This window comes from Entelurus aequoreus, linkage group LG03, assembly GCF_033978785.1.
Source record: "Entelurus aequoreus isolate RoL-2023_Sb linkage group LG03, RoL_Eaeq_v1.1, whole genome shotgun sequence".
Classification (NCBI taxonomy): domain Eukaryota; kingdom Metazoa; phylum Chordata; class Actinopteri; order Syngnathiformes; family Syngnathidae; genus Entelurus; species Entelurus aequoreus.
In genome coordinates, this window is record NC_084733.1 from 37,592,817 (window position 1) to 37,664,905 (window position 72,089).

General features: G+C 39.8%; 1 protein-coding gene and 1 long non-coding RNA gene across 3 annotated transcripts; both read right to left on the minus strand.

The window, feature by feature from the left end:
- Window positions 1-15,638: 15,638 nt before the first annotated feature.
- On the minus strand, window positions 15,639-16,392 carry LOC133646421 (uncharacterized). Its single transcript, XR_009825282.1, has 4 exons — window positions 16,350-16,392; window positions 16,117-16,194; window positions 15,950-15,976; window positions 15,639-15,677 (listed from the first exon to the last, which is right to left on the minus strand). It is a non-coding gene; the product is annotated as an uncharacterized LOC133646421 (long non-coding RNA).
- Window positions 16,393-18,871: 2,479 nt separating this feature from the next.
- On the minus strand, window positions 18,872-33,839 carry mocs1 (molybdenum cofactor synthesis 1). Of its 2 annotated transcripts, none has more exons than XM_062041748.1 (11): window positions 33,567-33,839; window positions 32,478-32,586; window positions 31,353-31,520; window positions 27,307-27,471; window positions 26,750-26,811; window positions 26,324-26,435; window positions 25,265-25,377; window positions 24,839-24,949; window positions 24,643-24,763; window positions 24,514-24,561; window positions 18,872-22,809 (listed from the first exon to the last, which is right to left on the minus strand). In XM_062041748.1, the coding sequence occupies exons 1-11, from the start codon at window positions 33,759-33,761 to the stop codon at window positions 21,914-21,916; spliced, it is 2,100 nt and encodes a 699-aa protein (XP_061897732.1). In that variant the 5' UTR covers window positions 33,762-33,839; the 3' UTR covers window positions 18,872-21,913. The 2 variants fall into 2 exon arrangements, with proteins under 2 accessions (XP_061897732.1, XP_061897733.1); XM_062041749.1 differs by having other exon boundaries at window positions 22,665-22,809; window positions 24,496-24,561.
- Between the last annotated feature and the right edge of the window lie 38,250 nt (window positions 33,840-72,089).

The window sequence follows — 72,089 nt, forward strand, 5'->3', positions numbered from 1 at the left end:
TAACTTCACCAGTTTTAGATTATTTTTATTTTTATTTTCACATTTGCCGTTCAAATACTGAGAAGAGACGGTGCGGTGATCAGCAGCCAGTAGAGGCACGTCACTGCGTTGTGCCTCAACATGGATTGTGCACAATGACTCGGCTAACTGCTGGCCTGCTGTGCAGTGACACCGTATTGCTATATGAATTATATTATACATTTCCATAGTTTAGTTAGCTGAGGTATATAATGTACAGTGTATTTTGTCAACAACTGTATGTGTGTAACGTATTTCTTGTGCAGAGCGATCATAAATCTGCTGCGAAGACGCACTGTGAGAGGCTCGTCTCATAACCCCGCCTCCTGGTGCCAAGCACCTCCGCCGCAGAATGCACCGCCCGACGGGAGCGCCGCGGCTACACCAACCAAAGCCCACACCCAAACCCTCCACGTGCAAGACCGAATCCACCCAAAAAAAGTCACTTAACAAGAAGCCAAAAACTGCAAAAACAACAATGCTCGCGCTGGAGGAGCCGCGAACGACCGCAGGGACACAACATTAGGTACACCTGCCGACTGCAGCACGGATTTCATATTTCATTCATTCACAACTCTTCCAACACGAACACCACTGTTCCCGCACTTATAAGTAAAGGTAAGACCATAATAACGTTTTTTTTATTAAATGTGCTTTTTTGTGTGCTACAGTTTTTAAGTGTAAAGTTAAAGTTAAGGTAAAATACCAATGATTGTCACACACACACTAGGTGTGGTGAAATTTGTCCTCTGCATTTGACCCATCCCCTTGTTCACCCCCTGGGAGGTGAGGGGAGCAGTGGGCAGCAGCGGCGCTGCGCCCGGGAATAATTTTTGGTGATTTAACCCCCAATTCCAACCCTTGATGCTGAGTGCCAAGCAGGGAAGAATGCTGGTATGAGCTTTTAAACATAACCCGTTAACTGCTGCCAATCACATGGTGAATAAGATACTATTTAGGGTTCATATGTTTGTAAATCTGACTGTGCAGTGCCTCACCAGACATTAACCTCACCGCACGCCACTGATATATAGGTACCTACGCTCCCACATACATACACAAATACAGTACATATTTACATACTCAAAGTTCGTACATCCACGCGCACATTCATTATACAAACATACACATACACATACTGTACATATACATTCACTGTACAAACACATACACATACTGTACATATACAAGTACATATGCATACGTACACTCATGCACATAATCACGTTTCATCAAACATACACTACCGTTCAAAAGTTTGGGGTCACATTGAAATGTCCTTATTTTTGAAGGAAAAGCATTGTACTTTTCAATGAAGATAACTTTAAACTAGTCTTAACTTTAAAGAAATACACTCTATACATTGCTAATGTGGTAAATGACTATTCTAGCTGCAAATGTCTGGTTTTTGGTGCAATATCTACATAGGTCCATTTCCAGCAACTATCACTCCAGTGTTCTAATGGTACAATGTGTTTGCTCATTGGCTCAGAAGGCTAATTGATGATTAGAAAACCCTTGTGCAATCATGTTCACACATCTGAAAACAGTTTAGCTCGTTACAGAAGCTACAAAACTGGCCTTCCTTTGAGCAGATTGAGTTTCTGGAGCATCACATTTGTGGGGTCAATTAAACGCTCAAAATGGCCAGAAAAAGAGAAGTTTCATCTGAAACTCGACAGTCTATTCTTGTTCTTAGAAATGAAGGCTATTCCACAAAATTGTTTGGGTGACCCCAAACTTTTGAACGGTAGTGTATATTAACGTTGTTGCCCTAGGGTGAACTGGGTATAACACATGGCACACTGACAAAGCTTAACCTATAGTTACTATAACAATCTACAAGGTTTATGTAGGTTGCTTCTCTTTCTCCCCCTCCATGTTTCTGCATTCTTTCATATCTCAAGTTATCATTACGTATATGTATTGTTGCATTTGAACAACTGTATTGTTGATAATAGAGGTAAATTATTGGTATTGTTCATTATCAATAGCGCTATTTCTATTGGTATTTGTATTGCTCCATTTGTAGTGTAATAATGCTCATTGTCATTTCTGTATTATTTTTAATTTTTCGCTAACTGCTTATTTGCTATTACTTTTACCATCATATTTGTACATGTCGTATTTGTTGATGTTGCTCTATTGTTGTTGTTGTTGTTGTTGTGTTTGCTGTTGTTGTTTTTGTATCTCTGTCTAATCCCCCTCTTGTCCCCACAATTTCCCCCTCTGTCTTCTTTTTTTTCTCTTTCTATCCCCTCCTGCTCCGGTCCGCCTGCATCAAATGATAATATAAATACATTTAATAAAGTCAAATACAAATAAGGCAACAAGAGAAGTATCCTACACTTCTCTTTTGTAAAGTAAATGTGAACAGCCGAGATGGGCATCTACATCAACTATATGATTTGCCTGAGAAGCTGGACAGGACAAAAAAAAAAAAAGGTTCAGAGAATCTGGAGAAATCACTCCACGTTAGCGGCATGGCCGGAAACCAACATTGAATGACCGTGACCTTCGATCCCTCTGACGGCACTGTATCAAAAACCGACATCAATCTCTAAAGAATATCACCACATGGGCTCAGGAACACTTCAGAAAACCACTGTCACTAAATACAGTTCGTCGCTGCATCTGTAAGTGCAAGTTAAAGCTCTACTATGCAAAGCGAAAGCCATTTACCAACAATATCCAGAAATGCCGCCGGCCTTTCGGGGCCCGAGATCATCTAAGATGGATTAATGCAAAGTGGAAAAGTGTTCTGTGGTCTGACGAGTCCACATTTCAAATTGTTTTTGGAAATATTCGACATCGTGTCATCCGGACCAAAGGGGAAGCGAACTATCCAGACTGTTATTGACGCAAAGTTCAAAAGCCAGCATGTGTGATGGTATGGGGGTGCATTAGTGCCCAAGGCATGGGTAACACCATTAATGCTGAAAGGTACATACAGGTTTTGGAACAACATATGCTGCCATCTATGCGCCATCTTTTTCATGGACGCCCCTGCTTATTTCAGCAAGACAATGCCAAGCCACATTTAGCACGTGTTACAACAGCGTGGCTTTGTAAAAAAAGAGTGCGGGTACTTTCCTGGCCCACCTGAAGTCCAGACCAGTCTCCAATCGAAAATGTGTGGCGCATTATGAAGCGTAAAATACGACAGCGGAGACCCCGGACTGTTGAACAACTGAAGCTCTGCATAAAACAAGAATGGGAAAGAATTTCACTTTCAAAGCTTCAACAATTAGTTTCCTCAGTTCCCAATCGTTTATTGAGAGTTGTTAAAAGAAAAGGTGATGTAACACAGTGGTGAACATGCCCTTTCCCAACTACTTTGGCACGTGTTGCAGCCATGAAATTCTAAGTTAATTATCATTTGCAAAAAAAAAATAAAGTTTATGAGTTTGAACATCAAATATCTTGTCTTTGTAGTGCATTCAATTGAATATGGGTTGAAAAGGATTTGCAAATCATTGTATTCCGTTTATATTTACATCTAACACAATTTCCCAACTCATATGGTAACGGGGTTTGTACTTATATATACACATATACTTATATATACACATATACATACATATATGTGTATCTATATACACATATATACATACACACACATATATATATATATATATATATATATATATATATATATATATATATATATATATATATATATATATATATATATATATATATATATATATATATATATATATATATATATATATATATATATATATGTGTGTGTGTATATGAATGTGTATGTATATATACACACACACACATACATATATACACATACATATATACCTACATACATACATATATATACACTTACATACATACACATACATATATACACATACATACATGTACATAAATAAGATACATACTGTGTATACATGCATGCACACACGCACATATACACATACATATATAAACTACATAATAATTTAAAATTCATCCAATCACAAATATATACAGTATTTATATAAATTACAGTTTTAAAAAATCATACACAAAGTGTAAACAAATTCAAAATAAAAATGTGTTTTACTAATTAGTACCAAAACATTGTAAATTAGTTTTGAATTTACTTGGGGAAAAAACCCTGCAATATTTATATATGTGGCGAGGTAAAATCTGTATAGTTATTATGGTTTAGCAGTAAGAGAAGTTCATATTTATAATGTATAACTAATAAAACAATGTTATCAATAAGACTTTAGACCCGAGCTACCTGGACATTTTTGATCAGATATTGTCGAAATATTTTCTTCATGTGGGAGATTTCAACTCACTAAATTAGTCCCATTTGAGCACTGAAACTATACATTCAGTGTTGACTTCAATATCAAAGTGATTGGTTTTGATTTTTTGTTTCTCTTTGGAAGTGTATTTGCTGCCACTCAGTGGTTTTCAGGGGAACTGCAGCACCACAGTGCAATTGTTCTTGAAAAGCCTCAACGACATTGGATCGCACATTTTAAAAACGCATTTACAATAACTTCAATTTATAGATAATCGGGAGCTCGTGTGTGTTTAGCTAAACATAACGTTGTGTTGAGAACGATTAATGTTTAATATGGAGACTCTTGTTTAGAAACATTTTACTTTGAAAGTTCCACTTCCTTCTCCAGTTTTGTGTTTCAAATGGAATTTGGAAAAGCCAATTTCTCACTGGCGCCCCCTATCGGTACAGAAGTAGTGAACGTTTTGAAACCCAACGACTTTTATTTTAAGAATTAATAGCTTCTTCTAAATTTGTGTGCGATTGTATTTATGTTCTGATATCATTCTAGACGGAGTAACTGTTGTGTTATATTTAGTAAACCAGCATTTAACTATAATGGCTAACCCGTGCATCTGCTGATGGAAGTTAACAGATTGACACTAATTATTAAATGCTAGTAAATGTGCTGCTGTCGCGGTTAAAAAGGACGGGAGTCGAAGTAGGTGTGTGAAAAGATGGAGCTAATTGTTTTAATGGCATTCAGATTTTGTCTTTGAATCAGCAAAGGTGCGGTATCTCTACATCCGTGGCTTTTTGACGCAACACACAACACCCGAATGTGTCCTTCAAAAAAACCCATCCGACCGGAACTCTAACCATAACTAAAGTTCCATGGGTGAACTCCAAGGTTTCTCATTGTCCCATTGGGTTGAGTTTTTCCTTGCCCTGATGTGGGATCTGAGCCGAGGATGTCGTTGTGGCTTGTGCAGCCCTTTGAGACACTTGTGATTTAAGGCTATATAAGTAAACATTGATTGATTGATTGATATGTAAACCCACTACACTGCCATTGTTTGGATTATCATTCAGTTTATATAAAAAATACTTGTTTCAACTAACAACAAAATAGTGTCTAAATCTTTTTCCAGCAAGGGCCACACTATTTCTAAACATTCTGAAACCAACTCATGTAGACATGATAATAGTGTGTACATATATAACAGCTTGTATTTGAAATTACTTAAAAACAAGCTGCGGGACATCAATGGTCCACAGGCTACCCAGTAAATGTGTAAACTATATGATATATCACTTGTAATTACATACATGTTCAAAATACATTTAAACCAACCAACCAACATGTACTAAAAATAATACATCGTGTGAACACTTCAAAGTCCACATTTAAAGGCGACTCGTCCCAATTGCTTGTATTCCCACACGTGAATTCTTCCCGGAAGTAAAAAAAAAAGTGGTAGTCGACCAATCCAAGAAGGCTGTTGTACAACAAGCAGCGTGCAAACTATTTGAGTACAAAATAGGCTTGGATATTCCAGATATAATCAAAAAAATCTAACTGCAATGGAATAGATCCCTATACTTTATATAAAAGAGATTTGTCAAGTGATATCAAGGATTATACGCAGGTCGGGTTCTCTATGGAACTATTGGGCTCCAGACACCATTTTACACAACAAAACAGATGGAAACTTGGAAAAACATGGAGGTCTACAACTTATTTGTGTGTGGTTGTGTCAAGGAAATTTGTATTGGTAAATATGCATCGGTTTTGCTCGGGTAAGGTTGCATTTCATGATTTAACTTCGCGTCTACAGCCATGTTTGTTGCTGTTGTTGCAAGTGCGCGTGATTGTATCTGTGTTCATCAAAACATAACTATAGATGCAACTGACATAGGCTCCAGGAACCCCCTCGACTCCGAAAGGGACAAGCGGTAGAGAATGGATGGATGGATGTCAACATTGTGTATGTGCTAAAAGCTTCCATTTTGATTTCTGCCTTTGGTTTAAAAGTTTATAACTCTTTTAGGTTTTGCTGACATTTCCTTTTTTTATTTAGTCTCGCCAATTCTGTACTTTTTGAAACACTCATGGCAAACGTGTGTAAGAAATACAAATGATATCAAGATAATACTTAAATGGGAAATAATAAACATTAAAAGTATATCAAACAAACATTTAACAGAGTGATCACTGCAAACTCATGCATTCTCCGCCTCTGCTCCATTGGACTGTAGTGTGAGCTGCATGCTCTTCTTGTCGTTTCATTAAATCCTGCTTTTTCGAACATGTTACAAAGAGAAATTGGAAATTGTGATGTATCATGTTGTATGCATGCATGTACGGAATAATCTCAACTCAACCTCCCCTTTTAATTAGCTCTCGAGGAACTCTGAATAAACATGTATCCTTTTCGCAATTTCATGATTCATACAGCCAAACACAAGCATAGGGCATTTTTTCTGCGAGAAAGACTAAATGGCACCTAGTACCCATTGAAAACAGGGCTAGCTTGACCACTACACATATTTAATAGGCGGGACGTGATGCCAGTAACAACCTTTCAGGAGTACCGTATTTTTCGGAGTATAAGTCGCTCCGGCCGAAAATGCATAATAAATAAGAAAAAAAACATATAAAAGTCGCACTGGAGTATAAGTTGCATTTTTTGGGGAAATTTATTTGATAAAACCCAACACCAAGAATAGACATTTGAAAGGCAATTTAAAATAAATAAAGAATAGTGAACAACAGGCTGAATAAGTGTACGTTATATGACGCATAAATAACCAACTGACAACGTGCCTGGTATGTTAACGTAACATATTATGGTAAGAGTCATTCAAATAACTATAACATATAGAACATGCTATACGTTTACCAAACAAACAATCTTATACATCTAAACTCTTACGTGAATGAGCTAAATAATATTATTTGATATTTTACGGTAATGTGTTAATAATTTCACACATAAGTCGCTCCGGAGTATAAGTCGCACCCCCGGCCAAACTATCAAAAAAACTGCGACTTACATTCCGAAAAATACGGTAGTCAGATTTCAACACTCCTGTTTCAGAGTTTATTACTGTTAACATTTTTATATTTTTTCTTATGTCTTGCATTATACTAAAAGAAGCTGACCAAAACACTATATATTTTAAACACTGTTCAGTATGATATAGGTAGGCTGACCATATTCTGAAATCCCAAAAAGAGGACACATATATGCGTGCCAAGGCGGGCAGCACGCCAAGGCCGGGACTTGGTGAAAATTTGCCAATGATACTCGAACTTGCTTTATAAATAATATATTTATTTAAATAAAGCATTTTTTCTTCTCTGTTGACAGCAGTGTTGGCGCTAGGAATTTTCAAAATGGGGTCCCAGGGACCCCATCAAGTCATAAAAATGGGGTCCAACAGTAAATTTTTGGGGTCCCACTTTTTTGTAAGCGTTTTGAAAAAAATATATAAACGTATGCATTATCCTGTTATATCTCACATTCTATATTGTGTTTTGGAAAAAGGTTGTCATAAACGTTATTTAATTCATTAAAAAAAATAATAAAAAAAGAAAAAAAATGTGTATATATATATGTAAACATATTCAGTTATAAACATTCATTCACTTTCTTCTTTCCTTCATGGATCTGAACTTTACCACTGCTGGTAGTTTTATTTATGTTTTTATTTAATAAGTTGTAGGTGTATTTATTTCAGTATAGAAGTGTAAAAACTGTTTTGCTTCGGTCATGAAATTATTTTAATGGTGTGCCAGGGCATACATACATTTTATATTTAATGCTTAAATCTCTGGAGTCTACACCAACTTCAGATCCATCCCTCATTTCAAAATGTTTGTTTTTTTAATGTTGTTTTTTTGTTTTTCGCCCGTTTTTGTCAAACAAAACTATGTTTTTAATGGCAAACACACAAAATATGCAAAATCTTCCACCAAAAATATTTTTCAAAGTGGAATATTTGATGTGAAGTAATCGTAACCTTGGATAGGTCAATAATTCATAATAACATTGATTTTGATTCAATATTATGTTTTGAGCAATGACAGTTTGAAAGAAAAAAAAACAGCTTTGTTTTATTAGTCAACATTGCAACTTTTTCCAAATTACATTTCACCTTCAAGCTTTTTTATTTAACTTTTGTTATGTTTTTGTTTATTTTAATAGTATTTTTTAGAATGTACCGTGGGCCTTTAAAACATTAGCTGTGGGCCGGCCGCAAATGGCCTCCGGGGCACACTTTTGACACCCTTGCTATAGGTAATAAAAAATGTAATCTGATAAATCTATCAATAAAAAGCAGAGCCTGGCGACGCATGCGCGTTTATCATAACGCACAGTCAGCATCTCTGCTTCAGTAAACAATGACGGTGATGACGTCACTGTCAGTGATATGCCATCTTGTCAGCCACCTCTTCAAGAGACTCCTTTTGAACGCTCCTCGCACATTAACACTTCAAAAGGCAAACAATTGCCCCGTTTTTTGACCTGCAAAGTATGTTTTTGGGGTGCAGGAGTCTGCTCGGGAGCTGGTTAGCTTGAAGCTAACAGCTAACCTGTCTCCATCCTCGAATGATGTGGATACAACGGGAGATAAAAATGAACTTTCCATGGACTCACAAATATTAAAATAACTCATTTACTGGAGTTGAAAATGTTGACTTTACACTCACCTTAGTGTTTACCATGAAGTCTTTATTTTGACAGCCCCTCGCGGTAAACTTGTCTGAGTGCAAACTGAGGCAGTAGTTGTCATTGAAAATACTTTTGGCGAATCAAAATAAAAACGCAATAAACGGGGACGGAAATTTGACCCGGCAAATATAAACAAAACACTGGCGGAAAGCGATAATCGATACAATTAAAAAAACAAGCAAACCGGGTGTCTTCCCACACAGCAAAAACACTCCGCGGCGGATCCCCCGCGGAGGTATCGCGCTTTCCGGAACGGAACCGCAAAACGGACCCGCATCGGCGTCCACTTCCTTTCAGGAAAGTATTCAGCGCACCGCCACGGCGGGTCCGCGACCCGCCGCCGCGGCGGCGCGCTGAATCCGCTCCGCACCCATGATCAAAGCCTTATTTCCGCGGCGGGTGCGCCGTGACGGCGCGCTGCATCCGCTCCGCACCCATGATCAAAGCCTAACCTCCCGCCGCGGACTAGCAACGGACTCATAAAAACCCTGGCTCATCTGGCCGTTTCGGACCCCTTTATCTTATTTTCAAAATCCCTTCTGTTCTTGCTGTAGGATAAAATAGAAAACTAAAAAATTCACTAAGCCCTACTACAGCGATATAGGCTTACATATGCATTGCCTTGTATTTTTAAACTAACAATATTGTCAATAGGCAGAAACAGAAAATGGTCAATTCACTCTATAAAGTAAATATATAATATACAAATATATATATGAAAAGTAAATATACGTATTCAATCTATTAGGCTACAACTTCAAGGAAACGCTGCTCCATGCACAGCTAACATATCAGAAAATGAATAACTGGTGAATGACAAGAAGTCCAATAAAAGGTTCTTTATTTATACATATACATCTCTATTCCTCCTGAGGAGGTGGAAGCGGGACTCGTCTCCTTGTTGCCCGATCCCCCACCAAGTTGAACCACCTGATGGCGTGTTTGGTGACCTCAGCGTCCGTGGCTGACCTTGTCAACACATTTTTACTCACAGCACCTGTAATCAAACAAGATTACAAGACAGATACGTTTATGTTTATGGTAGGAAGCATCCAAAGCCAAGTATGCTTACACAATACAAAATATGTGATAGGTATTAAGGAGATTACATTTGAAAAAAAAACATGACTTAAAGTTACTGGAGAGTTACTGGAGGTGTTTAAAATAAACTATGAATTTGTGATCAGGGTATAGGTGTGCAAGACATCCAAAATGTTCAAACAATATCGTTATTTGGTTCCTTGATCAGAGTACTTGTTTGGCTCTGTTGGATGACGGCGGCATAAATAAATATCCATAACCCAACTTTGGGAGGTTGACATTGTTTTCTTATTATGTTTGTACTATCATTCTATGTTTGTATTCGTGTAGGCCAGGGGTGTCCAAAGTGCGGCCCGGGGGCCATTTGCGGCCTGCAGGTCATTTTTTAACGGCCCCAGGGCACATTTTAAAAAAATACGATCAAAATAAATAAAAAACATTAAAAGTGGTATTTAAAGAGCAAACAGGTGAAATGTAACAAGAAAATGTAGCAATGTTTACTCTATTTACACAAAGCTGCCATGTAGGCTGTTTCATTCTTTAAAAAATAATAATGAATCAAAATCAATGTCATTATGAATTATTGACCTATTCAAGGCTTAAGAAGTTTACCTTCGCAATCAGATGGTCTTGGTTGTGCTTAATAGTTTCCAGCAGGCTAAGGATCTGGATTACCTCAGGCGCTGTTGACAAACAGCAGTATAAAATTAACATGTTTCAGTGTTTATCCTCATTACTCATAATCCTGACATTAGCTATTGACCTTAGTTAATGACAAAAGTTATTGACAAAGTTTGAAGAAAATATCAATCAATCAATCAATCAATGTTTATTTATATAGCCCTAAATCACAAGTGTCTCAAAGGGCTGTACAAGCCACAACGACATCCTCGGTACAGAGCCCACATACGGGCAAGGAAAAACTCACCCCAGTGGGACGTCGGTGAATGACTATGAGAAACCTTGGAGAGGACCGCATATGTGGGTAACCCCCCCCCTCTAGGGGAGACCGAAAGCAACGGATGTCGAGTGGGTCTGACATAACATTGTGAAAGTCCAGTCCACAGTGGATCCAACACATCAGCGGGAGTCCAGTCCACAGCGGGGCCAACAGGAAACCATCCCGAGCGGAGACGGGTCAGCAGCGCAGAGATGTCCCCAACCGATGCACAGGCTAGTGGTCCACCCGGGGTCCCGGCTCTGGACAGCCAGCACTTCATCCATGGCCACCGGACCTATGCAACTCCCCCTCGCAAGGGACAGGGGAGAAGAGGAGAGAAGAAAAGAAACGGCAGATCAACTGGTCTAAAAAAGGGGGGGTCTATTTAAAGGCTAGATTATACAAATGAGTTTTAAGATGGGACTTAAATGCTTCTACTGAGGTAGCATCTCTAACTGTTACCGGGAGGGCATTCCAGAGTACTGGAGCCCGAATAGAAAACGCTCTATAGCCCGCAGACTTTTTTTTGGCTCTGGGAATCACTAATAAGCCGGAGTTCTTTGAACGCAGATTTCTTGTCGGGACATATGGTACAATACAATCGGCGAGATAGGCTGGAGCTAAACCGTGTAATATTTTATACGTAAGTAGTAAAACCTTAAAGTCGCATCTTAAGTGCACAGGAAGCCAGTGCAAGTGAGCCAGTATAGGCGTAATATGATCAAACTTTCTTGTTTTTGTCAAAAGCCTTGCAGCCGCATTTTGTACCAACTGTAATCTTTTAATGCTAGACATAGGGAGGCCCGAAAATAATACGTTACAGTAATCGAGACGAGACGTAACGAACGCATGAATAATGATCTCAGCGTCGCTAGTGGACAAGATGGAACGAATTTTAGCGATATTACGGAGATGAAAGAAGGCCGTTTTAGTAACACTCTTAATGTGTGACTCAAACGAGAGAGTTGGGTCGAAGATAATACCCAGATTCTTTACCGAGTCACCTTGTTTAATTGTTTGGTTGTCAAATGTTAAGGTGGTATTATTAAATAGATGTTGGTGTCTAGCAGGACCGATAATCAGCATTTCCGTTTTCTTAGCGTTGAGTTGCAAAAAGTTAGCGGACATCCATTGTTTAATTTCATTAAGACACGCCTCCAGCTGACTACAGTCCGGCGTGTTGGTCAGCTTTAGGGGCATGTAGAGTTGAGTGTCATCAGCATAACAGTGAAAGCTAACACCGTACTTGCGTATGATGTCACCCAGCGGCAGCATGTAAATACTAAAGAGTGCAGGGCCAAGAACCGAACCCTGGGGAACTCCGCACGTTACCTTGACATAGTCCGAGGTCACATTGTTATGGGAGACGCACTGCATCCTGTCAGTAAGATAAGAGTTAAACCAAGACAAGGCTAAGTCTGACATACCAATACGTGTTTTGATACGCTCTAATAAAATATTATGATCGACGGTATCGAAAGCGGCGCTAAGATCAAGAAGCAGCAACATAGATGACGCATCAGAATCCATCGTTAGCAATAGATCATTAGTCATTTTTGCGAGGGCTGTCTCCGTAGAGTGATTTGCCCTGAAACCGGATTGAAAAGGTTCACAGAGATTGTTAGTCACTAAGTGTTCATTTAGCTGCTGTGCAACAGTTTTTTCGAGAATTTTGGAAATAAACGGAAGGTGGGAGACCGGTCGGTAGTTTACCATGAGGTCAGGATCGAGGTTAGGTCTTTTGAGCAGAGGATGAATAACCGCTTTTTTGAATGCTAGGGGAACAGTGCCGGAGGAAAGTGATAAGTTTATAATATTTAACACTGATGGACCTAATAATACAAACAGTTCCTTGATAAGTTTCCCAGGAAGTGGGTCAAAAATATGTGATTGCTTGTGAATTTGAATTTTTTCCAAAATTTGTGGCACAGAATGACCATCCGGTATTTGTCAGTTATTGCTCACCAGAGCAGGAAATGTTGTCGGCCATTTTTCCCCCTCGCCATGTTGGCCTGTAGGCCAGGCTGGATCCAGGCTCCTCTGTCTGCCACATGTTGAGGGCTGCTGGTGAGGGGGGTGGAGGGAGTCGAGGAGGGACTGCCGTTCCTAGTGAGGTGGGCATTGTGAGAGAGCCATCAGTTAACCATGACTGGTAATACCCAAGGGGCCTATCTATACACTACTATTTCAGAGATCAGTCCCTACCTTGTGTAACTCTCTGCATGTTTAATGCAGGTGCTGGTGAAGGCATATGAATGCGTTCTTCCCCATGGTGAGGTGCTAAAGGAGATAAATTGGTATTAAATGGTTGTGATCTGTTAACCATGGTTACTGGATGCTGAGATATTATTTCAGAGATCAGTCTTTACCTAGAAAGTTATCTCCAGTTGAGGAGTCGAGTTGACAAGTACTCATGACTCTTGCTGGCACTCGGCGAGACGGTGGAGCTGGGAGAAAGGATACAAGGAGAGGGGAATATCTTTAGCACTAAGAATGTTAACCATATCTTTAATATTAATGTGGTGTTTTCGTTTTTTTTTCGATGTTAAGAGATTATTCCTTACTCTGCCTGTGCAATTGGCTTGCCAACCCCAGAGATGCGAGGTCACTATTTCCCGGGTCTTCTTCGCTATCATCCGAGTCCCCGAGACGATGGCTGTTGGGTAACCATATCATTAGGATTATTGCAATACCAAAATTGCCAAATATACATATAGTACAAGCATCTCTGGTCTATTTTTGAATGCTACCGGAAATAACCTTCCTATTACTGTAGAAACATGACAAAAACAAGACGGAACACACTTACACTGGCTTCCTGTTCCTTTTTTCTGGCAGCTCCTCGTTCTCTGCCTCAGATTGCAAATTCTAACTCCATGTTCCACAGTAATGTGACACAGGAGGAAATAGTTACAATCGTGAAAAATGTTTAAATCTAAGACTTCAACTGATTGTAACGGAATTGATATGGAAACGATAAAAAAGGTTATTGAAGAGATCTCAGGACCATTGATGTATATTAGTAACCTATCATTTCAAACAGGTAAATTTCCAAACAAAATGAAAATAGCTAAAGTTGCACCAATTTATAAGACTGGAGACAAACATCAATTTACAAATTATAGACCTGTTTCTTTACTTCCACAATTTTCTAAAATCATTGAAAAACTGTTCAATAACAGATTAGAGAGTTTCATAAATAAAAATAGAATACTCGAAGAGAACCAATATGGATACAGAGCTAATGTTTCAACTTCAATGGCTTTAATTGAAATTACAGAAGAAATTACTAATGCAATAGATAGTAAAAAATGTGCGGCAGCAGTTTTTATGGATCCAACTAAAGCATTTGACACAATTAATCACAATATTTTAATCAAAAAACTAAAACGATATGGCATCAGAGGGTTAGTCTTAAACTGGATGAGAAGTTATCTAACGAACAGGAAACAATACGTGAAGCTAGGCGAACACACGTCTACAACGCTAAATATATCCTGTGGTGTACCTCAGGGATCAATATAGGACCTAAATTATTCAATCTCTATATAAATGACATTTGTAAAGTTACAAAAGATTTAAAGTTAGTATTATTTGCGGATGATACAACAGCGTTTTGTTCAGGAGAGAACACACAGAAGATAATACAAATAATAACAGAAGAAATTAACAAATTAAAAAGATGGTTTGACAAAAACAGACTATCTTTGAATCTCAGTAAAACTAAAATAATGCTATTTGGTAACAGTAGAAGAGAAAGTCAAACACAAATACAAATAGACGGAATAGAAATTGAAAGAGTAAATGAAACCAAATTTCTAGGTATAATGATTGATGATAAATTGAACTGGAAATCTCAAGTAAAAAATATACAACATAAAGTAGCAAGAAACACGTCAATAATGAATAAAGCAAAACATGTTCTAGACAAAAAATCACTTCATATTCTCTACTGTTCACTAGTGTTACATATCTGAGATATTGTGTAGAAATATGGGGAAATAATTACAAAAGTACACTTCATTCATTAACGGTGTTACAAAAAAGATCAGTTAGAATAATATATAATGTTGGATATAGACAACACACAAATCCTTTATTTATTGAATCAAAGATACTGAAATTCCACGACAGTGAATTTACAAACAGCTAAAATTATAAACAAAGCAAACTATAACCTGCTACCCAAGAATATACAACAATTCTTCTCAAAAAAAGAGGAGAAAAATAATCTTAGAGAGAAATGTAATTTAAAACATTTGTACGCACGTACAACACTTAAGACCTTCAGTATATCAGTATGTGGAATTAAATTATGGAATGGATTAAGCAAAGCAATCAAACAATGTACTAATGTACAATTATTTATGCTTACATGTGGAAATAATAATAATAATAGTAAATAAAATAATAATAATAAAAAAAGGTAAATAAAGCATAAAATAGTCTCTAATAAATTCATTAAATAAAAACAGTATATAAAATATATACATCAGCAAATAACAAAAATATAGATCAAGAAAAAGGATCCTTAATATGTGCAGCAATTTTTCCCACTCACATCACCTCATTTTATATTTTTTTCTACAATTAACTATGCCAAAAAACACATAATAGACATACCTTTTTTTTTTGGAATGGAAACAAAAACAACAGGGCGTCACACACAGCTAGTCCACAGTAAACAGGATCTCGAGCTCCACTAAAGAACAAAGAAAGAAATAATACACACTCATATTAATAGCAAAGAACGGCTGTTTCCACTCCGTTAATGTTACGTTGTTGACTAACGAAGTAACGTTAGCAACCTGGGCCTAAACAACACTGACAATAAAGTAATACGCTTTCGTTTCAAGCAGTTGGAAATATGTGGAATATCGTAGCATGTAACCTACACACATTCACAGCCTCTAACAAAAGATGGCCTAAGTTAACTGTATTGAACTTTTGAAACGTTCATTTTACGTTACTCACCGGCTTCACGCGGGAAACTTTCAAATTCTGGAGTCGGGGTCCCCCGTAACACAAAACACAGATAAAAGACAATTTTACAATAGCACGGCGAAAAAATGACCGTCGTTGTGTGGGTTTTTTGACGAATAACACTCTTTTCCACTTTTCTTCGCTCGGGCCTCACCTACCGTGTGCAGCCATTTCGAATTTTCTGGATACGTGACGTCAGACGCACGTCCCCATGCAAAGCATTCTGGGAGGCGGCACTGGAAATAAAATAGCCTTTTTTTACAGAATATAAAGTTTTACTGCTAGTCCTAATATCAAACAACGTCATTACAATCATACATAAATGATGATGGAAACACAAAGGCCGATCTTTACTGCGAATGTAGCAATAAATCAATAAATCTATACTTACGTTCGTGTTCCAGCAAAGAAAGTCCAGAAATGATGATCTTGGCTCATGCGCGTACACGCTAGTAGGCGCGTCCACTTCTGCGGGTGCAGACATTGGTCGGCTCAGCGCGCGTAGGCGGAGCCTATAACTCTAGGCGGTGCGCGCCGGTTTAGTTTGTCGCGTCTGCGTATACGAATCAGACACGAGTCCGCTCAGGATCAGCTGTCTGACCGTACAATTTTCAGAGGCGGAGCTGTATCCTCTAGGCCAGACCTGGGCATTCTGCGGCCCGCGGGCCGCATCCGGCCCTTTGTACGTCCCTGTCCGGCCCGTGTGAGGCCAATTATAAATTACAAAATACATTTAAAAAAGTATCTATGTCGAGTGTGCAATACAACGGTGCTGCTTTTGTTTTGAAAATCATTATTTGTATTACTTCCGTGTGGACGTATGCGTGTGCGTGATTGTGAGTGAATGTGAACAGCTGCAATTACAAATTACAAAATAAAGTTGAAAAAACATCTATGTCGTGCGCGCAATACAACTGCGCTGCTTTTATTTTGAAAAGTATTATTTATGGGCGTGTGTCCGTGTGTAACCTGCGAGTGAAGGTGCACATGCAGCGACAAGTGATGCACGGTTTACACCCGAGACGCTAAAAAGAGAAAAGTTGATGAAGAATGGCGTGTTTCCAACAAGACATGGACTGCAAAGCAACGTTCCCTCTAAGGTGCGTGCCTGCGCAATTGCGCACTGCTCAAGCGTCCGCTGCGCGCAGCAAATATGCCGCACACCAAATCAAACCCATCTGAATTCTAAACAAAATAAACACATTTATTCTATGTAATTTTGCGATGCAACTCTGAGTGACAGTGACAACAAGCGGCCCTAACGGTGTTCGTCAACACCGTTCAATTGAACACCGTTCAATTGAACACCGTTCAATTATTGTAACGTCTATCGAGATGCTTCGAGGCCAGGAATTATATCGATCACTTTATTGAGCAAAACTGTTTATATTCGGACATAACCACACCAAAAACATGAGTAAAACAATTGTATCTCGAAAAACTAGTCATTTTCTGCCGTACAAACCAGGCCAAGACCAACTTGTCATCTGTCACCAACACGCATAGCACTAAACCACTGGTGCGTTTATGGCCACACAAAAAGTCGGACAACTCAAACACCACACAAAGTTACACTATGACTCCTCAGTCATACGTGTGCTTATTTTACTGTCATTTATTATTAATGTTAATTTATTTATATTAGTCATGGAATGCTGTTACACACACTATGTTGAAGTATTACTATTATTATTATTATTATTTATCTTACGGTATATATAACAAATAATATTGAGCAAAATTTAATTGAAATATTGTCGATGTGGCCCTCCGGCAGTGCTCGGGTTGCTCATGCGGCCCCCGGTAAAAATTAATTGCCCACCCCTGCTCTAGGCGGAGCCAAAACGAATGTGACAGTAACGCGGGTTGGGCGACTTGAAGGCGGATCCGTATAGGAGTCTTCTGCTGTGTGGGTTGTCTGTCTCTCCACTCCCTTTACCATGAATTGATTAACATGGACCCCGACTTAAACAAGTTGAAAAACTTATTGGTGTGTTACCATTTAGTGGTCAATTGTACGGAATATGTACTGTACTGTGCAATCTACTAATAAAGTTTCAATCAATCAATCAATCCCTCGCTCTCTGTCATGCCCCTCCCTCACAAATGCTGCTGCGTGCGCACACCTTCACAATTTGTTTTGTTTTTAACCCCTTCTCAACCCTGAACGTACATTGAAAATACACGCAACCCTAACTCAAAATGCCGGACATTTGAGGCATTTAAGAAACTCCGCCCAGACAGCCCCGCAGAAGAGGACGTATGGTCAGTCTAATATAGGACAATTCAACACCACTACAAAATACAAATGTAATATTGCTTTTGTAAAGGTCTTGTATTTATAATGTACATTGTTTGCTGTGTATCTAATAATGTGGCAAGTTTGACTCTAGATCAGAACATTGTTTGCTTGCTTCACTCAGGTATTTTAATTACAAAAAATCCATATCAAAGTAAACACTTTTTCAACAGCTTGATAAACTGTGGAGAAATTACATGACATAATTCTCAAATTTTTTTTAGCATAAAAATATGTTATATGATGGCATACATTTTTGAAGTACAAAACTATAACACGGTTTAGTTCCTGCATAATCAACAATGAGTAGATGAGTGTTATGTGTGTATGTGTAAATAAATGAACACTGAAATTCAAGTATTTATTTTATTCATATATATATATATATATTTATTTATATACAGTATATAATAAAATAAATATATAGCTAAAATTCCCTGAAAGTCAAGTATTTATTATATATATATTTATACTGTATATATATATATATATATATACAATATATATTTATGAAATACTTGACTTGGTGAATTCTAGCTGTAAATATACTCCTCCCCTCTTAACCACGCCCCCCGCCCCGACCGCACCCCCCACCTCCCGAAATAGGAGGTCTCAAGGTTGGCAAGTATGGCATAGATTCAAAGATAGCCAAGGCAAATGTATTTATTTATAGAGCATAATACGTACGCAAGGCAATTAAAAGTGCATTACAGATTGCAAGGCAGATAAAATCATAAAAATAATCATGAATAATTGATTTAAAAATTTCCAAAGTAATGTTTGTCTCACATCCTCTGAATCGCTGTTTCCACATTTTAGAAGGATAAAACTGAAAAGCAGCCTGACCATATGCCGTCCTGACTCCAGGCAGCAGCAGGAGATCACTCCCTCTCATTATATGTAATATGACTTACTTCACCAATTATTATTTATTTATATTGTGATTACATATGGAGTATATTGTGAATAAATTGAGAACAAAAGTGAACAAAAGTTTTAGCAACTGTTATGTAAAACAAAAGGGGTAGGATTAAATAAGCTCTGCTTCTTCCTACTCCTTTTCGAACATGTTGAAAAGAGAAACTTGAAAGTGTGATGTATCATGTGTATGCTTGCATGTTCAAAATAAAGTCAAACTCAACTTAACTCAACTCCCCAAGCTTCTCAGAGATGGTTCAAATGGCTCTAACACGTCAGAGATGTACTTAGGCACAAGACCACACAAGTATGTGTAGAGAAGCAGAGCTGTTTTATAAAGTATTTTCTCTGAGCATCAGGAAGCCAGTGCACTGGACTAATATGGTTGTATTTCCTGGTTCTAGTCAGTGCTCAAGCAGCAGCATTTTGGATGCGCTGCTTTATAGCTTGTTTAGAGAGCGGAGTGATACCATAACACCAGTCCAGCCTGCTGAAGACTAATGCATGGATTAGTCTTTTCTCATTTAGACACTTCTGATTTTGGCAACATCTTTTAGGTAGTAAAACACTGCTCACAATATTGATTTTATGTCAAGTCTGAGGCTGTTATCGCTCTAGATTTCTAACCTAAATACATTTTCAGCAAGGGGATCTAAATGTGACAATAACATTTTCTATCTGCTTCTGTGGGCCACAGACAATGATTTCAGTTAGGTCTGAATTTAGCTGAAGAAAATTATTTTTCATCCACACACTTATCAGTTTGATGCTGTGACAAAGTGAATCAACAGGCCAATGTTCTCTTCCCATCAGTGACACAAAGATCAGAGTCATCTGCATAGTTGTGGTACGACACACTGTAGCTGAGTATTAGCTGGCCTAATGGCAGCATGTACAAATTGAACAATAGGGGTCCCAGGATTGACCTGTGTGGAACAGCCATTTGGTCTGAGACACAGGTTACCAATTACAACAAAAGTATGTTGTGTTCTCAAGCTAGGACTTGAACCAGTTTATAGCAGTACCAGAGATTCCCACTCTGTCACCTTGATAAGTAACTTATGCTAGGTTCACACCAACGGCGCTTTGACGGCGCTTTAAAGCGGCATGCAAAGCGGCGTTATAGCGTAACAAAGCCTGATTAAAGCGTGAGGGTCCTAATGGATCGTGGGAAAGCTTGTAGTGAAGCGGGACATGCGGCAAGTTCGCCAAAATTTTTTAAACGGTTTAAAAAAATTCTGCGCTCTGTCAAGAATGGAATAAAGCGCCGAGAGCGTATGAAAGTGTGAAAAAGCGTGACAAAGCTCAGCAAAACTTGACTAAAAGCGTAGGAAAGCTTAACAGATCTTGGTTCAAAGCGCGGACCCCTACAAATAGGAAGTGACTGTGATATTAACTAGTGACATTGAAACTTTTATGTAAAACCAACACAGGATTACAAATCCATTCTCTTTTGCATCATTGCCTTTTTTATACGATGATCATTGTTTCTGTACTTCTGTTAGAGTTTGCTGTTTGATGTTGCAGTTTGACATTACTGTCTATAATTTTTCTGTATGAAAATGTTAATAATAAAGAGAATATGTTACGTTTTATAAAAGAAATGCCTTTTATTATTTTCAACTAGCATAAGAAATGAAAGATAGATATTTATTAAGATGACAAAAATAAAAGAAATGAAGATATAAAACATAATATAACGGAAAAAAAAGAGAAATTGAAAAAATAAATTAATATAAAAAATGTGTGGATAATTGCCTTTTATTATTTTCAACTAGCATAAGAAATGAAAGATAGATATTTATTAAGATGACAAAAATAAAAGAAATGAAGATAAAACATAATATAACGAAAAAAAAGAGAAATTGAAAAAATAAATTAATATAAAAAATGTGTGAATAATTGCCTTTTATTATTTTCAACTAGCATAAGAAATGAAAGATAGATATTTATTAAGATGACAAAAATAAAAGAAATGAAGATATAAAACATAATATAACGGGAAAAAAAGAGAAATTGAAAAAATAAATTAATATAAAAAATATGTGGATAATTGCCTTTTATTATTTTCAACTAGCATAAGAAATGAAAGATAGATATTTATTAAGATGACAAAAATAAAAGAAATGAAGATATAAAACATAATATAACGAAAAAAAAGAGACATTTAAAAAATAAATGAATATAAAAAATGTGTGGATAATTGCCTTTTATTATTTTCAACTAGCATAAGAAATGAAAGATAGCTATTTATTAAGATGACAAAAATAAAAGAAATGAAGATATAAAACATAATATAACGAAAAAAAAAGAGAAATTGAAAAAATAAATGAATATAAAAAATGTGTGGAAAACAGTATACTGAGTTTTTCAAATTTTTTTCTTATTTTTGTTGTAACAATGCACAACAGAGCTTGATAATCGTGTCAGAGCCTGATTTAAAGCGTCAGGATCGCATCAAAGCGTAATAAAGTTCAATAAAGCGTAATAAAGCGTATCAAAGCGTGATTTAAAGCGTAATAAAGCGGGATCAAAGCGTGAGGAACGGTAACAAAGCGGCAACTAATTCGTATCAGAGCGTATCAGAGCATAACATTACTTCAGAGATCGGGATATTCGTGGAAAAATTGACAAAAATGACGGCGCTTTGCTCGCCGCTTTAAAGCGCGGCAAGCGCCATTGGTGTGAACCAGGCATTACAGCACTATCATTGTCGTGTGCAATTTTATAATTCAAGGTTATGGTCGCTGAAAGTCCTTCTTCCCGCCAGTCTTACTCAGCAGTTTGATGTCAGTGATGATAATGTCTTGACTCACAGCCTTGCACATGTCATATACAGTCAGCGCTGCTACAGAAACTGCAGTCAAAGCCTCCATCTCGACTCCCGTCCTGCCAGTGGTGCGACACGTTGCCGTAATAACCACGGTGTTCCGCAGCCCGTCCAGGTCCAGGGTGACCGAGGTGTGCTCTAAAGGGAGAGGGTGACACAGTGGGATGAGAGTTGAGGTCTGTTTCGAGCCCATGATGCCGGCCAACTGGGCCACGGCAAGAGCGTCGCCCTTAGCCAGCTGGTTATCCTGCAGGAGTCCAAAAGCACTGGGTCCCAAAAGCACGGTAGCGCGGGCTGTGGCTACTCGCTGTGTGGGGACTTTGCGACCAACATTCACCATGTTTGCTCGGCCTTGGGCATCTGTGTGCGTCAGTTGGGCTTCTGGTGTATCATCTAGGTGAGGGCTGCTTGCATCACTTGTGGATTGAGAGGTTGTGAGTTGGAGGTCTTGGCTGGAAGTGTAATTGTGATATTGTCCCACGCTAAGTTGTGTACAGTTTACTTTGGTATTCATTAGTAATCGTCTCTTCAAAGTGGTTAAGCACCCAAAACTCACATAAGTTCGGGTTGTGTAACTCAAAGTGCTAAAGTAAATAACGGGGGAAGATTGACCACCACTAAACTCATCCAAGTGGTCTTCTGCATTAATTAAGTGCTCAGTTTCATGTGGGGTGTCTTTCTTGCCATTAAGATAGTAGCCTTCACTCATTAAGTTTCTAAAGCAGCAATGGTGTGCTGCCTGTGCTGAAGCAGTAACATCTTGAAGGCACATAAGGTTCTCTCTGTTCAGGACCATCGTTCTATCTGAAAGACACAGTAGGAGAGAGAAATGGGTTTTTTTTAAACGGTGGGAATGTGAAAACAATCTGGTTGCCTTTAGATGGAAGTGCTGTCTGCTAAAGAACTGGACATCAGTCAAGAAAGCCTGTTAGCAAAGAGTGCACTAAAGATTCATGTCCACAGCACATGTTCACAACTTTCTCATTTAAAAAAAAAAAGTATTTTTACTTGTGGAACAACCCGTCCATTTGTGCATTTTCTTTACGAAAAAGTTGTTTTTTTCTTTTCCAAAAACCTGTCTCATACACCCCAAGTCAATAATGAATGTGGTGTGGCTTCACCATCTCGTGGATTTTTTTCAAGCTTATTCCACTTGAAGAGACCAAAACAATCAGAAAGCGCTATTCAGTATGATTGGCTCAGCCTCAGGCAGCATTACTATACTGGAATAAAAAAAGTGTAAAAGTGACTAAAGGGTGTTATTTTATTACTCGAAGATCTCATGATGTTGAAAAACATATTTATCAGGTCGAAAGCATTTTTTATGTTCTAGCTATGAAAATATTCGATTTGTAATTATTGATTCCTACTTCGCTGAAATTCATTCATCACGGTCAAGTCCGTAATTAATTAACATCAATAAATGAGGGACTGTATAAGTTAATAAAGCATAAAAAACAGCTTTCGTGAGTCAACTTTGTTACAGGCCTCAAAAGTTGCAGTGATGTAAACAAAATGTTAATGTCTGACCATTACGACCAGGCTAAAGACTAGACCAGGGGTGGACAATCCATGACTTCAGAGCCACATGCTGCTCTTTAGCCTCCATGTTGTGACTCCTTTTGTAGAGCTGTGAGATTTTTTTAAAACAGCTTAGTGAGGAAAATGGGCAAAAAAACCCAAAAAACTACTTTATCATTTCAGATTGTCTCCAAGTCTGTGGATGCATCCAGGCTGACTTCTGACAGGTGATTGAATGAGCACGAGGATGCAAAGGGAGTGGGAGTACAGTACCTGTGTTCGGTTAAACACCAGAGATGGCCCTGGCAGTAGGATAATTAATAAACATAATAATAGTAATGTATTTCAAACAAGACAAGCACAGATGGAAGCCTCGCTAGTCGCTAGCAATCGGGCTAAAAGTCAGGGAATGTCGCTTGATTGTGCATTGCCACTCTTAAGGCGTGAGTGAGGTTTAACCACCAGCTGGTATCCCTTACACATAACACATACACAAGGCACTTCTGCCTGCTGGATTTTGTTGCTGTAGGTACAAGTTTAAATAGAATTTTAAAAAGATTAGCACTTTTAAAAGTTTATAAGCTGTGTTATGTTTCGCGGCTTCAGGCTATTTTTCTTTAGTGTAAGAGAGGGCAAAATGGCTATTTTGATAATAAAAGTTGGGGTAGACTGCTGTTCCATCTGTTCGCCTATCAGTCATCATCATCTTATTAGTGTGTGAGGTGTATTATTGGGCTTGGTGTGTCAAAAATAGGTACTGCGTCCATTATTAGCGGGTTGATGTTGTTTTCAGGGGTCTTGGATCCTAACCCCTGCAAATGGCGAAAAACCTGCGGCTCTACTGTAAAATGAATTTGTGGTTGCAAATGTATTTAAATATTTTCAGACCTGTTAATTGTTGGAGAATTCAGAAGGTGTGACACAAATAAGTAAATGACAGACAGAGTTTGTTTGTGAGTTTGTACGTACAGTCAAAGTGTCACCCACCGATGAGGATCATAGGTCTGTTCTTCATTTGGGAGATATTGAACATGCCTGAAAAAGAAGAGGTGGTGGGGTAATACAACTAACAGTCTGCCAACACTGCAAAACAGCAGCAATAGTAAACAAACTTACCTGCATGTTGTTTCTTCTTCCTGCCCACAGCAGCGCCGATGATTTGCAGCAGCTCTTCCTCAGACGCTCCAGAGCGCAACACATCTCGGAGCGACACCTCCGAGTTACCGAACAAACACACCTAACGACAGATGGTAAGAGTACGATGGACACAAAAAAACACAAACAAACATACATGCATATGCACAGTTATTACCTTGAGGTTGCCGTCTGCAGTGATGCGTAAACGGTTACAGGAGCCACAGAAATGATCAGACATGGAGGTGATGAATCCAACCTGCCCTTTGAAGCCAGGCACCTTAAATGTCTGTCGGACAAATGTCAAGCATTAGTGAGAAACCACTGAAGGCATTTGTGCGTTTGTTTATTGCTTGTCAGGACAGCCTTCACTTTATTTTTGTATTATTATCAGTGTTCATGGCCTTTAATTTACTATAATCACATTAAACTGTCAATGTTTATTCTGAAATACAAGCAACTGAATGGATGTTGACACAGTAATATTAATGATAACAATAAAACCTAAATTTTACTTGAGGTGGAAGCATAAAATATATACAGATAATAATAAATATGACACATTTTGGTGACGTTCTAACTTCTAAGTAACAAAACTGAATACCTTGGCAGTGTCAGTGTGTCCAGTTTGAAGCATTTCTAGGTCAGGCCACTGCTGCCTGATGTGATCCAACATCTCCTGGTAGCTCACCATCTTCTTGAAGTTCCATTTGTTGCCTGCACAAAAAAAGAGTTGATATGAGAAAAACACCCAGTAACCCAGCTTTCTGTCTGGACTACCAATGTCAGTCACTTGTGGGACTCTGGTAGTGTAGAAAGCTTGTACTTTGGGTGAGGAGTAAGATGTACTTTTTGCATCCTTGACAAAAACTACACACACGGGCAAAAAATCATGCCATCTTATGTCATCTTATGCGGCTGCTAGACTTTTGACAAGAAAACAAGAAATTTTGGTCATATTACGCCTATACTGACTCACCTGCACTGGCTTCCTGTGCACTTAAGATGCAACTTTAGGGTTTTACTACTTACGTATAAAATACTAAACGGTCTAGCTCCATCCTATCTTGCTGATTGTATTGTACCATATGTCCCGGCAAGAAATCTGCGTTCAAAGAACTCCAGCTTATTAGTGATTCCCAGAGCCCAAAAAAAGTCTACGGGCTATGAGTGTTTTCTATTTGGGCTCCAGTAGTCTGGAATGCCCTCCTGGTAACAGTTTGAGATGCTACCACAGTAGAAGCATTTAAGTCCCATCTTAAAACTAATTTGTATACTCTACCCTTTAAATAGACCTCCCTTTCAGACCAGTTGATCTGCCGTCTCTCATTTCTGCTCTCCACTCAAGATGATCTCCGGCTGGCCCCACTATGGACTGAACTCTCACACTATTAACTCGATCCACTCGGGGGGTCCCACATCTGTGGTTACTTTCAAGGTTTCTCATTGTAGCCCATTGGGTTGAGTTTTTCCTTGCCCTGATGTGGGATCTGAGCCGAGGATGTCGTTGTGGCTTGTGCAGCACTTCGAGACACTTGTGATTTAGGGCTATTAAAATATACTTTGATTGATTGATTGATGTCTACAGAAGGTTTGTGTTTCACAATGTTTCAAACCTACACACTCTTGGTGGTTTTTTTTCTACTTTTTTGTGCAGACTCACCATCGAATGGCATGTATTCAATGAAACGCACTTCCAGAGGCTTTGTCTCGGTCAGAGCTACAAAATTCAGCAGCTCATCTTCATTGAGGCCTCGCATGACCACACAGTTGACCTACAGCAGGGAACACACGGCATCAAACAAACCAAGAAGCTTTTTAGGTCACTCTTTGGGGCTGCAAAGTGTAAAACCAAGACTAAACAAAAGTGTGTAATAATAATGAAAAAGGTTACTGTGAACTGTAAAATTAATTTATTCTCACAAAAATATTTTGTACATAAATATTGGTTATCGTTATCGGTTGTAAAGGTCTGAAAATTAGTGGTATTGGTTCAAATTTCTATTATCGTGCTTCCCTGAAACCTGCCGGTAAGCAATGATTAGCATAAAAGAAAACAAGGGTTTTAAAAAAAAGACACCCCAAATACCTTGACTGGGTTGTAGCCCATCTCAACGGCTTTTTCAATGCCTTCCATGACCTTGTGGAACCCTGTGAAAAAGATGAAAGTTTAAACAAGAGAAAATATTGTTTAATGCAGTAATTTTAAATTATTTTCTGTCATGACCATCTGGCCTGGGGCGAAGACATTGTTGTTCTGGTTGTTTGGCTAGTCAAACAATTTGAGTTGCACATTTACTGCTGCTACTCCTTGCTCATTACTATCCAACTTCCAGGCTACCACACCCGCACTGTGACACTTAAAAATGTATTCCTGGCTCAGGGCTCAATCTGTTAATGTTTGTGTGATAATAAAAGAAAGTTTAAACTGTTGCTTTTTTCACAAAACGGCCCTTTTCTCTGTACCATGTATCTTAGTAGGTCCATCTGTGCATTCTTTGGACAGGTCGTCACTTTCTTTCCTGGCTAGATGGAGTTTATAAGCTTTAAATAGTGTTAATATTAAACTAGCGAACACGCAGCCCAAACCACAACGTCCCATCAAATCTTAAACTTTTGCCCATAAAAATAAAAAGACAAACATACCTTTTCGCCTGACAATGAACTCAAACTTAGCAGGTACGAGCGTATCCAAACTGATGTTGATCAGGTTAAGGCCTGCATCTTTCAATGGAGGCAAAAGTCTGGCCAGGTTTATGCCATTTGTTGTCACCGCAATGGTCTTTAGACCCTCCAACTTCTTCAGCTCTGCTACAAAGGCCAGACAATGTGTAAAGGAAACATTAAAAAGGAGAACTTGGACAAATGTCTTAATCCAGCATTTACCAAATAGTTACATACTTTATATATATTTTTATAAAGTAAAACATTCTTACATATTCTTCAAATTAGACACGTTTTATAGAACCAGCCTAATCTGGAACTCTAAATGCAAGAATACCAAAAACTATCAAACATGACATTGTGTGTTTGATGGTTGGGCGGCCGGTAACGTCACAAATGTCACAAGCATATTTATAAACGTTGAAGCTCCACAATACTTGCATTTGTTTTATTTGAACTCTTATTCAATATTAAGCCCCATAGGGTAAGGTGTTATTTATTATTGAAATTATATTGCTTACAGACCAGCACTTCTCAACCAACCAGTCCTAATTTCAACACTTTGGCTTGTTTGGTTAAAAACACAGTCAGGTGTCAACTTGCAGAAACACGAATTCAAAGAAATGTTTGAACAGGTAAATTTAATATCATTAATGTGCTTGATGTGACAATATAAATGGGCAAAATGTTATGAGACAATTCTTAAAATAAAATATCAGTTATGTTTTATAATTTTGCATTTCTAATCCATTCTATATGTATGGAAACAACTCAAAATGACATCTTCATTCATGCATTCAAGCATGAATACTAAATCCACTGAGTGTGACGTTTAGTAAGTGATTACTCTGTAAATATTACTTTATTGTACTAATTTTAAATAAGGCTGCATCTAACGATTATTTTTCTATCGATTAATCTATAGATATTTTTTTTTGATTAATCGGTTAATCTATAGATTATTTTTCGATTAATCTATAGATTATTTTTCCTTTTACCGATTATTTGTTTATTCAAAATGAAGATGAAAAAATAAATGTAGGCCAGTTTTTTCAAAAGGCATAGCTTTTATTTACAAAAAAAAAGAATTATGGCCACTCAGTCAACATTGACAACAACATGACTAAATATTCTGTAACAATGTAAACATTTAAAACTTTTAACCTTTAACAAAATTAAAAGTATCTTATTTGCTTTTTAATGTGCAAATATAAAAGTCAACATCCAGTGCAAATCTTAATATTCTGCAATAGTATAAGCATTTCAAAAGTAAAAGTATTGCTTATTTTGCTTTAAAATGTGCAAAAATAAAGATAAACATCCAATACAAAAAAGTGTAAAACGAAATATTCTGTTACAACAGTGTAAACATTTCAACAAAAGTGAAAGTATTGCTTATTTGCTAAAATGTGCAAAAATAAAGATAAACATCCAATACAAAAAAGTGCCAATCTAAATATTCTGGAGCACTATAAACATTAAGTATTGCTTTTAAAATGTGCAAAATAAACATCCAGTCCAACACAGTACACAATAACCAATTCTACTCATTCCAGTGAGTGATTAACAGTTGTAATGAAGAAAGGTTAGCATGTCTACATGCTCTGGTTCTTTTCATGTTTACAATATTCCCAGCAGCTGAAAATAGGCGCTCAGAAGGGGTCGATGTGGCTGGAACTGAGAGGTAATTAGCCTTCACCTCAAGCCAGGACTGCGAGTGAGCTGAGCTGCAGTTTAAGTTTCTAGAAGGTCAACTGGCTCATAGTGATGTTACTAGTAGTTGACTGGGAGGTGTTTATTATCATTTGGGGAGAGTCCGCTGCCTGATGCTCACCTGCTAAACACCTATCTGCTCCACGCTGAAGCGCTGACTACATGCACTCTGAATACACACTGCTGATTGGCTGGTAACGCTCTGAATACGCACTGCTGATTGGCTGATAATGCTTCGTGTGTACCAATCAGATGGTTGTGTGGGTGGGACAATGCTGCGTGCTGAAACAGAGGCAGAAGGAGCGAAGCAGCTTGTTAAGACTTTAGCAGCTAAAGTTAGCTTTAGCTTAGAAACTCGTTCGGTACACCCCCGTACCGAACCGAAAGCCCCGTACCGAAACGGTTCAATACAAAACACGTACCGTTACACCCCTAGCAGATACAAATGACACATTCATGTTTTTGTGTAATGATGACAACGTATGCTCACGCGGACGATTGACTAGTTGATGGTTGATGGTTGTCTTTCCAAATGTTCGTTCATAGCCGTTGTGCTGCTATGATAGGCCATTTACGCTCGACACAGCGTGCATACAACAACATTATTAGGCTGTGTATTGAAATACTTCCACACTTTTGACGACTTTTGGCGTGATTTTTCCCCCTCGCTCGCACCGCTCGCATCGTCTGCTTTGATCGTCTGCTTTGTGCTTCGCCATGACGGTAGTGTGACGTAAATATGCGACGCGTCGACGCACAAAAGCGGCATCGACGTATTTATGTAACCGATGACGTCGATGACGTCGACTACGTCGATGCGTCGTTTCAGCCTTAATTTTAAATCCCGAAGGGAAATTCAATTTCCTCTAGTATCAGGTTTGGATAGCTGCACTAAGAACTAAGGCCGTGGTTCGTGGGAGTTGTGTGTCTACATCACATGATGTTAATGTTGTGTTGTTGCTTGCTACAAAAAAAATCTATTTGTTGTTCTGCAAGGCAATGCTGTCGTCTTTCTCTCGAGTCAAGTCAAGTCAATGCTGTCGCAGAAGCGCCCACCTATGGGTATTGATGGACGGCAAAGCTTCAGACGTTTTGCAGTGTTTACTTCAGTGCTGTTTACTTTATCACATGATTATGCGCGGATTCGCGAGATCTCGTAAAAAGCCGGGCTATTTCGCTGCATGGCAGATCTGCAGCAGAACACTCGTGGGGATTGCCGAATGGCAGATGGCGGTGCTGTTCCGTGGAAGCTACGTTTCGCTGGCGTTCCGCATCCTATGGAAATCAGGGGTTAGGCTTTTAGAGGGCTTCAGGAGTCAGACAGAGAAGAACTTGTATTGACATGGACTGTGCGGATTCAATGCTCCACTTCCTATATTATATTATTCAGTGTTTCCCACACATTCATTTATTTGTGGCGGCCCGCCACGAAAGAATTAAGGCCGCCACAAAATTTTTAAAAAATTGTTTCTTTTTTTTTTTTGTCCTGTCCAGCTTCTTAAGGCAAATCATATAGTTGATGTAGATGCCCATATCGGCTGTTCAGATTTACTTTACAAAAGAGAAGTGTAGGATCAAGATTTTTGGAGCTCTTTGTTCAGTGGACCAGATGTTTGATGAAGCTTTGTGTCTATCTACCACCACTACTGTTTTCTGTTTATTTGTTACTGACTGTGGCAGGACACCTCTGCCTCTGTTTCACTTTATGTTGCTGGTAAATAATATGGTTGTAGTAGTAGGCTAAAGTTAAATTATTTAGTATGCACTAATTAAAGGGGCAGAGCTTTAAGAGACATTTTAGCTTTTATATTTTTATAAGATATATTTTTTGTAAGAACCACAATTAATAAATACATTTCAGTGAATAACTTATTATTCAAATCTGTGTATAAATATGTACATAAAGTGTTGTAATTATATTGTAAAATGGATGGATGGATGGATGGATGTTTAAAACAAAACTGTTATTATTAATTAGTAAGTATACATTTTTTTAGCCTTTTTAGAGAAAATCATATCATTGTAGTAAATTATGCAAATTACTCGATGATGTCATGGTGACCACGCCCATAGCCACAGGTATCTTGGCAGTTTATGGGAAACACTGTTATTTGATTGGATCGTCAGGCCTTGTCATGTCTTGATATCAGTAACAGAATTGTGATCATTGTGGCAGATACTTCCCTTATACCACTAATTAAATCTATACGGTGATATGTCATCATGAGGCAAGTTTGATGTAGTGTGAATAATAATTTCTCCTTCACACATATTTCTTCAGTCACATTGCAAACGTCATGTTGATAGCGCCTTACCAATTATATCCAGGAAATCAGGTCTGATGAGCGGTTCTCCTCCAGTAAGGCGAATCTTCTCCACGCCCTCTTTGACAAAAAGGCGTGCTAGAGTCAGCACCTCTAAGGTGGACAGCAATTGGCCTCGTGGTGTCAGTTTCACACCTTCCTCTGGCATACAATACTGACCTAAGATTGAGGAGATAAGAAGTAAAGCAATATTTTTAACACGCCATATTTACGCAAAGTTATAATTACAACAAGATAAGTTAAAGATATAACAATTTACATTTTACTCTTAACGGTCGACTGAAGAAAAGAAACACAAAAATGCAAAACACATTCTGGCGTTCAAGGCGTGATCACATCTTGACTTGTACATGACAGTTGCGGTCAAACCTTTATATACACTCACCATGAGCATGTATGTCATTAGTTTGGGCACTTTAGGACTTAAGATTTATATAAACCATTATTTGACCAGAATGGAAAAAAATGTACAACATACATCTGTAATGATAAAGATATTTAGAAATGTCTCTGATTTACACAGGGTCAAGAGTATACCTACATACTGTGCACTACTGTACTTACAAAATACAAACGCAGTCTTGTTAGTGGAGTGAGAAGGATTGACAGGGGCTGGTAGTTTTTCTTTGGGCAGCATGAAATTATTTGTTCAACAGTTCAATAAAGTAGATCTAGGGCCGGGTGTATGTTTTCTAGCCATCCTCAAAAAGTGAAAATCTGCGAGTTATGGATACACCTATTAAAATGTCTATTTTTGGATCGCTTCAACACACACCTACTGTGATTTGGACACTACGTATTCCAAAAGGGCAAATTACCTAAAGCACACATCAAAAGCTCTAACAGCTGGGTGTTAGTTAGGGCACTGACCAGAGATCGAACCCACTTCAGCTACACATATGGCAGGAGTATGTACACAATCGGTGCCTCTTTTCGGAATGTGTCCGATATATGTACCGTAAAATTGTTCAATAATCAGGTTACACTTGGTTAGTAATTAGGTTACACTTGGTCAGTCTGATAAGTAAAATTTGTTGTTAGTATTTAACTCAATACTAACATGATAATATAACTAAGTGTTGCTCTAGTGAAAACAGACATGGCAAGCAAACTTACAGCGCAGGTTGCATTTCTCAGTCAGGGAGATGCGCAAATAGCTGTGTCTCCGGCCAAAATTGTCTGTCAGAAATGATGAAAAGGGAACATTGTGCTCTCGCATCCTCTCCTGAGAACGAGACAGTAAAAAGGTTACATTTGTGGACTGTGAACATTTGTTAATTAATTTATTATGGTTAACCATAATAACGGGACGGCGTGGCGAAGTTGGTAGAGTGGCTGTGCCAGCAATCGGAGTGTTGCTGGTTACTGGGGTTCAATTCCCACCTTCTACCTTGCTAGTCACGTCCGTTGTGTCCTTGGGCAAGACACTTCACCCTTTGCCTCTGATGGCTGCTGGTTAGCGCCTTGCATGGCAGCTCCCGCCATCAGTGTGTGAATGTGTGTGTGAATGGGTAAATGTGGAAATACTGTCAAAGCGCTCTGAGTACATTGAAGGTAGAAAAGCGCTATACAAGTATAACCCATTTATCATTTATTTAACCATGCTAAATTAATTCACCTTTTACTGTCACAGGCTGATTTTGATATTTGGATTTGTTTTATTTGTTAAGTAAACAAACATTACCAGCATTTCTCAAACTGAAAATATGCGGCTTTAAAAAAACAACCTTATGTTTTCCAACTGGCCTTTTTAAATTGCTGGATTGAAATGGGATTGTGAAACGAAAAGCCATTTCAGTCACGCGCGGCCTCTGTGACCGTTGACTGTTCCTGCTGAATTAGCTTTTAGTACAAAGGCGAACACAAGACTTGGGTTTGGTCACACACTATAAACTTCATCATAAGACTTTGGCGTAAAACTATTTAGGCCATCTTGTTAAGAAATACAACTGATAAATATGCAAATTCCAACAAATTGGCATAGTAGTTTTAGGGCATGGAATTACATTTATTTGTGTGTGCTTAAATGTGAAATCACATTTAAAAAACATGTTTAATGTCAGTGCTAAGCTACCCCCTGTAACTTTGGGTGCTTATTTGCATACAGTACAGTCATCGGCTTTGCAATTTTTACTTGAATAGACACTATTATATGCCCGAATACACGTGATTATTTCCACGGCAATAAGTTATCTTGTGAGTTACCAGTCTTGTTCCCGTTTTCGCAGAAGTGCTGACGTCCGGTGGAGCCAAAGTAGAATTCCCAAGTTCACTTTTTGTATGCGTTGCACTTGAGAAAAGTCGCAGTATATTCGCTGCTACGCTTTTAGTCCATAGTTTCCCGAAACGTGTCACACTCCTGTGTGAGTGCAACAAGCGGGAGCAGACGTTAGAAGCCATAGCGTTGTTGTTGTGTCGCAACAGCACAAATATGCTGGAACAACTCCAATGTGTTTCCGTGAGATAAACGATGACAGTTCAGAGTTCACGCACTGGGACGGAAGAGGAAAGGGTGTCGTCTCGTCAGCCAATGAGGGCTTGTGACGTCATGCACCAATGTATGCTGGGAAGTGTAGTCCAATTGGTAAGAAGACGATGCACTTATTCCTCTATGTATATTTGTAACATTTTATGCGGTATTGAATTTGTTGTTTTTATTAGCTGTAAGCAATAATCATCAACATCATTAAGAATACGTACTTAAAATATGTCAGTCTTTTTTTGTAGGGAATGTTGTTGTTTCACTTTTTGACTTGAACTACTGAAACAAATTAACATATGGACTATATTCTAATTCATTGAGACACAACTGTATAATTTCAGTTGTTAATTGCCACAAAAAAATGTACTAAATTGGTCATAACTTAAGTTACCCCTGCAAGTCATGTATTTAATTAAATCCAACAAAATAATTAAGACACTTGTGATTTAGGGCTATATAAATAAACATTGATTGATTGATTGAAATAAAATATTGCAATTATAAAACTGCACTGCAAACGTCAAATCTGATTGATAACGTCCATATTAATATACAAGATGTATATTAATAACATTGGAATTTATGGCTGATCAAGAGGAGCCGTTCCTTTCAAAGAGGTGTTCAAAACACTGGCTCATTATTATAGTTATATTTTCAATCAAGGAAACAAGTACAAGTGGTAGTTCTAAGATAAGATATGGATCAGAATCATTCAAATGTATACACATTTATTAACGAATTCAAGGATTATGTAGCTGTGGTATCGTAGCTAATCTTGATTAACATACTTATATATGTACCAGTGACGTGCAGTCAGGGGATGCAGGTGAGGCGGGGCCTCACATGCCATCATGGAAAGAAAAAAAAAGTAAAAAGAAAAAAAAAAAATTAAATTGTTATATGTATACAGTGACTATACTATAAAGTTATTTTCCATTTAACTTCACCAGTTTTAGATTATTTTTATTCAAAATCGCTGAATTTTCACATTTGCCGTTCAAATACTGAGAAGAGACTTGCGGTGAGTCACCAGCCAGTTGAGCCTCGCCATGGATTGCGCAATGACTCGGCTAACTGCTGGCCTGCTGTGCAGTGAGACCGTATTGCTATATGAATTATATTATACATTTCCATAGTTTAGTTAGCTGAGGTATATAATGTACAGTGTATTTTGTCAACAACTGTATGTGTGTAACGTATTTCTTGTGCTGAGCAATCATAAAACGGCTGCGAAGACGCGCTGGGTGAGGCTCGCAGTAATCCCGCCTCCTGGTGGTAGAGGGCGGTAGTGATCCCAAAGATCATTCTTGCGACTACTCGGCTGCAGAAGAAGTGACAACAAGCAGCAACAGTTAGCAGCGATCGTTTATTTTCTTCCTCTCGCCTGAACTTTTAACATGGAGGATTACATATCTAAAATAAAACAGTTTTCTAAACTGGACTTTCAATCGAAGCAGGAGGTAATAATTAAAGGAAGGTCTCCATCGAGACAGAGAGACTTTTAAAACTGAAGAAAGATAAGGAAGACTTCTATTAACAAGTTATCGATGCTTTTGTTCAAAAGGAGCGGCGCAAGGACTTCATTTATAAGTAAAGGTAAGACCATAATAACGTTTTTTTTTATTAAATGTGCTTTTTTGTGTGCTACAGTTTGTATGTGTAAAGTTAAAGTTAAGTTAAAGTACCAATGATTGTCACACACACACTAGGTGTGGTGAAATTTGTCCTCTGCATTTGACGCATTCCCTTGCTCACCCCCTGGGAGGTGAGGGGAGCAGTGGTCAGCAGCGGCGCCGTGCCCGGGAATCATTTTTGGTGATTTAACCCCCAATTCCAACCCTTGATGCTGAGTGCCAAGCAGGGAAGAATGCTGGTATGAACTTTTAAACATAACTCGTTAACTGCTGCCAATCAAATGGTGAATAAGATACTCTTTAGGGTTCATATGTTTGTAAATCTGACTGACTGTGCCTCACCAGCCATGAACCTCACCGCACGTCACTGTTAAGAATACGTTCTTAAAATATGTCAGTCTTTTTTGTAGGGAATGTTGTTGTTTCACTTTTTGACTTGAACTACTAAAACAAATTAACATATGGACTATATTCTAATTTATTGAGACAAAACTGTATAATTTCAGTTGTTAATTGCCACAAACAAAATATGTACTAAATTGGTCATAACTTAAGTTACCCCTGCACGTAATGTATTTAATGAAATCCAACAAAATAATAAAATAAAATATTACAATTATAAAACTGCACTGCAAACGTAAAATCTGATTGATAACGTCCATATTAATATACTAGATGTATATTATTAACATTGGAATTTATGGCTGATCTATAGGATCAAGAGGAGTCGTTCCTTTCAAAGAGGTGTTCAAAACACTGGCTCATTATTATAGTTATTTTTTCAATCAAGGAAACAATTACAAATGGCAGTTCTAAGATAAGATATGGATCAGAATCATTCTAATGTATACACATTTACACGGTATTGGTGGGAATTATTCTGAAATATTAACTATAATTTTATTTTTGTTGTGTTTTCATTGTAAAAAAAAAAAATCATAAAGTGGTGCCATAGCCCAATGCTTTGAAAATGAAGGTTACTGTTTTGATTTTACCCTGACCTAAAAACACAAGAGTATTATAGCAAAACAGAAAACATACAACAAATAATAACTAAGAATTAAATGTACAGTATACAGTATATGTAAATAAAAAGTAAAAATATAACTACAATAAAGATTAGGACATAATGAAAATATAAATACCAAATCTACCCTAACTGTTGTGTGTATGCTTTAACTACTTTGCATATCCACATCAAAACAGTGAACCACAAAGTGAATCCAAATAAATATATAAATAAAAAGTGTATCCAAGTGTATTTCTTTTGACTCTAACGTATTTCCTAGTCTAGTCGGTGCTGCCAGTCTGGTGGCGCGAACATGCAATGTGGTATGTGCATTAAAAACTGCTCCCAAACGAACGGCTCGCAACTGCGATGTGGTTCTCATCCTTCACAGCCGTTCAAAAGACTCTATTTGTTTGCGAACATCTAACTGTTACCTCATCGGCAGTCAAAAAATTTAACTTGTGAGTAAAATATCTCGTATTATAATCTTATTAGCTTGTAATTATTGCGTCAGTTATGGGGTCAAACTATTCCATTCTCTGGCATGGGGATGCTGTAAACAAATTCAGGATTTTATCTTGAGACAACAACCACACATATTTTCAGCTACATGATGCGGTATACGGGACAGCACAGTGAGACAGGGGTTAGTGCATGTGCCTCACAATACGAAGGTCCTGAGTTCAATCCCGAGATCGGGATCTTTCTGTGTGGGGTTTGCATGTTCTCCCCGTGACTGCGTGAGTTCCCCCTGGGAACTTCCAAAGACATGCACCTGGGGATAGGTTGTTGGCAACACTAAATTGGCCCTAGTGTGTGAATGTGAGTGTGAATGTTGTCTGTCTATCTGTGTTGGCCCTGCAATGAGGTTGCGACTTGTTCAGGGTGTACCCCGCCTTCCGCCCGAATGCAGCTGAGATAGGCTCCAGCACTCCCCGCGACCCTGAAAGGGACAAGCGGTAGAAAATGGATGGATGGATGGATGATGCGGTATGCTTTGGATCAAGAGCACCATAGCAGCTATACAAAATTGAGGTGCACAAAGTTGCTCAAAGTTAAACCATTTTGCGCATGAATGTTGTCATTATAACGGTCTTTGTGTTGTCAAAATATTTAATTATTCATGCATACATTTTCTACTCATTATCGATCATGCCTTTGCAGTTTGCACCCATTTGTCATCATGCAGGTTATGAAGTGAGATGTTAAGTTTTATGTACACAATGATAGCTACAATAACTCCGTCTGTGACATTTTACTATGAAGAGTACAGTACGTTTGGAGTGCAAGGTGTACTGAATTTCAGTCCATTATAGCGCAAGGTGTACTATTTTTCAGTCCATTATTTAACTGTAAGTCGATTGTAATTTCAATAGAGCATATTGTAGTACTAGAATGTATTTATTGTCTATCGTTGCAGATGGCAAGAATTGCTAACTCTCTGTATATACATTAACGAATTCAAGGATTATGTTACTGTGGTATCGTAGCTAATCTTTGATTAACCTACTTATGTATGTACACATTTCTGTTGGCTCCCCTGAGAGATAATTACACTTGTATTCGATAGGCCAATAGAGTTGTTAGGTTGGGTCCTGTCTACGTCACTTGGCATCAGAAGAAGAGTGTATCCAAGCTTCCATGTGTGTGCTACAAGACGTTGGGTTAACAACAACTTAGAACAATTCCTATGCTTGTGGAGATATAACAGTTACGGTAGCACGCACTTGCATGCAATTGCCTGAAGGGCATACTTAGTCAACAGCCATACATGTCACACTAAAGGTGGCCGTATGAACAATGCCAACACTGTCATAAACTTGTGCCATATAGTGAAACCACAATAAACAACAATGACAAACACATTTCGGGAGAATATTTGCACCGCAACACAACATAAACAAAACAGAACAAATTCCCATAGTTCCCTGCAGCAACCAACTCTTCCGGGACGCTACAATATTTTCCACTGCCTCACATCACCAATACAGAAGAATACGTGCCTATAGCACACTAGATGGCAGTGCATTCTCGCTTTGAGGCTTAATAAAGGGACACAATATGAAAAAAGCCATCTCAGCCTATGGTGTTTATAAGCATCACAAATAAATACAATTCAATCCATCCATCCATCTATTTTCTACTGCTTGTCCCTTAGTAAAAACATTTAGAACTGAGTGACTTTGTAGGGGTGATCTGCTCTTGTTTTTGTTATGGAATCATTTTGTAAAATCATACATCCTATCCTTAATGGTATGATACTGTGTGTTTTGTGAAGGTGATGACTTCCATGGCCTTGATTAGCAGAACTGTCATGTATGAACAGTGAGTGATTCTTCCCTAAAACAATGCTAATATTGTATTCTAATTAAAATGCTTGCTGCATGCCTGTCTTCTTTTCTCTTTATCTTTTTTTTTTAGACAAAATGTACTTGATTCTTTTGATCTTGGGTGAAATCGGGTCTTATTTTACTATAGAATACCAAAAAAAGAGGGTTGAACCATCATTACTTATTCAGGTTAGATAGACAGATGATCAGATAATCAACAGGCTCCCTGTTTTATCTAGTGGAGGTGGTAAGTACACAGGTACACATGTGTACGGAATTAACGGAGGTGGGGAGATGAAGAAGAAAAAATAAGTCGTCACGGCATAAAGAATGGAACTCACACTGCGTTGTACAGATAAATAAATAATATCAAGTTTTCAATAGTAATTTAATTCAGGGGGTTCGCGGTAAAAAGATGAGAAGCACTGCATTATACAATGTTTCTGTCATTTCTTTACTCCTGTATTTCCTCATTAACATGTCTCGTAAGCGTACAAATTATCAGTAGAGTTAGAACGGTGTTGGTCGTTACACTTTTTACTTGAAGTGAATTCAAACATCAAAACATCTTTCAATACTGATTTCTATGTTAAACAGAATGTGTATTGCTCTCATTTTCAAACTCATTGTAACAAAACAATGTTAAACAATTGGGACAGCCGATCCCATCCTCGGATGTCACAATGTTATTTTGTTGTGAAAAATATTTTAATAAGGCAGAACTAAATTAGAAAGTTTTATTGCATTGACAAGTTGACAAATATATAACTTGATGCAACCTTAACACAAAATGAGCAAGGAATAGGAAACACGTGTTTGGGCCAACCTATGTTCTAGTATATGTGAAGACCAACCCCAAAGAGAATGTGATAACCAACCCTTACCAGAATTTCTTGTTAGACTTAACCATGTCAAACAAGTTAGTTAGCTCATAACAATCTTAACTATATTTTTGTCTTGCACAGCAATTGTTTTGTTATATTCTAAAAGTATATGTTTAAAGTTTTGTTTAAAAGTATAGAAAACAAACACTGAGGAGCCGAATACTTACAATTTGACATTAAAAACAGGAACAATTCTCTGAAGTCAAGTTTAGCTGTCTTACCCCAGACAAGACATCCATTTTCTACCGCTTGTCCCTCTCGGGGCACAGGGGCTGCTGGAGCCTATCTCAGCTGCACCAATTCCACACATTTCCATACTAGTTTGAGAGACAGTGTCGTTAAGTGGTGAGATACAATGAGTGTGACCACCGACCCGCGTGACAACCAATCACTTTCTCCATGATTTCTGAGGCAGGGAGAAGCAGTAGGACTAAATAAGTTTTGCTTCGTCCATCACAAATGAATCATGTTGAAATAAAACAGTAACAGGTGATATTTTCAATGCAGCTTGTCCAAAGTAAATCATATCACTGTATATTGGATTAGCTTTAGTGCACTGAAGAATATGAAAGTATTGTCTAATACTCTCAGTTTGTACACCTCTGACCATAATTTTGACATAACACCATCGGGAAAGTGATGTTATGTTATCCACTGAGTTTGATTGACACGTCTATTGAACATGCATACAATCCCACAGTCCATTATGCTCAATAGTATGCCAGAATCGGATCGTGCCTGTGCATTAAAATATCCCATCTTTAGATAAAATACCCTTCTGGTAAAATTCTGCCTCTATACAAACATTGCAGTTGTTGTCAGAATGTTTTTATGTGCACTGATAAATATAATATAACACAGAAGGCAGCTAATGTTGAATCACAGTTTGTGTTTCATACATAGCATATTTCATGAATAATTAACTTGATGATATCCAGGCTGATTTGAATACTTGGTTCTGGAAAAAAAAAAAGTCCAGATTTGATATGCCAATTATTTTCCCTTTAAAAGTTAACCACCTGTGGCAAAGCAGTCGTCCATTTTAGTGGACTCAAAGCTTTGCATTTCCGGATCATTTGCTGCAGATTGGATCACTACTATGAGGCTCCTCTTAAGTAGGCGGATGTCATTCCACAGTATATTGCTTTGTCATTAACTTTGGCTTGGACTGAACTTATATATAACCTCCTAAGAACCAGTGTCGTTTAAAAAAATTAAATAAAAATAATCATCTTTGTTCTCCCTTTCTCAGCAAAATAATTGAAACCCTATGTCCTCGTATGAGTAGATATGTTATCGATCATTGCCATCATTGACCACACGGTAAAGAATTGCTTTGCAACCACCCTTGATTGAACTTTTCCAAAAAGCTTTGTATATCAATAAGGATTAATGCAAATCCTGATCACTTCTCACCTCTTTGCTCTCAATTCCACACCCAAAATGCATCAATCTCCACTGAACATTTCTACTGCAGCAGAGCATTGAATCACAAACATGTTGGCTTCTTTAGTACATTTGATAGTTGAGCACAGTTCACACCAGTTTAACGTGTTTGATATTATTTGCTGTCTTTGTTGTTAATGTTAAGTAGACGTGGCCAAGTACTTTGCTCATGGCATGTGTACAGTAATGAGAACACAGTATTTTGCAAGGGTGCCTTTTCTGGCAAACACTTAAAATTTATCAATACATTTCTAGTAGTCGGACTATCCAGGATTCCCCATCCACCTACCAATTACAGTGAATTACATCCTTGCAACTTCCTGCACATTCTGGCTAATCATCATCATCTTCACCAATCACACTCAGCAACAAAGGGTTGGAGTTGGGGGTTAAATCACCAAAATGATTCCCGGGCGCGGCGCCGCTGCTGCCCACTGCTCCCCGAGGGGATGGGACGAATGCAGAGGACACATTTCACCACATCTAGTGTGTGTGTGACAATCATTGGTACTTTAATCTTAAAAAACACTAGTCCAAGAGCAGCTGTAAAAGGTGCACGTGTGTCTAATCAAAACGTATCTTTGTATCTTGTAGACAAACTAGGAACAGCAACGTTTAACAATATCTAAACTCTCTCTCTAACTGCACAACTGTTGTATTGACTCTTAGCCAGACTCTCTTCAGGTTTCCATCTAGAAGTGCTAAGCCTTCTGGGTAATGTAGTTCATACACATTGAGCAACATACCCGCCTCCTCACTTCTATGTTTACATTGATAGAGATGTTGATTTGTGATGATAATCTCTCATCGTCTCTTATTTATGGTCCCATTGACAAAAATCACCGCTATAGATCGCATTTAACAGTTCTCTAATGTTCTCAATGAAAGTGTGGGTAACGTATGTGATCAAACTCAAATGAAACCCAAACTTTATTTAGCGCCTTTGAATTATAAAACAAATGCAATGCAAAGGCTTTACACACTTAAAACAATGCCCTGATGACCCACCTCCCCTATTCACATCATCACCAGGCATACACACACACACACACGCACACACACAGAAATGAATGCATGGCTGAGTGCAGAGGAGCCAGTTGAGGAAACACTATCACAGGAGCCATCTAAACTAAGAGCTCATGGTGGATCATTACAACTTTTTTGTCCTGATTAAGCCGTAAAAAGTTATCTGCCATTGAGGATTTAATATCTGAAATGCACAGTATTTAAAAACAGTATTACCGGTCCTTGGTTTTGTGTCATCAGGAGACAGCATAATTGTGTAAATTAAATTCCCGATGACACTGCCAAGTGGAAGTATGTAAATATTAAAAAATATTAGGACCCGAAATAGATTCCTTGAAGGACACAACATGTGATTGTATGCGTCTTTGAGGAGCTTGATTCCATATTTACAGAGTATTTTCTGTCTGAGAGAAAGGATGTGCACTAATTGTGAATGGTACTAGAGGGGCCTACCAGTTGTTTCAGTTTGTACTAATGTGTGTTTTGGACAAAAATGTAAGTTTAGTGATAAAAACTACATATTGCTCATTAATATGTATAGCTAAAAGATTAAATAAAACAAAAAACACTAACATCTGTATCGCACACCAAGAAAAAAGATCACAGTAATCACATATGTGCATTGTAAAGTCTTATGGGTAGAAAGGACCTGCGGTAGCGCTCTTTGTTGTGAAAGGGATTGAACATTATGGATGTCAACTTCAATCAATCAATTAATGTTTATTTATATAGCCCTAAATCACAAGTGTCTCAAAGGGCTGTTGGTCAGCATTCTTCTGTCAGCCACGTCCTCAATGCTGTCTAGTTGGCAGCCTAGAACAGAGTCAACTTTCAATCAGTTTGTTAAGTCTGTTCGTGTCTCTGACCGTGATGCCCCCACCCCAGCAAATGATGGCATAGAAGAAGCCACCACAGTATCATAAAAAGTTTGTAGCAGTGACCCACACACCCTGAAGGACCTCAGTCCCCTCAAGAGGTGTAGGCGATTTTGACCCTTCTTGTGCACAGCGTTTAAATTGTGAATCCAGTCTAGTTTATTGTTGAGGTGAACACCCAGGTATTTGAATGAGCCCACTATTTATTTTTGTCTGGTCTCTGGATGTTCACTCATAAGCTTTTTTTGTTTTACTGGTGTTCAAGTGCAGGTGACTGTTACCGAATTGCATTATTTTAGTTTTAATGAAATTCAAAGAGTCTGTTTCTGTCAAACCATCTCTTTAATTTGTTCATTTTTTTGTATTATTTGTACAAAACCAAAACCAGTGAAGTTGGCATGTTGTGTAATTCGTAGATAAAAACAGAATATAATGATTTGCAAATCATTTCAACTTATATTCAATTGAATAGACTGCAAAGACAAGATATTTAATGTTTGGACTGAGACACTTAATTTATTTTTGCAAATAATCATTAACTTAGAATTTAATGGCAGCCACACATTGCAAACAAGTTGGCACAGGGGCATTTTTACCACTGTGTTACATGGCCTTTCCTTTTAACAACACTCAGTTAACGTTTGGGAACTGAGGAGACCAATTTTTTTAAGCTTTTCAGGTGGAATTCGTTCTCATTCTTGCTTGATGTACAACTTAAGTTGTTCAACAGTCTGGGGTCTCCGTTGTGGTATTTTAGGCTTCATATTGCGCCACACATTTTCAATTGGAGACAGATCTGGACTACAGGCAGGCCAGTCTAGTACCCACACTCTTTTACTATGAAGCCACACTGTTGTAACACGTGGCTTGACATTGTCTTGCTAAAATAAGCAGGGGCGTCCATGATAACGTTGCTTGGATGGCAACATATGTTGCTCCAAAACCTGTATGTACCTTTCAGCATTAATGGTGCCTTCACAGATGTGTAAGTTACCTACGCTGTTACGGCTACTCTTGCGTTCAAAAAAGTTCGAAAAAATAAAAACAAAGATAGCAGAGTAGTCCTGAGGAGGAGGTCTATGCCTCACTAAATTCCTTAATAAGCACTCACGGAGATATTTCTAGATTCCAAATGATTCTAATTTATTTTCACAAACAAAAATATTCTCCGTAGTTGACTTCAAAATCATCAAAATAACACTTATTTAGCGGTAGATAAATTGTCTCACTCCTCACTCCTTCAACATGATAGACAGACAAAAGGAGCACCCAGCTGTCCTCTCTCCTTAATCATAGGAGGAGGAAGCTCTCACCAGGAGGACCGTGAGCAGCTGAAAACAATCAGAGTCAATCATAATTAATCTAAACATTCAATAATTAATCAACATCATCATTGGCATTATTTGATTTACCATTGTCAACAAATTAATAAATAAATAATATGGTTAGTGTGACGATCTGTCACTTCATTTCTGTTTGTTTCCTTGTTTTTGTATTTACTTCCCATCAGTGCTCTTATTTTGTTCCATTTTCTGTTTGTTCCGCGGAGCACTGTTTTTTCCTCGCCTGCTGTTGATTGGCAGCCGGTCCACACCTGCTGCCAATCAGCATATGTTCTATTTATGCCTTGTCTCGAGCACTCCTCAGTGCTCGAAGATCACACTCTATGTTTGGAACCTTTGTATGCAAGACTGCTTCATTTTTCTGTTATATGAGATTAAAACTCATCTTACCTCCTCTTCGCTCTCCCGGTTCCTGCATCTTGGGGTCACAAAAACGGCAGCCATGCGAGTTCCTAACAGTTAGGCTCCAACATCCCGGCCCCTAATTGTGGGCTTTAGCAAAACAATTACATAAATAATAATATTCAAAAGGAGCCATAATAGAACAATACAATACAAATTAATTATGTTCTTCAAATTCAAAGTTAATTAATTTACTTGTGTTACTATTTAAGTCTCATCAAAGTCCATAGTCATATCAGACTATCGAAGCGGTCATCGAGTCATCGAGGCTGGAGAACCGAAGCCCCTATTAGTCCATCAAGCTGCTTCCATTAGCAGGCAGAGCTTATCTATTGGTCGTTGAACTATGTTGGTCTTGGTTTTAACCAAAACACTTCTCACAAAGCCTTTGGCATCTGGAAAGGTCTTTACAATGCTGCCCATAATCCATGAGTTTCTTGGTGCTGTGTTATCAACTATGACAACCAGGGCCGTATTTGTCAAGCGTCTTAGAGTGCCATTTTATACTTAAGTCCTGAGAATTTGCGAAATTTAGTCCTACTCTCAAAATTAAGAATAAAAGCTTTTTAGCAACTTTCTTAAGTCTAAGAATCACTCCTACTCTCCACAATATTTAAGAGACCTTCAGAGGTGTCCTAAGTGGTTAGGAGTTGCCATGGAATTTTCGATTCCATGTTGATTTCTGCATGTGGCTGCAGTGGGCTAGTATATATAGAGCCACCCACACCAGTTTTAAATTAGTTGCCTAATTAATTAATTGGAAAGAAAATGTTATGAGAGTAGCGTATGTGTGTGTGTGTGGCCCTTTAATAGGTGACAGCATGTGAGGTGAGTGATGTCAGTGAGTTTGTGGGCGAGAGAAGAGAGGGAGCGGTAGCGTGAGTGCGGGCAGGGACTAGTTTGTTTTGTGTTGGATTGGCTGTGTGCAAGCAATCAATAAAGCAAGATTTGCAACTAATCGCCGGACTCATCATTCACCCTAAAGAAGCTTGATAAGTACGGCCCCTGGGGCCGTATTTATCAAGCGTCTTAGAGTGCCATTTTACACTTAAGTCCTGAGAATTTGCGAAATGTAGTCCTATTCTCAAACTTAAGAATAAAAGCTATTTATCAACTTTCTTAAGTCTAAGAATCACTCCTACTCTCCACGATATTTAAGAGACCTTCAGAGGTGTCTTAAGTGGTTAGGAGTTGCCAGCAGGGGATGGCACTGAGGCGAGAGACGTGTGCGAACGTTCAGGGAGCGGAAGGATGTCCTGGCTTTGTTTGATGACGAGCAGCTGATCAAACGGTATCGTTTAGACAGAGCGGGTATTATTATTGTCACAGATGTAATAATTTTCGATTCCTTGTTGATTTCTGCATGTGGCTGCAGTGGGCTAGTATATACAGAGCCACCCACACCAGTTTCAAATTAGTTGCCTAATTAATGAATTGGAAAGAAAATGTTATGAGTAGCGTATGTGTGAGGTGAGTGACGTCAGTGAGTGTGTGGGCGAGAGAAGAGAGGGAGCGGTAGCGTGAGTGCGGGTGGGGACTAGTTTGTTTTGTATTATTTTGTAGTTTATTGTCAAAATATACACTCTCATTGTCCACTTAAATATTTCTAAGATATTTCTTTATTCTTAGACAAGGGATTCCCTTCCGTGATTGGTCATTTCTATGGACACAGAAATGACGTCACCTAAAATTCAGTTTACGGCACATAGTAATGTCGTAATTCAGCTCTGAGTGTGACACTTAAGATTCAGTCCTACACTTCGCTGAAAGTGTGAGTAAGACGCTTGATAACTAACTTTTAAGTGCAGCTTTCAGCGAATAATTTATTTACTCTTAAGTCAACTCTTAGCAGACTTCTTAGGAGTAATTCTAAGAAGCTTGATAAATACGGCCCCTGGGGTCGTATTTATCAAGCGTCTTAGAGTGCCATTTTACACTTAAGTCTTGAGAATTTGCAAAATTTTGTCCTACTCTCATTCTTGCATGAGTGGAAGATACTTTTTTGTCCATCTGTTCCAGAAGAGATCTGCAAGATATTGAACTTGTCTCCATCACTTTCTTGAATATTGATAATTTTTCTCAAAGACTCCTGATGGCATAATCGGTTTCGCTTTCAGCTGAAACAAGTGGTTTGGGGTTAGTGGTGGTAAATCATTGGGGTCACTTGACACTGTAGTTATCGATCGGTCATTCAGGATGGCTTCTACCTCACACAGTGCTGTTGATAGAGTTTCGTTGTCCAGTGTTTGTTGTTTTAGAACAGATGTGAGGATCTTTTTGACTAATTTGATCAGTCTCTCCCAAACACCGTCGGGGTGGGCTCCAAAAGGAGGGTTAAAGATCCATTTTATTCCCACTGTTAGAAAGGTGTTTTGAATTTTGTGATGATTCAACTCTTTCAAAGCCTCCTGTAGTTCCTTTTGTGCTCCCACAAAGTTAGTCCCCTGGTCAGTTCTGATACTTAGAACTGGTCCTCTTCTGCAGATGAATCTGCGTATGGCATTTATAGATGAGTTTGTGGTACAAAATAAAAATACTCAGTTTCTAATGGTTTTCCTGGCTAAGGAGTTTGCATGGGGGAGCCAAAACTTTTGACTTAGCCTGGAAAGCATATGGCTTCTTTCTGAGTGCTCGACTTGATGATGGATATGTTGCAGGATGAGGTTAGATATGTGAGAACCTTCAAGGAGAATAATTTGGTTCTTCTGGTGCACGGGCATTGCACTTCTGTTTATTATACTTCCCACTCTCAGGATACCATTATCAAGAATCAGATCCAATTTGTAGATGTTGCTTTTCAAGTTGAGGGTTTTGTCATTTTCCAGGCAAGTGATTTCATGGCTGAAGTAACGTCTTTGCTCAAAACAAACAATGATGTTCTCTGCCTCCTGCAGATCCTCTACTGATATATTTTGCATCCCTTGCTCATCTTTCAGTGTTGTCTTCATATTTGAAGACACAAGTTTCTGTCTCTTTCTTAGCTGACTTAGCAGCCAAAGTAGTTTTTCACCTTCAATATCCAGGACACATACTTCTGAAGTCGGTTCCATGATGACTGATACTTGATCACTGTGCACATTGGATGTTGCTTTTCAATGCTTGCACTGTTAACTGTGACCTATTTTTTCACCTCCGGGTCATTTGCTGGTATTTCTCCTAGACCATGTATCTTTGTCCATGTCTTTTTCTCTTTCCCCAGGTATTCATGACCTGTCAGCCATCTTGATCTGAAGAAAGATTCAACATGCAGCCCTCGGGATGCATCGTCGGCTGGATTGTCTTTTGACTTTATATATCTCCACTGGCTTGTGTGGGAGAGGTCATGGATCACAGCAACTCTATTGGCTACAAATGTATGAAACCTCTTGGTCCGACTGTGGATATATTTTAATATAGATGTACTGTCCGTCCAGAAAGTTGAATCTGATTGGCAGGTGCAGCTCCTTTCTCAGCATCCGATCCACTTTTACTGCTAGTGTTGCTGCAGTGAGTTCAAGCCGGGGTATGGTGATCTGCTTGAGAGGTGAGACTCTGGTCTTTCCAAATATGAAGAAGATATGGATTTTGCCGAGGTGATGTGTGAATCTAAGGTATCTTACTGTACCATAACCTGACTCACTTGCATCACAGAAGTGATGCAGTTCTGCAGTCTCCACTGGGTCAACATTTTCAAGCTTTATGCATCTTGGTACCTGAAATCCACTTAACTGATCCAACTCCTCGATCCACCTCTGCCAAGGCCTTGCAAACGCCTGTGGAATAACTTGGTCCCATCCATACTTGGATTTGCAAAGCTCTTGAAGTATTTGTTTGGCTTTCAGGATGAAAGGAGAAAGAAAACCTAATGGGTCATAAACTGAACTAACTGTGGAGAGCTTTCCTGGTAGCAGGCCGGCTCTTGATAGTTATTTTAAAGCTGAAAGTGTCACTGTGCGTGTCCCACCGGATTCCAAGTGCAGGCTCAACTGCAGTTTGTTCATTTATCTTTTCCTTATCCAGGTCCAGTTCCATAACTGCCTTTGCTCTGTGATGCCCAGGAATGCTTGCTAACACCTCACAGTTATTAGTGACCCGTTTTGTCAATGTGACACCTCCCTGGCTGCAGGCTTCAGTGAGATCTGTAATGAGCTTCATAGCTTTGTCCACTGTTGCCACAGATATGAGGCAATCATTCACATAAAAGTGTTTTTTGATAGTTTTCATGACTTCATCAGAGTAATGTTTCTTATGTCATCAGCAGTTTGACGCAGGGCAAAATTAGCAATGCTTGGGGACGATACGGCGCCGAAGAGGTGAACTTTCATCCAGTAAACCTCAAGCGGTTTGCTGATGTCACCCTCTGGCCACCACAAAAACCTCAGGAAGTCTCTGTCCTTTTTATCAACATTTACTTGGCAAAACATTGCCTCAATGTCTGCCATCACTGCAATTTGTTCCTGGTGAAACCTTAATAGCACTCCAATGAGGGTGTTCGTTAAGTCTGGCCCTTGGAGTAGCTCCTTGTTCAGAGATGTTCCTTGAAATAAGGATGTGCAGTCGAACACCACCCTCAGTTTGAGCTTCCGCTTGTGGCAAACGCCATGATGCGGGATATACCACATCCGTCCATCTTCTCTGTGAAGCTGCTGAGGTGGAACCTTTTCCGCATAATCCTTTCTGAGAATGTCCTCCATGAAGGATGTGTATTCCTCAGCATACATCTTGTCCTTTTTAAATCTTTTCATGAGATGCAGTGTACGTTCTTTTACCATATGATAGTTATCAGGCATGACTTTGTCTTTATTCGGAAAAGGCACTGGCAGAGGATAGTGACAATCTTTAAGAAACACTGAACCTGAGGCGATCTCCATAAAACATTTATCCTCAACTGACATTTAATTTTTCTCCTCATATATGTTCTCAGAGAAATCCTGGTTATATTGTCTGATGAGGAGGTCCTTCAGCTCAATTACTGAGATTATGTTAGTTGACACTGCAATGGACCCAGCATGTTCTATAGCACTGCAACTGAGTGGTCCAGTTACCACCCATCCCAGTATGGTATGGACTGCATATGGTCCATTTTTTTGACTGTTTATTATATTCCACGGCTCCATTGCCCGAGGAACATCAGTCCCAATAAGAAGTTCAATGTCTGCCTCAATTTCTTTTAAGTCAATGCCACCAAGATATGGCCTCCTCTTCAAGTCAGCTTCTGTGATGATGTTTTCCTTTGAGACAGGTATGTGTATACACTTTCGGCAAGTCCAGATATGTGAACCCTTCCAAGTCTCCAACCTCCAGTTCTCTGAACTCATAGGTCTTCGCAGGCTTTTCCTGTCCCATTGTTCGCAAAATAATTTCTGTTTTGCGTCCTTTCACATTCAGTTGGTTCATTAGATTCTCCGAGCAAAATGTTGCCATGGTGCCTGGATCGAGGAAGGCATAGGTCTGAACATACCTGTTCCCTTTTCCCACTTTAACTCTGACTGGAACGATTACAAGTCCATAGTCTTTCCCGGCCCCGGTTGCATCACCGGCTGAAACAAGAGCACTGCTTATAGGGGTTTCTTCTGTCTCAGCAGTAGGTTTTGCTTGATTTTCCTGCCTTGGGCCTTTTTCACTTGGAATATGAAGTACAGTAGGATGTTTCATTTTGCAAAGCTGACACATTAATCTTCTTTTACAATGTTTGCTTAGATGACCTTTTAGTAGGCAACCAAAACAATATCCATGCCTTCTTAAAAATTCAACCTTTTTGTAATGTGACTGTTTTGAATTGTGAGCAGTCAATCAGAGCATGTTTGCCATGACAATATCAACATAAGGGGATGATAACATTGGGTGTGGTTTGAGCAGGTTGTTGTGGAACAGATGATTGTTTTACAGTGCATCCTGCTGGCTCTGTATTCACAGCTACTGGAGTAGCAAAGCTGCTGTTTCTGCCTCTGATTGGTTTTATTTCACTTTTGCTTCTTGGGAGAGGCCTTTTCGTTGTTATTTGGTCCTGAATGTCTCCAAACAATGGATCCAAAAGCATCTTGGCATGTTTTTCCACAAAGATGTTAAATCTGATTCTCCTGCCAGTTCTCTGTCGTGTCTCATAAGCTGTGCTTCGCCACTTTTCTCTGAGTTTGTAGGGTAGTTTGGATGTAATTAGCCTTAGGTTTGATGGGATATCAAGTTCCTCCAAATACTGTAAATCTTGCATTATATTACAGCATCCTCTCAAATACATTGCATATGGCTGCAGCATTTTCCCATCCTCAGCTTTAATCGCTGTCCAATTCAAGGCTTTTTCCAAGTAAGCTGTCACGGCCAAGGCACATTGGAATGCGCCCTCATCATTGCGCTCTGCGTGTCACACCTCGGGACACGGCCTCGGCCGCGCCCATCCAGGGACGCACCGCGCGCGTCTCCGCCCTGCAGCAGCCGCCAGCTGTAATCATTCACCGGCAATCAGCACACCTGCCTGTAATGAAGGAGCTGCCTTCATAAGCCTGCACAACTTGGCATGCCGGCGCCGGAATATAGTCTCCTGTACAGTAAGCGATCATCTGATACTTGATGCAACCTTGCTCTCTGTCTGTTTTCCCCTCCGTGTTTCATTGTCGCGTCGTGTCGATCCTACTGCAGACCTTCGTTCCCGTGTTTGACGTTGCTGTGTGTCTCGTCATTCCTCGTCGTCGTTCCCCTGCTTCCCGGACTGCCTCTTCGATCTCGACCTCCCGCTTGGACACGTTCCTCTCGACGCCTCTCGCTCGCCCTGGATCATCTGCCTGCCTAATGAACTGTCTTCCTGCCATGTCCCTCATCTCACACAACACAACACTAGGTAACACACACTACAGCTAATCACACACATAGCTTCGCACCACATACACTTTTGGATCTAGTTCACACTCCATTTCCTTAGGTTATATTCTATTGTTTGATTATTATTATATATATATATGGTGAATATATATATAATAAATCATTGAACATTACTGCTCTCTGGTGTCAGTTGCCGTCATCTCCCTCTGCAAACCATAACAGTATATTCCGGCCAAATTATATATAAGGACCTGGCGGCACAGTTTTCCTTAGCTCCGCTCCCAGTGACTTTAGCCCCGCCCCCAGTAAAACAATTTTTTCTTGCCCTCTCAGGATGTCTTTTTCTTTTACCTCCACCCTGGACAATTTTTGTAGCCCTCCTCAACACTCCTTCAAGGGACTGTTTAACTTCAATACGGGGATGGAAGAATTTACCTGCCGCCTGGCCACCCACCTCCCACCCTTAGCAACTGTTCCTAAGTCAGCAGGAAGCGTCTGGCATCCGCTTTCGGAGGGGGGGATAGTACTGGTGGCTGTGCTGGTGTGGTGGCTCAGCTGCACCCAGACAGGTTACCCCCTGCCAGAAAAATTCCACCTGTCTTCTGCTTTTCCCAGCCGCAGCCACCATCCCCCTGGCTAGCCCCCGAGCTAGCACCAGTCCCCAGGCTAGTCTCAGAGCTAGCACCAGTCCCCAAGCTATCCTCCGAGCTAGCACCAAACCCCAAGCTAGCCTCCGAGCTAGCACCAGTCCCCGGGCTAGCCTCCGAGCTAGCACCAGACCCCGGACTAGCGTCCGAGCTAGCACCAGTCCCCGGGCTAGAATCCGAGCTAGCACCAGTCCCCAGGCTGACCCCCCGCGTCTCCACCAGCTCCCAGGCTGGCCCTGACCTCTGCCCCTCGGCCAGCAGTGTCAACATCTGCCCCTCGGCCAGCAGCGCCGACCTCTGCACCTCTGCCAGCAGCACCGGCTTCAGCACCTCGGCCTGCTCCGCCGACCTCTGCACCTCGGCCAGCAGCACTGGCTTCAGCACCTCGGCCAGCTCCTCAGCTGCCCTCCTCGTCTACGGCTTTGATGACGTCTGCTGCTTCCACGCCTCAGACGACGTCCGCTGCTGCTTCCACGCCTCAGACGACGTCCGCTGCTGCTTCCACGCCTCCGACGTCATCCTCTTCGCCTCCGACGTCTCCTCCTCGTTTCCGGCGAGACGCACCATGGCGCCACTCGGGTCTGCCTTCCCGACGGCCAAGATGGTGGCCGTTCCTTGGTCGCCCGCCTTGCCGGCCTCAGCGGCGTTCTACTCGCCGCCGCTACCAGACTCGTCCCCATTGGATTCGGGGACACTTGGGCTGGCGACCCACCTCCAGTTCACCCCTCCACCCTACCTTGACTTTTGACCTCTGTGTTCTCGTGGTTCCAGCTAGAGGACATCTGGGAGCTGTCCATGAGGAGGGGGTACTGTCACGGACAGGGCGCATTGCGCGTCACACCTCGGGACACGGCCACGGCCGCGCACATCCCGGGACGCGCCGCGCGTGTCTCCGCCCTGCAGCATCCGCCAGCTGTAATCATTCACTGGCAATCAGCACACCTGCCTGTAATGAAGGAGCTGCCCTCATAAGCATGCACAACTTGGCATGCCGGCGCCGGAATATAGTCTCCTGTACAGTAAGCGATCATCTGATACTTGATGCAACCTTGCTCTCTGTCTATTTTCCCCTCCATGTTTCATTGTCGTGTCGTGTCGATCCTACTGCAGACCTTCGTTCCCGTGTTTGACTTTGCTGTGTGTCTTATCATTCCTCGTCGTCGTTCCCCTGCTTCTCGGACTGCCTCTTCGATCTCGACCTCCCGCTTGGACACGTTCCTCTCAACGCCTCTCGCCCTGGATCATCTGCCTGCCCAATGGACTGTCTTCCTGCCTTGTCCCTCCTCTCGCCCAACACAACACTAGGTAACACACACTAGAGCTAATCACACACATAGCTACGCACCACATACACTTTTGGATCTAGTTCAAACTCCATTTCCTTAGTTTATATTCTATTGTTTAATTATTATATATATATGGTGAATATATATAATAAATCATTGAACATTACTGCTCTCTGGTGTCAGTTGCCGTCATCTCCCTCTGCAAACCATAACATAAGCTCCCGAAATGTTCATCTCATTTCCAAAGTGTTCTTGTAAGAGGCGCCTTGCTTCATTATAGCCCCTACTGGCTTCCATGTGCAAACAGCTGCGAACTGAACTTCTTGGAAAACCAGAGGTAAACTGCTCAAGGTAGTAGAGTCTGTCTTGATTATTTTCAGTCTCGTCTTCAATCAAGTGTTCAAATGCATGGATAAAAGACTGATCTGCCAGTGGCTTACCATCAAACACAGAAATCACTCTTGCTGGTAGTAGACACAATTTTTGCTGTGAGACAATGAGTTTTGAATAGTGAATAACCATATCCAAGTTATCATGAGCAGCATTAATAACCACATTATCTTGTGCAGAGTGATTTATTATTCTAGTCTGATTTACACTCTGGGTCTTGTGTTTTTCACTTGTGTTTTTGTTCTGAGGTTTATTTAGATCTTCTGATGTGTTGGTGTTCCTTTTAAGTAGAGGTCTGTGGATACTTAAGATGGTTTGGTGAAGTGGGATTTTGGGTATTGCACCTAACTCTATAGAGTCCACATTGCTCTCCATAGTTTCTGTATCATGGTGAGAATCATAATACTCAGTCATGGGTTCCTGAGCCACCTCATTACTTTCATTAATTAAATCACTTTGAATGATTTCTATTTTAGCTTTTGATGTTGCAAGATCTGCTTCCAACTCTATTTGCTCCATCTTTGCTTCAAGCTTTGTTTCTTCCAGTTGCAAGGTGTGTTTTTTCTTCAGAGCAGCAGCTCGAGCCATTGCAGCAGCCTGTTCCGTTTTGGCCTTTTTTAATTCTGAGGATACTGAGGAAGATCTAGAGGCTTTTGATCCAGACTTTCATTAGTGAGATACATTTGATATGCTGTCCAGTGGTCCAACTTTTGATTGTGCAAGTTCTCTTTTCCATGTTTCAACGTCTTTCATGAAATAATTCAAATTATTTATTCTGGGTTTATACCAGTCATAATAATCATTTTAATTTTCCTCCGCTGATAAGAAATCTTGCACAGATATATGAGCATTTTTAAATTCATCCACAGCTCATTTAAATACTTCAAATTCATCATTGACTTTATCAGCATTTCTATCATCAGTCATCAAAGTCTTTATTTCATTTAGCCTCCTCCTAGCCCAGTCTGCCTCTGCGCGAAGCAATGCATGTTCTCAGCATGTCCTCCACCTCAACTGCCGTCTCAGGTGTGACAGACATCATTCCAGATAATCACAGAGCTCAATTTAATTTCCACTTATTTCATCATTTAATTCATTCTTAAACGTCCTTCCAACATCCTGTTTTATTGTATTTCACGTCCACAATCCACAATCTGCAACTTTCCCTTCCATAAAGCACAGCGGCACATTTATTCATTCATTCATTCATGAAGTCCATCAGCTGATTTTACTCACGGCCCGCCGGCTGCTTTCTGTCATCGGTGCCGAGCGATCGTGGTTGATCCTTCGGGTTTTCAGTGAAATGTATCTACTTGTTACGGCTACTCTTGTGTTCAAAAAAGTTCTAAAAAATAAAAATAAAGATAGCAGAGTAGTCCTGAGGAGGAGGTCTATGACCAGAGGTGGGTAGTAACGCGCTACATTTACTCCGTTACATCTACTTGAGTAACTTTTGGGATACATTGTACTTCTAAGAGTAGTTTTAATGCAACATACTTTTACTTTTACTTGAGTATATTTATAGAGAAGAAACGCTACTTTTACTCCGCTCCATTTATCTACGTTCAGCTCGCTACTCGCTACTGATTTTTATCGATCTGTTAATGCACACTTTGTTTGTTTTGGTTTGTCAGACAGACCTTCAAAGTAGGATCTATCGCATGCCTGCGTTTCACCAATCAAACGCAGTTACTGGTGACGTTTGACTCCGTTTCACCAATCAAACAGAGCCAGGCGGTCACATGATTAACTGCACATTAAGTTTCAGCGGCAAACGACAACAATGGCAGCGACAACAACGAACGCTTCGCGTCAACCAGAAGAGGAAGAACACCCCTGGCCTCACATACAATCCATGTTCACACTTCAGACAACCAAAAAAGAGTTATGTAATGCGTTGTCATTTGTGTCTCCCCAAACAAGTGGACATTTCAGCTTACGTGAACCCAACGTCAAATTTCAGGAAGCACATCGTGGTAAGTAACGTTAGTAGATATTTTGGCTGTCACCGTAGGCTGATGTTAGCTTCCCTGCTATAAATCACTGTCAAATGTACATCGTGTGGGGACATTTATTAACACACTGCAGCCTCATAGACAGAGACACACACACACACACACACTCACACACAGCAAAGCAAAGTAACTTAGCCACGATGGAGAGGAAATAAAGTTAAAGCTTAAAGTTTTGCCAGTTGATTTCAGTGAATAAAACAATGTATTTTCTATTAACTTATTTTTTCTGTTAGTTACTACCTGTATGTTTTTTTCACACATTTAAGTCATGGTGTCCCGCCATCATGGTGTGGTGATGAGTATTTTAATGAATAAATTCCCTGTAGCCTCATTGATATTTTTTTCTGTCAACAGAGAGTTCAACCCAATAAATTGACAACATACACAGACCTGATAGAATCCCACAGAAAGAGAAGATCGTCTTCTGCTGAGGGACCCCCCCCATCAAGAATGCAAAGATCACAAGCTGCCTTACTGTCTCTTCACGGCGGGTAACGCAGACAACATTCGACAAGTTTGTGCTAAATTTTGTATGTCAAGCCAATCAACCATTTTCTGTGGTTGAGACACCATCCTTCAAGACTATGATAGAAACCCTGCAACCTCAATGTACAGTTATGACAAGAACAACATTTAGCTGTAGAATACAGGAAGCTGCAAAGACAATGAAGAGCATAATTGTCAGAAAACTGAGTGCTGTGAATCATGTTGCTACCACAACTGACTGATGGTCTGCTAGACAACGTAGTTACTTAGGTGTCACCTGCCACTGGATAGACCATAACTCTCTAGTGAGACACTACGCTGCATTAGCTTGTAGACGTCTCAAAGGCTCACACACATTTGATATGCTTGCTGCAGCATTAGAGGATGTACATTCAGAGTACCAAATCAGGGAAAAAGTGACCAGGACAACAACAGACAGTGGTTCAAACTTCCTGAAGGCCTTTCGAGTATATGGTGCGCAGGAGAAAGAGGACAAAGTCGCTGATGATGGACAGGAGGAGAGAGACTCAGAAGGGTCAGAAGATGAGAGTGAGTCGGAGGTGGAGTACCAAGGTGTGTCTGCTATTTTGGATAACGACACTTGCCTCGAACATCATCTTCCAAAGCACCAAAAGTGTGCATGCCATCTCCTCAATCTCATCTCTGCAGTTGACACCACTGCTGCTGGAGCACGCAGCGAAATATACACGAGGTTGTCACGTGCTGCTTTTGCAAATTGTAGTGCTCTGTGGAATAAGACCAGCAGGTCAACCACAGCATTTGAAATTGTGTAACGTGAATGCAAGATACAGTTTCTCCGACCCAATCAAACTCGTTGGAGCTCCCTGTTCTTCACTGTAGAAAGGGTTGTGCGCATTCAGAAGGAGCTAGGAGAAAAAGCACTCCGCAATGTGTGCATAGCATTGCGGATAAAGATGTAAGTTGGCAGAACTCACATTGTTTAAAGTGTAATAGAACAAATGTGGGCATTGCTTATTAATGTGGGTGAATCCACCTGTTTTAAGATCAATATAATGCAACATAATATAGTTTTCTTTACGTGGTCATGTGATAATTGTAGTTGATTTGTTGTGTAGTTTGTATGTTCATTTAACACACAATGAAAATGAAAAAATGGATGTATCAAAAGTTGCTAAAAGCTAACTTTCATCTTTACATCTTCTGTAGGCTCAATACAGCTGAAATGGCATTTTTGACTGAGTACGCTGCTGTAATGAAGCCTGTTGCCATGGCCCTGAACATCCTCCAAGGGCAATCATCATTGCATTTGGGTTTCCTGCTGCCAACACTTCACCAGTTGCAGGACAAGCTGAAGAAGTTGGAGTCATCTTGCAAAGTGTGTAGACCTCTCATTGATGTCCTGCAGGAGGGGATCCAGAAACGTTTTGGAGAGATGATGAAACAACCTGAGCTGATTGCAGCAGCTATACTCCTACCAAAATTCAGGACATCCTGGACCACTGATGAGAGCATCTTAAATGACGGTAAATATACTTATGCACATGTACACATTTTCCAAATGAAGATGTGTGTATATCAATCCATGTAATGTTATTTTTATTTAAGTTCATATTGTATCAGTGACAAATTATAAGCTAGCAAGAGTTAGGAGCACATCAAAAACCAGCAGTTTGGAAGGCTATACAGTAGAAAGGAAAAAAATATGTTCAGACCTAATTCTTTTGAAATCACTTTCACTTGCCACAGGCCTCGACTACATCAAAAATCACCTGGACACTGACTTGGAGATGGATGATGCTCCCACAAACAGTAGTCACTCTGATGAAGATGACTTCTTTGCATCGCTGAGTACAGGACAATCAAAAATAGGAGAGCTGTAGAGGTACCTTTCATGTCCGTCCACTGGAGGTATGGATCTCTTGCATTCCTTTCCTCAAATCAAGAGCCTGTCACTGAAAATCAACACAGGCCTCCCAGCATCTGCAGCCTGAGAGAGACTTTTTAGTCACGCAGGACTCCTGTTCACGGCTAAAAGGTCACAGCTTCACAGTGTGAACCTTGAGAGCAAGTTGTTGTTGAAATTGAATAGTCACTTAACTGAGTGATTCTGAGTGAACATGCAAAACTTCACATGCACACACACTTTTAGTTCCTTAAGAGATATTCCTGGCTCTGAATTTGTTCATTGCTATTTTTATGTTTTTGAGCATTATTTGTTGCCGTCATTAAACGAACAGGTTACTCATCAGTTACTCAGTGCTTGAGTAGTTTTTTCACAACATACTTTTTACTTTTACTCAAGTAAATATTTGGGTGACTACTCCTTACTTTTACTTGAGTAATAAAACTCTACAGTAACAGTACTCTTACTTGAGTACAATTTCTGGCTACTTTACCCACCTCTGTCTATGACTCACTAAATTCCTTAATAAGCACTCGCGGAGATACTTCTAGATTCCAAATTATCATAATTTATTTTCACAAACAAAAATATTCTCTGTGGTTGACTTCAAAATCATCAAAATAACACTTATTTAGCGGTACATAAATTGACTCACTCCTCACTCTTTCAACATAATAGACAGACAAAAGGAGCACCCAGCTGTCCTCTCTCCTTAATCATAGGAGGAGGACGCTCTCACCAGGAGGACCGTGAGCAGCTGAAAACAATCAGAGTCACTCGTAATTAATCTAAAACATTCAATAATTAATCAACATCATCATTGGCATTATTTGGTTTACCATTGTCAACAAATTAATAAATAAATAATATAGTTAGACTCCAACACATGCCTTGGGCACTCTCTTTGGCAGCTTAGTCACAGATGACCATGCTAATTTACGCTCTTGGGTCAGACACTTATTTCAATTTGATGTTTTATTTTTTATTTTCATTTTTATTTTTTTTAATTTTGTAATGGTACTTTAATTATAATTAATAGTTTTTATTTAAATAGTTTTGTCATCCTATTTTAGTCAAATATTAGTAATATTTTTTCAGTTATAATGAGTGTTGTACAATTATACAATGCACTTATTTAATTATAATTTTCACATTTTAACTTGATGTTTTGTTGATACGGTACATTCATGTTGGTTGACAACGCCTAGCATGGCTGTACAAGCCAATTCTTGAGTGACAGTCCCTGTTGCACTTAGTGCAAACATGTGTAGAGACTTTGTCCCGCTCCTGCTGTGCAATGGTATTTGCAGTACGTTTCCTCCTGTCTCTCTTCCCCTCTGCGAGCTGGCCTCTCCTCTATTCAGCCTCTGCAATACCCTGTCTAACCGCTTGACGCCAGACATTTCGGTTCTCCGCCTGTATCTCCCAGCTGTCTAGAGGAATATTACACGCCTTCGGATCTTTCTTGCATGCGTCCTTGAACCGGAGGGAGGGACGACCAACACGTCTGGAACCAGCAACCAGTTGTCCATACATAATGTCCTTGGGAAGCCGTCCGTCCTCCATCCGCCGAACATGTCCCAGCCATCGAAGACGGCGCTGGCTAAGCAGAGAGTTCATGCTATGGATATTAGCCCGCTGAAGAATGACACTGTGTGGCATATAGTCCTGACAACTAATACCAAGGATACGTTTGATGCACCGCATGTGGAAAGCGTTAAGTCGACGGTCTTGTCTCATGTAAGTAGTCCAGGTCTCGCTTCCGTAGAGTAAAGTGCTGAGAACGCAGGCCTGATAAACTCGGACCTTTGTATGTTGAGTAAGAGCGTTTTTTTCTCATACTCATTTTGCTAGTTTAGCCATGATGGTATTTGCCTTTCCAAGCCTCCTGTCAAGTTCAACATCAAGCGAGAGTTTATTGCTGATTGTCGAGCCTATGTATATAAAATGATCTACTAATTCTAAAGTGACACCATTCATCTTGATAGCAGGATTTGCAGCACCTTCAACGCTAACATTGGTTTTCTGCAGGCTAACTGTAAATCCAAACTGTTCACAAGCATTCGCCTACAGTCACTTACATGTTGTAAGGCTTCTTTGGAGTTGGTAACAAGAGCAGCATCGTCTGCAAAAAGCATCTCTCTGATTAACACTGACCTCCTTTTGGTCTTTGCACATAATCTTGCCAGATTGAACAATTTGCGGTCAGACCGTGTGTGTAGATAGACACCCTCAATGGATGTGTCAAAAGCGCAGGACAGGAGTATAGAGCAGAATATTCCAAAAAGAGTTGGTGCTAAGATGCAGCCCTGCTTAACACCACTGTTGATAGAGAAGGAGTCTGAACAAGATCCATCATACAATACTGTTCCCTTCATGTTGGAATGGAAAGAGATCAACATGCTGAGTAGTTTTGGAGGACATCCAAACTTTTGTAGAAGCTTGAATATGCCCTTCCTGCTGACAAGATCGAAAGCCTTAGTTAAATCTATGAACATCATGTAAAGAGGTTGACCTTGTTCTCTACTCTTCTCTTGAAGCTGCCGGACTGAAAATATCATGTCAGTTGTCGATCTTCCAGCCCTGAAACCACATTGGGATTCAGGATAGATACGATCTGCAAGTGTCTGTAGCCTGTTTAGGATTAGCGTGCATACACCTTTCCAACGATGTTCAAGAGAGAAATTCCTCTATAGCTATTGCAGTCACTGAGGTCCCCTTTATTCTTTTAAAGCAGGGGTGCTCATTATGTCGATCGCGATCTACCGGTCGATCGCGGAGGGTGTGTCAGTCGATCCCCAGCCAGGCATTAAAAAAATAGTCCTAAAAATGAGCGATCATAAATCTTCACTATGACGTCACTTTCGTCACTTGATTGACATTCATGGCACCTCGAGGGTCGCCTGAGATGACGCTGGCTGCTGCCAGCTCATTATTAAGAAAAAATTACTGACAGGAAGGCAAGAAACTCTTTATTTCAACAGACTCTGGCGCCGTACCTGTCGTCAAAACTCCAAAGACCGACTGCAGAGTTGCACAATAAAAGCGCTGCTTCATGATGCCTGCGCTAACAACATAAGAGTCTCAGAAAGCTGGTGTGCACAAGCTAGCAAGCTACGGAGTTTGCCGCCAATGTATTTCTTGTAAAGTGTATACAAAGGAGTACGGAAGCTGGACAAATAAGATGCCAAAAACCAACCACTTTCATGTAGGCTGACCATACGTCGTCTTTTCCCCGGACATGTCCTCTTTTGCGGGTGTGTCCGGCGGGGTTTTTTAAATGCCTCAAATGTCCGGCATTTTGAAATAGGATTGCGTGTATTTTCAATGCACGTCTTGGGCAGGGATCGGCAACCCCAGGGCGTGCCGTGATGGCACTGCATATATTATCCTCTCTATTACTTGCACAAACAGCATGCCAGCCTGGTCTCATGTTGCATGAAGCTTTAACTTGCACTCCTGGGAGACAGCAAGGCATACTTGGTCAACAGCCACACAGCTTACACTGACGGTGGTCGTATATAACAACTTTAACACTGTTACGTTACAAATATGCGCCACACTGTGAACCCACACCAAAAAAGAATGACAAATACATTTCTGGAGAACCTCCGCACCGTAACACAACCTAAACACAACACAACAAATACCCAGAATCCCATGCAGCCCTAACTCTCTAACCTCAACCGACGCACGGAGGGAGGGAGGGGGCGGGGGTGGGGGGGGGGGGGGGTGATTTGTGGGGGGGTTTGGTGCTAGCGGGGGCATATAATGTAGACTGGGAGAGTTAGGGCTGCATGGGATTGTGGGTATTTGTTGTGTTGTGTTTATGTTGTGTTACAGTGTGGATGTTTTCCAGAAATGTATTTGTCATTTTTTTTTGGTGTGGGTTCACAGTGTGGCTCATATTTGTAACGTAACAGTGTTAACGTTGTTATTTACGGCCACCGTCAGTGTAAGCTGTGTGGCTGCTGAGCAAGTAAGCTTTGCTGTCACATTCGAGTGCAAGCAGAAGATGCATTCAACATGTGTCCGAGCAGGTAAGCTGTTTAAGCAGAATGTAGAGGGCGCTAAAGGCAGTGCCATCACGCCCAAATTTCAGGTGTCTCCCGGGAAAAGTGGGAGGATTGGCAACTATGACGCTGTTGAACACCATTCATGTAAACCTCGCGGGCCGCACCAACTTAAACTGTCATATTAAAGTGCGGGCCGGGGCGCGTGTCTGAGACCCATGGTTTAAACATAGCACAAAGCAATAAAAAGCTTTGTATACAGTGTTATTTCATTTTAAATTTCAAAAGAGTTTTGAGGCTCCCATTGTTTTCTTTCATTTGTGAAACTCGTCAAAATGGCTCTTTGAGTGCTGGTTGCCGACCCTAGACTCTAGGGCAGACCTGGGCATTCTGCGGCCCGCGGGCCGCATCCGGCCCTTTTTTACGTCCCTGTCCGGCCCGCGTGAGGCCAATTATAAATTACAAAATACATTTTTAAAAGTATCTATTTCGAGTGTGCAATACAACGGTGCTGCTTTTGTTTTGAAAAGCGTTATTTGTATTACTTCCGTGTGCATGCTCGTGCGCGCAGCGGCAATCACAAATACAAAATAAATTTAAAAAAACATCTTTGTCGTGCGTGCAATACAACTGTGCTGCTTTTATTTTGAAAAGTGTTATATGTGCGTATGTCCTGTGAGTGAAGGCGCACAGCGACAAGTGATGCCCGGTTATCCCCGAGACGCTAAAAAGAGAAAAGTTGATGACGAATGGCGTGTTTTAAAAAAGACATGGACTGCCAAGTAAAGGTAAAGCCGTGTGCTTATTTGTGGTACACACGTTGCTGTGTTTGAAGAATATAGTGTAACGACCTGCTGAAGTTGATGTTGTCTTTTTGAGTTGCGTAAATGAGGATCGAGTGAGGAGACGTGCGTGTGGAAGGAACGAGATATGTTGAGCTGTGTTAGTATAGCTTGCTCAATAAAAGTTTAAAAATAGCGTCAGACTTGGTGTGGACTTCTTCTGGACGCTACAATTGCTGTCCGAAGTAAAACTTTGTGCACGTCATCGGGAGGTACGTGCCACATGAGGAGCTCGCCGCAAAGAGAGAGAGAGAGAGAGAGAGAGAGAGAGAGAGGCATCGTTTACAGGTGCAGCCACGCTGCTTGCCACGGGAGAATTCCGCCCTCAATGAAGACTCCCAGGTTTGATGGCAAGGCGAACCGGGAGGCATTTCATCAATTGTAGCGTCCAGAAGAAGTGCACACCAAGTCTGACGCTCTTTTTAAACTTTTATTGAGCATGCTATACTAACACAGCTCAACTTATCTCGTTCTTTCCAAAAGGAAAACCAATCCTTACTCCTCATTTCCGCAACAGCAACGCTTCCTCCTTCTTCGCCAATCACCTTACAGGCGTGCTACGTTCACAACAAAGAGGATGCAGGATAAAGTGACAGAAATTGAAATTTTTGTATTGTAATATACATCAGGAAGTGTTGTGTAAGAAAGTGTTAAAAATAAAACCATCAAAAGCCATCTGCTTTTGTATAAAGATAAGTTAGGTTAAATGAAAATATTACTATTATTATTATCTATTTTACGGTATATCAAAAATAATTTGAGCAAAATTTAATTGAAATATTGTCGGTGTGGCCCTCCAGCAGTGCTCGGGTTGCTCATGCAGCCCCCGGTAAAAATTAATTGCCCACCCCTGCTCTAGGGCTAAGTTAAGAAGGGGTTAAACAAAACAAGCTGTGAAGGTGCGCACGCAGAAACATTCGTGAGGGAGGGGCAGAGACACAGAGCGAGAGAGCTAGTGAGTGGAGACAGACATGAAAACAAGAAATGCCGAAAAGTAAATGCAACTTCACGGATGATTTGCGGAAAAAGTATTTGTGTTTTGGTCCTGGCCGTGACACATGGAAAGCAGAATGCACTGTGTGCAAAGCAGGAACGTGTATATCTGTGGCAAATAAAGATGTACAAGCCCATATCGACACTACAAAGCACAAAACAGCTGTGCAGGGCGAGAGCTCATTTATGACAACCTTTTTCCAAAACACAACATAGAATGTGAGATATAACAGGATAATGCATACATTTGTAATTTGTTTTCAAAACGCTTACAAAAAAGTGGTACCCCAAAAATTTACTGTGGGACCCCATTTGTATGATTTGATGGGGTCCCTGGGACCCCATTTTGAAAATTCCTAGCGCCAACACTACTGTCAACATAGGAGAAAAAATGCTTTATTTAAATAAATATATTACTTATGAAGCAAGTTCGAGTATCATTGGCAAATTTTCACCTAGTCTCGGCCTTGGCGTGCTGCCCACCTTGGCACGCATATATGTGTCCTCTTTTTGGGATTTCAGATTATGGTCAGCCTATATTACATATAATGAGAGGGAGTGATCTCCTGCTGCTGCCTAGAGTCAGGACGGCATATGGTGAGGCTGCTTTTCAGTTTTATCCTTCTAAAATCTGGAAACAGCGATTCAGAGGATGTGAGACAAACATTACTTTGAAAATATTTAAATCAATAATTCATGATTATTTTTATGATTTTATCTGCCTTGCAATCTGTAATGCACTTTTAATTGCCTTGCGTACGAATTATGCTCTATAAATAAATACATTTGCCTTGGCTATCTTTGAATCTATTCTATGCCATACTTGCCAACCTTGAGACCTCCGATTTCGGGAGGTGGGGGGCGCGGTCGGGGGCGGGGGGCGTGGTTAAGAGGGGAGGAGTATATTTACAGCTAGAATTCACCAAGTCAAGTATTTCACACATATATATATATATATATATATATATATATATATATATTATATATATATATACACTACCATTCAAAAGTTTGGGGTCACCCAAACAATTTTGTGGAATAGCCTTCATTTCTATGAACAAGAATAGACTGTCGAGTTTCAGATGAAAGTTCTCTTTTTCTGGCCATTTTGAGCGTTTAATTGACCCCACGAATGTGATGCTCCAGAAACTCAATCTGCTCAAAGGAAGGTCAGTTTTGTAGCTTCTGTAACGAGCTAAACTGTTTTCAGATGTGTGAACATGATTGCACAAGGGTTTTCTAATCATCAATTAGCCTTCTGAGCCAATGAGCAAACACATTGTACCATTAGAATACTGGAGTGATAGTTGCTGGAAATGGGCCTCTATACATCTATGTAGATATTGCACCAAAAACCAGACATTTGCAGCTAAAATAGTCATTTACCACATTAGCAATGTATAGAGTGTATTTCTTTAAAGTTAAGACAAGTTTAAAGTTATCTTCATTGAAAAGTACAGTGCTTTTCCTTAAAAAATAAGGACATTTCAATGTGACCGCAAACTTTAGAACGGTAGTGTATAAATATATATATACATATATATAATAAATACTTGACTTTCAGGGAATTTTAGCTATATATATATATTTATTTTATTATATACTGTATATATATATATATATATATATATATATATATATATATATATATATATATATATATATATATATATATATATATATATATATATATATGAATAAAAGAAATTCTTGAATTTCAGTGTTCATTTATTTACACATACACACATAACACTCATCTACTCATTGTTGATTATGCAAGAACTAAACCGTGTTATAGTTTTGTACTTCAAAAATGTATGCCATCATATAACATATTTTTATGCTAAAAAAAATGTGAGAATTATGTAATGTAATTTCTCCACAGTTTATCAAGCTGTTGAAAAAGTGTTTACTTTGATATGGATTTTTTGTAATTAAAATACCTGAGTGAAGCAAGCAAACAATGTTCTGATCTAGAGTCAAACTTGCCGCATAATTAGATACACAGCAAACAATGTACATTATAAATACAAGACCTTTACAAAAGTAATATTACATTTGTATTTTGTAGTGGTGTTGAATTGTCCTATATTAGACTGACCATACGTCCTCTTCTGCAGGGCTGTCTGGGCGGAGTTTCTTAAATGCCTCAAATGTCCGGCATTTTGAGTTAGGGTTGCGTGTATTTTCAATGTACGTTCAGGGTTAAGAAGGGGTTAAAAACAAAACAAATTGTGAAGGTGTGCGCACGCAGCAGCATTTGTGAGGGAGGGGCATGACAGAGAGAGCGAGGGATTGATTGGTTGATTGAAACTTTATTAGTAGATTGCACAGTACAGTACATATTCCGTACAATTGACCACTAAATGGTAACACTCCAATAAGTTTTTCAACTTGTTTAAGTCGTGGTCCATGTTAATCAATTCATGGTAAAGGGAGTGGAGAGACAGACAAGACACCCGGGTTGCTTGTTTTTTTTTATTGTATCGATTATCGCTTTCCGCCAGTGTTTTGTTTATATTTGCCGGGTCAAATTTCCGTCCCCATTTATTGCGTTTTTATTTTGATTCGCCAAAAGTATTCTGCCTCAGTTTGCACTCAGACAAGTTTACCGCGAGGGGCTGTCAAAATAAAAGACTTCATGGTAAACACTAAGGTGAGTGTAAAGTCAACATTTTTAACTCCAGTAAATGAGCTATTTTAATATTTGTGAGTCCATGGAAAGTTCACTTTTATCTCCCGTTGGATCCACATCATTCGAGGATAGAGACAGGTTAGCTGTTAGCTTCAAGCTAACCAGCTCCCGAGACTCCTCCACCCCAAAAACATACTTTGCAGGTCAAAAAACGGGGCAATTGTTTGCCTTTTGAAGTGTTAATGTGGGAGGAGCGTTCAAAAGGAGTCTCTTGAAGAGGTGGCTGACAAGATGGCATATCACTGACAGTGACGTCATCACCGTCATTGTTTACTGAAGCAGAGATGCTGACTGTGCGTTATGATAAACGCGCATGCGTCGCCAGGCTCTGCTTTTTATCGATAGATTTATCAGATTAAATGTTTTGTTACCTATAGCAAGGGTGTCAAAAGTGTGCCCCGGAGGCCATTTGCGGGCCGGCCCACAGCTAATGTTTTAAAGGCCCACGGTACATTCTAAAAATACTATTACAATAAACAAAAACATAACAAAAGTGAAATAAAAAGGCTTAAAGGTGAAATGTAATTTAGAAAAAGTTGCAATGTTGACTAATAAAACAAAGCTGTTTTTTTTTCTTTCAAACTGTCATTGCTCAAAACATAATATTGAATCAAAATGAATTATTGACCTATCCAAGGTTCCGATTATTTCACATCAAATATTCCACTTTGAAAAATATTTTTGTTGGAAGATTTTGCATATTTTGTGTGTTTGCCATTAAAAACATAGTTTTGTTTGACAAAAAAGGGCGAAAAACAAACAAACAACATAAAAATAAAAAAACATTTTGAAATGAGGGATAGATCTGAAGTTGAAGTAGACTCCAGAGATTCAAGCGTTAAATATAAAATGTATGTATGCCCTGGCACACCATTAAAATCATTTCATGACCAAAGCAAAACACTTTTTACAGTTTTATACTGAAATAAATACACCTACAACTTATTAAATAAAAACATGGAAAAAACTACCAGCAGCGGTAAAGTTTAGATCCATGAAGGAAAGAAGAAAGTGAATGAATGTTTAGAACTGAATACATTTACATATGTATACAATTTTTTTTTTTTTTTTTAATGAATTAAGTAACGTTTATGACAACCTTTTTCCAAAACACAATATAGAATGTGAGATATAACAGGATAATGCATACGTTTAAATATTTTTTTCAAAACGCTTACAAAAAAGTGGGACCCCAAAAATTTACTGTTGGACCCCATTTTTATGACTTGATGGGGTCCCTGGGACCCCATTTTGAAAATTCCTAGCGCCAACACTGCTGTCAACAGAGGAGAAAAAATGCTTTATTTAAATAAATATATTATGTGTCCTCTTTTTGGGATTTCAGAATATGGTCAGCCTATTTCATGTGGTATTGGACAGAAAGGAGGAATTTTTTTCTCCTCCATTTGAAAATGCGGACGCTATCAGCACCACTGTCTGATTCCTATCAATGCAATTCATCAGAATCAGGTAATACACCAACTTATATTCTTGTCTTCATAAAAGAAAGGAATCTATATGTGTTAAACTTGCTTGCATTATCTTTAATTACCTTTAACTTTTTAACAATGTTAACTATATGTGTTAAACATGCTTGTATTATCTTTAAACACCTTTAACATCTTAACAAAAACATATATTTCATAAATAAGTAAATATAAATTATATATATGAATGAGGTAGATCCCCACGACTTGATCAATTGAAAAGTAGCTCGTCTGCAGAAAAAGTGTGAGCACGCCTGTTTTAAAGTGTCAAGATAGTGGCATCACGCATGTCCTGAGGTACTCCTTCTTCCTCCCAGCAAAGACACAGTAATCCGTACAGCGGTTCAAGTAGGGCAGGCTTCCCTTGCTTGATAGCTTCAGGTGGAATGTTATCGTTACCTGGTGTTTTGTCAGATGGAAGGGAATCAATAGCTTTTTCAAGCTCTACCATTGTAGGCACTTTGTCTAGTTCATTCATGATTGGTAGCTCCTTCGTATCATTTAGAGCAGCATCAGAGACTGTTGTTTTACGGCTGTATAGTTCTGAGTAGTGCTCGACCCATCTGACCATCTGTTCTTCACGGTTGGTAATCTTCTCCCCTATCCGAGATTTAATTGGAGAAGTCCGTTTCACAGCAGGTCCTACTGCTTTCTTGATACCGTTGTACATGCCACGGATGTTACCAGATTCAGCACTCATCTGGATATCTTCGCAGAGCTGCTGCCAATAGGTGTTTGCACACTGTCGGGCAATGCGCTGTGTGGACCAACGAGTACTCTTGAGTGTTGCAAGTGACTGAGCTTTTGGACATCTCTTGTATGCCAAAAATGCTTTGCGTTTGGCCTCAATTGCTGGTTCCATGATTGGTAGATAGGCATTAAACCAGTCGTGACTAGTTCTTTCCTTCTTCCCAAAAGTAGAAATAGCTGTATTGTAAATTGCTTCTTTCATGGAGTTCCATTTTGTTGTAGCATCATGCTCCGGCCGGTTTGAAGAGCTTGGTCCAGGGTTGATACATAATCATCCACCTTGCATGAAATTGACATCTTTGATGTGTCAATGCAGGCACGACTCTTTGCCTTGGAGCAGTGAATTTTACGGGGTTGAAGGCACACTTTGGCGCTCACAAGGGTATGGTCCGTATTGCAATCTGCACTATGATAGCTTCTGGTAATAAGAATGTTATTTAGTGACGACCGCCTAGTGATTATCAGATCAAGCTGATGCCATCGATAGACCTGGAATGTTTCCATGATACTTTGTGCGATAGTTTGCTCTTAAAAAAGGTGTTTGTAATACAGAGGTTGTGATAGGTGCATAGCTCCAGCAGCCTCTGGCCATTTATGTTCATCTTTCCAATGCCATGGTGTCCCAAGCAAGATGGCCATGATGCATGGTCTGCGCCTACTGTGGCATTAAAATCGCCAAGGACGATTTAGCACTCATCTTTAGGAAAACCCTTGATCTGCTCATCAAGTTGCTCATATAATCTATCTTTAATCTCCTCAGTTGAAGAAAGAGTAGGAGCATAGAAACGGAGAATGTTTACTGGACCTGTAGCAGTGCTGAGACGGATAGACAGCAATCGCTCAGTACCTCATGATGGAGGTTCCACTGATGCCAAAAGTGTGTTTCTGTCTGCAAAACCAACTCCTTGCTGACGAGGCTCCTCAAGTTCTCTACCTTTCCAAAATAATGTATAGTTAGCCTCTCTGAGAGACCCACTGGAGGCTAGCCTAGTTTCTTGAAGAGCAGCTATGTTGACATCAAGCCTGGTAAGCTCCTTATCTATGATGGCCGTCATTCTGGCGTCGTCCACTTCACGAAGGTCATCAGAGATTCCTATGCACATTGTTCGCACATTCCAGCTCACTAACCGAAGAGCTGGAGTCTTCTTTCTTTTCTTGTTTTGTTTGTCTGGTACATAAAATTAATCGTCTGCTTTTCATGCCTTTGCACTACACTGAGCTCCAGGCACCCACTGAAGCAGGCAAACGTTGGCGGGACGACACCTTTTTGACCAGGGGCCGCCTGGCTTTAGGCGGACGGTCGTCGACCGATGAGACACGATGATCCCTTCCACCGTCAAAACTGACCCGTGGCGCCCCTTTCCTACGCCAATTGGATGGGGACTTATAACCCGAAATTGTCAGAATCCGTGTTGTTTCCACACTTGGTTAAAGTGAAGCTGGAGTGTCAGTGTTTACCATTGCCAACAAATTAATTAATACATAATATAGTTAGGCTATAACACATGCCTTGGGCACTAATACACCCCATACCATCACAGATGCTGGCTTTTGAACTTTGCGCCTATAACAATCCGGATGTTTCTTTTCCTCTTTGTTCCGGAGGACACAACGTCCACAGTTTCCAAAAACAATTTTAAATGTGGACTCGTCAGACCACAGAACACTTTTCCACTTTGCAGCAGTCCATCTTAGATGAGCTTGGGCCCAGCGAAGCCGGCGGCATTTCTGGTTGTTGTTGATAAATGGCTTTTGCTTTGCATAGTAGAGTTTTAACTTGCACTTACAGATGTAGCGACAAACTGTAGTTACTGACAGTGGTGATCTGAAGTGTTCCTGAGCCCATGTGGTGATATCCTTTACACACTGATGTCGCTTTTTGATGCAGTACCGACTGAGGTATCGAAGGTTCGTAATATAATCGCTTATGTGCAGTGATTTCTCCAGATTCTCTGAACCTTTTGATGATATTACGGATCGTAGATGGTGAAATCCCTAAATTCCCTGCATTAGCTTGTTGAGAAATGTTGTTCTTAAACTGTTCGACAATTTGCTCACGCATGTGTTCACAAAGTGGAGACCCTCGCCCCATCCTTGTTTGTGAAGGACTGAGAATTTCATGGAAGCTGCTTTTATACCCAGTTCCCAATTAGCATGTTCACCTGTGGGATGTTCCAAATAAGTGTTTGGTGAGCATTCCTAAACTTTGTCAGTCTTTTTTGCCACTTGTGCCAGCTTTTTTGAAACATGTTGCAGGCATCAAATTCCAAATGAGCTAATATTTGCAAAAAATAACATTTTCCAGTTCAAACGTTTAGTATCTTGTCTTTGTTGTCTATTCAATTAAATATAGGTTGAAAAGGATTTGCAATACAACGTATTCTGTTTTTATTTACAATTTACACAACGTGCCAACTTCACTAGTTTTGGGGTTTGTATTAGCTTCTGTGTGTTTTCTCCTGAACAAAGCACAATCGTGTCGCGTGTTCACCTCGCACAAGACACTGTAATCGGTGGCTCTTCAGTGTTGTTGGCGGACGTTCACTTCTCATACTTGTCTTCTTTTTGGGTTGTTGGGAAAGCGATGTAAAAGCTTTCCACAATTCTTGCAGATGGAGCAGCCACATGCTGCACAAATGTTTTTTTACACGTCAAACAACTAACGACAGCGCACCACAAACACGTAGCATCGGCTCAAAGTTAGTAGCATCCTGTTGGGTGGGGTCCGTGCCCGTGTGGCCCGACCTTGCGCTGTGGGGTCTCTGTTGGCGACTTGATGTGGTGGCGGCGCGGCGCCCGTGTCTGGTCTGGATACTGTGTCTCGGTTGTTTGGGCGGTGGAGTGTTTGTGCGGGTTTGGGTTGGGGTGGTGGGGTCTTTTGGCGGGGGGGGGGGGGGGGGGGGGGGGGTTGGTATCTCTTGTTTGCGTGTTGGCGTGTGGGCTTGCTGGCGCTGGCTGGTATCTGTGATCCTGTTGGCGTGTGGTTGCCGGTCGCGTTTTTATTTTTTTTGAT

Excerpts from the sequence above, each read along its gene's own strand:
- mocs1 (XM_062041748.1), bottom strand. The coding sequence starts at position 33,761 with ATGGCTTCTAACGTCTGCTCCCGCTTGTTGCACTCACACAGGAGTGTG. Across the intron at positions 32,587-33,566 it reads CGAAAACGGGAACAAGACTG|GAGAGGATGCGAGAGCACAA; the intron begins GTAACTCACAAG and ends TCTCGTTCTCAG. Across the intron at positions 24,562-24,642 it reads GAAGAAGAAACAACATGCAG|GCATGTTCAATATCTCCCAA; the intron begins GTAAGTTTGTTT and ends CTTCTTTTTCAG.